The sequence below is a fragment of the Zingiber officinale genome, chromosome 2B (genome assembly GCF_018446385.1).
Source record: "Zingiber officinale cultivar Zhangliang chromosome 2B, Zo_v1.1, whole genome shotgun sequence".
NCBI lineage: Eukaryota > Viridiplantae > Streptophyta > Magnoliopsida > Zingiberales > Zingiberaceae > Zingiber > Zingiber officinale.
The window spans coordinates 150273162-150333199 of NC_055989.1; the positions used below are offsets into that span (position 1 = coordinate 150273162).

The 60038-nt window shown below is 41.8% G+C and overlaps 5 protein-coding genes across 5 annotated transcripts; 4 read left to right on the forward strand and 1 right to left on the reverse strand.

Moving 5' to 3' along the window:
- Positions 1–1382: 1382 nt before the first annotated feature.
- LOC122047826 (cell number regulator 5-like) lies at positions 1383–2556 on the forward strand. The gene is made up of 3 exons (XM_042609328.1): positions 1383–1551; positions 1977–2203; positions 2290–2556. The coding sequence occupies exons 1-3, from the start codon at positions 1383–1385 to the stop codon at positions 2452–2454; spliced, it is 561 nt and encodes a 186-aa protein (XP_042465262.1). The 3' UTR covers positions 2455–2556.
- Positions 2557–2926: 370 nt separating this feature from the next.
- On the forward strand, positions 2927–7377 carry LOC122048861 (GDP-mannose transporter GONST3-like). The gene is made up of 2 exons (XM_042610375.1): positions 2927–3317; positions 6119–7377. The coding sequence occupies exons 1-2, from the start codon at positions 3200–3202 to the stop codon at positions 7375–7377; spliced, it is 1377 nt and encodes a 458-aa protein (XP_042466309.1). The 5' UTR covers positions 2927–3199.
- A 2667-nt stretch (positions 7378–10044) lies between these two features.
- On the reverse strand, positions 10045–11784 carry LOC122048862. Its single transcript, XM_042610377.1, has 5 exons — positions 11684–11784; positions 11082–11505; positions 10565–10962; positions 10382–10445; positions 10045–10245 (listed from the first exon to the last, which is right to left on the reverse strand). Exons 1-5 carry the CDS (start codon positions 11782–11784, stop codon positions 10045–10047), a joined length of 1188 nt encoding a protein of 395 aa, XP_042466311.1.
- Positions 11785–16441: 4657 nt separating this feature from the next.
- Positions 16442–22388, forward strand: LOC122048863 (general transcription factor 3C polypeptide 3-like). Its single transcript, XM_042610378.1, has 10 exons — positions 16442–16505; positions 16604–16818; positions 17876–17994; positions 18212–18332; positions 18439–18510; positions 20576–20702; positions 20806–20920; positions 20992–21182; positions 21268–21380; positions 21843–22388. Exons 1-10 carry the CDS (start codon positions 16442–16444, stop codon positions 22107–22109), a joined length of 1404 nt encoding a protein of 467 aa, XP_042466312.1. The 3' UTR covers positions 22110–22388.
- A 12223-nt stretch (positions 22389–34611) lies between these two features.
- Positions 34612–36227, forward strand: LOC122049667 (probable WRKY transcription factor 61). Its single transcript, XM_042611027.1, has 3 exons — positions 34612–35024; positions 35106–35231; positions 35311–36227. Exons 1-3 carry the CDS (start codon positions 34762–34764, stop codon positions 36170–36172), a joined length of 1251 nt encoding a protein of 416 aa, XP_042466961.1. The 5' UTR covers positions 34612–34761; the 3' UTR covers positions 36173–36227.
- The last annotated feature ends 23811 nt before the right edge of the window (positions 36228–60038 follow it).

Genomic DNA, 60038 nt, shown 5'->3' on the forward strand with positions numbered 1-60038 from the left:
TGTTTATGCCATCATTATGCAAGATCATCTCTAAACCAAACCATACGCTCTACAAATCAAACCAGGCATGACTTGTCTTAGAGGGAGATGAGAGAATGTTTGAAGAAAAGGAAGGAGCTGGCTGATCTCATATTATCAAGCCAGATGTGTTTTTGAGTTGAGACCAAAATCTGATAATACAGTTCTTAAATTCCTTGGCCTAAAAAATTCTTTTCATTTGTCATTCTTCCTAGTATATCTGATTAATTGGGTGCATTTTTCACGTGCAATGCAGTCTTTGACTCTAGCAACATTCGAGTTTTTGCTCGTCTCTCTGGTTAGGGATTGTTTGCAAGCTTTGATTAGCGAGCTTGGATGACAACCAACCAGTGAGTTTTCTTTTCCATATGCATCCAGCGAGTGTCATGTCTTCCAAGAATAGAGATAGAGGAGAGGAATGACTTTCCAGCCTTCCAGCTGATGTGTCCAGGACTACACTTAGGTGGCAAGCAAGATGAATGATCATACAATGGATAAGATGATCTTTTGCATATTTTTCAGTTTCTATATTTTCTTTCCAAGCAAACAGCATAAGCAACATGCACTTTACACTATCTTCTTCTATCTTCCCTAATAGACAATAAGGAAGCAGATTTATATTTTCTTATTTATTTTCTATCTATTCTGGTTTGTCTATCTTCCTATTTAGATCCTTTACGGCTCATTGGGTCACTGAATTGGTTATTGCCTTCCTTCAAGCCGTCTAGTCAGACAAAAGATTTAACAAAGGTTCTTAGTTTTGTCATAAGTTATCTAACATATTACATATTCTTTCTTTTTCACCAACCTTCAGAAATAATTTGGGATAGTTGCACTCTTACTTCTCTGGTTGAAGTTTTACACATCATGCATGAAATTATGGGCATATCGTTTACGTAGTCATATATATATATTTGGATCCTCTTTTGCTTGTTACATTATTTTGGAAATGTAATGGATGCCTATGTTGGAAGTGAATCACTGAGGATAAATTTGCTTTTGTTCTATCTATATTCACTGCCAATTAAATTCGTATTCTCAATTCCCTAATAGGGATCATATCTCTTGTGCATATAAATAATGAAAAGGTGTGGAAACTTAGTCAGTTAGCATTTTAACATCTAAAATATGGTCTTTGTGTTTTTGTAGGACTTTAAATCCTTCTTACTTTGATTTAATCAATGTCCTCATCATATTGCTTGAATGAAAATAACAGTTGGTTGATTATTATACTGAACTATTGATGCTGCTGATCTTTCTAATGCATCTTCTACATTCATAAGATATCTATTTTCTTTTTGTAAGTTTGAAAGTTCATTCGAATCATCTCCTGAAACTATTTATATGATCTATTTTCAGTTAATATGAAAGGACCAGGCAGCTATGTTCCTCCTCCATATATCCCTCTCGATCAGGAGGATACCGACACCGAAAATACTCCTGCAAATGGTGTTCCCTATCGCCAATCTACAATGCAGGATCCAACACAATGGTCATCTGGAATCTGTGCTTGCTTTGACGATATGCAGAGCTGTATGCAACTTTCTGACCTCTGATCCTTGTTTACGAAGAATATAAAATTCAAGGTGCATTTTTTTCATGTAATAGAAAAAGGATAATATTCATGTCACACCACAAAATTTCTCATAAACATGGAGATTCTAGGCTAAGCTCAAATCAGTTTCCATTTCGTTAGCTATGGTGACAATTTTCATATGCAGTTTACATTCATTGAAGATTTGTGTGTTCACTTTGAACATTCCACTCATAGCGAGTAGCATATTCATCTTCAAGGCATAGCATTCCTTTTGCGAACTCTTGTTTTTGCCTGAAATCTAAGCCATATCTTCGTGATCATACATTTCTCGAGTGTTCCTAGAAATGTTCTGGCTAGATTCTTTTCGACTCAGATGAAAAGTTTATGAGGAAGTTCATTGACAAGTTTTCTCTTATTTCAGGTTGTGTTGGCACTGTCTGCCCTTGCTTCCTTTTCGGAAAGAATGCAGAGTTCCTTGGGTCTGGCACACTGGCAGGGTCATGCATGACCCACTTCATCTTGTGGGGCCTTGTCAACAGCCTCTGTTGTCTCTTCACCGGAGGCCTACTCGCCGGAGTCCCCGGATCGATGGTCGCTTGCTACGCTTGTGGATATCGTAAGACACTCCGCGCGAAATACAATCTGCAGGTAGGTGGTTAGAAATTTATATAGCCAGACTCTATTTAGTGGGATGATCAAGATGAAGAAGACTCAATGACTGATGTAATTTATAGGAAGCACCCTGCGGCGACTTGCCCACGCATTTGTTCTGCCATCTGTGTGCCCTTTGCCAAGAGTACCGAGAGATTCGCGAGAGGTCGAATGGCTCCTGCCCTACTCTGGCGCTCTCGCCTGTTGCTGCTCCTCCAACTCAGATTATGGAGAACGATGGGAGGTGATGCCTTAGTCAGAGAGTGAAATACAAGCAAATATCATACTTCACGGTTTTGAATTGGTTTATCAGTGTTCTTTCATTGTTCATGCTTTTCAGTATGATAACATCAATTGTAGCAGTGTGGTTGTTTCGGTGCTTTGATTGCCATTTCGGTTGTTACAGTTTCTTCTCCACTTGATCTCTTCTTTCTCCTGTTTTCTGCTTGAATGCGTCGGCCATTGTTCTTCAGCGCCGACGTCCAACTCCGGCCTTGCTCCGCGTCCTTCAGGTGCGCCTTCTTGATTTAGAAGCTGCCAGAATACTGGTGTGGGTTCTCCGGTCTGTAACATCCATTTCCTCGCTGCCTCCTCCTTTCTAGTCAGCCATGGAATAGTCGCGGTGCAGGATGTCTTCCGCCGAAGGCTCCGAGGATGGACTTGGCTGCGGATGCCGGTGAGGATTCCTCCCCTTTGGCTCGCGGCTTTGCCGCGATGCAGACCCGCTCCACTTCTGCTGTCGCTGTTGCGCTCGACGTGGAGGGGCGAGATCGCCGGCGGCCTTCCTCGCAGCGGTCACCGCTTCTCGACGTGGGTTTTTTGGACACGAGTACACGGGCTGGGTTACGTGGCAATGAAGAGCGAAGGATGCGGGCCAAAGCCTTATTTTCAAATATGCACGTGCTGCACACGTGAATCTTTCTTAGTGAAATTATCAGAAAGACTCCATTGTTATCAAATTTCGCGGCCAATAGATGGGCCATGGTGGGCTGAATGATCGGCCCGACGGGAAAGCGCGGCTCCGATAGATCTACTCGTCGCCGGTCGCCGGTGTTCACTCCATTCTCTACCAAAGACTTCGGCGTCACAAAGCCCTCCTTCTTCCTTCGAGGTCCTCTCTCTTTCTCTCGCCGATGTGATTTTCATAGGGATTTCTTGATTTTACGTTTGGTTTGCCTTCCGTGCATCATTCACCGTTCGGTTCGTCTTTCCTTTTTCGATGTGTGATTTTTTTTTTTTATTCTTGGTGACTGGTCTTCTGGATCTGGATGTGTTGTGTGGTGCCAGTATCTGGAAATTTATGGATGATAAGTGATCCTGACTGAAACCTTAGATAGGTGAACCACCGGTGAGCTAACTTCTAGGTTGATGGGAAGAAGACCTCAGGCCTTCAATGCCTGCAAGGTTATGAAGGAGGGAGGAAAAGGAACGATATCACATTGCAATATCAGTAAGACGATTGACCCTCCAAACCTACAGGGAGGCTTAGATATTTCCTGTATCAATAAAATTTCTCATTAGTTTATCAGTTTAATATTTGTAATGTCTTCCCGTTAAGCACTCCTGCGCTTACATGGATCATTGGTTAAAGTTCGTTGCCAGAGTTTTAGGTTTTGAAGACCTGCGATTTCTCTTTGAGCGGTTCTGTTTCATCATTATGCACGATCAATATTTTATGGATTGTTAATAAGAAAGAGTTGTTAGACGATCAGCAGTCTCGTGATGATTGTGCTGGTGGTGATTGTCATGTAGTTCTTGTGTCATATAAGCACTTGTTTGTCGGTTACATTATTCCTCAACTAAAAATATTGCTACAATTTTTGGTACAATTTTTGTTGGATTTACTACTTTTACTAGCAGAAGGATACAATGACTCTTTTGGAACACGTTCTGGCATCTTTGTGAATTTGTGAATTTTGTGTTTTGTTGCCTTTTTCTGTATGACTTTTTCATGGAACAGCTCAGTTTTTGCATATATCTAAGTTTTGTGACAAATGGATATTCAGTGGTGATCATTTTGCATAATGCATCATCAGAATGGACAATATGGTAGACAACAAGTTAAAACAGAGATGAATTATGAGGTGTTATAGGCAATAGATTATGATTGTTGTTCCATCCAAATACCGTAGATGGTCAAGCCACCAGTCAACGTACAATTTGACGTGCGTGCTCTCCGGAGACGGATGAGGAAGACCTGAAACACACATCAACAAAGGGTTAGACTGGTGCTGGAGAGATCTCGGCAAGGCCGCTCTGACCCTCAAGTTAGGGTTGCTCGAGCTATGAAGAGTAGAGCAGAAAGAATAAGTTAAAATTTGATGGAACTGAAAAAGAGTGTGTGGGAGAGTTATCAAAAGATCTCAAGGCATTTACCTTCTCTAGGGTTTATATTGTTGTCATAAGAGCATCTCCATGCTAATGAGGGGGACTAGATCCGATAGCTGTTGGTTGCCTCTTTCATCCACTAAGTGCCATGTGTTTGAAGGAGGTAATATAAGAGACCAGATCTGATAACCACATACTCGTTTTCTCTATTCTCCCATGTGTTATGGAATATTCGTCATTATTGTCTAGATCTTTTGGGAAAATAGCCTCGTAACTGAGGGTTTAGTGTGGGTTCGATATGAGGACGAATGAGGAATGACGTTAATGTGGAGTGACCTTGAAGATAGATGAAGTCAGCTACTGGATGTCGACGATTGAGATTGAGATAGGGGTGATGTCAGGATCTGAAACTAAGGCATGAAAGATGTTAGCGATTGAGACGAGACATGGATGATGTTGACGATCGAGACCGAGAGAGGGAGGATGCTAGTATTTGAGATTGAGGCATGGATGAGGTCGGGATCTGAGGTCGAGTCATAGATGATGTCGGAGAAGATATCTGAATCCGATGCTGAGGCAACGGAAATGTCGACAGCTAAGGCCGAGACACGGAAGATACCGGGGGAAATGTATGGATCTGAGGCTAAGTCTGGGGAGATGTCGACAACTAAGGCTGAGACATGAAGGATACCGGGGGAGATGTCTGGATCTGAGGCTAAGTTCGGGGAGATGTTGGCAACTAAGGCCGAGACATGGAAGATGCTAGGGGAGATGTCTGAATTTGAGGTTAAGTCCGAGGAGATGTCGACAACTAAGGCCGAGACATGGAGGATGCCGGGGAGATGTTGTCAACTGAGGCCGTGACATGATATTTGACTTGTCTGATCATACCCGAGTTTCTTCTGGGTTGGGTCTAATTTCTTTTGAGTCATGACTTACTTTGACTTTGACGGATTGCTCAACATGACTTTTGACCATACGGACTATGTGGAAATTATAGGATTCCGCCACATCAACTGTGATCTACAAGATTAATGGGATTGAAAAATGTTCAAACGACACGAGTGTCTTATAACTTGACAATAGTGATGTTTCCTTCTTTTAATAGGCATACTGAAAGATTTGGAGCTTTAGCTAGTAGTTTCTTGCTCTAGGGAGACACTTGAATCGATCGGTCCAAAATGAGTTAATTTTTCATTTTATATGTTTTGTTTAACCATGATTAAGTATCTTGTTTTTACCCATTTCAACTGTTCTTACCATGATTTACTGAGATGTTAGATTCACATTATCATTGAAGCTTCAGTTTTTTTCTGTTTCATATTGTTCCTTGAAACATATGTGGAAGGAAAACCTCAAGAACAGGTGACAAATAATTTATTTTTGTTTAGTCAAGGACAAAGAAGGTATGAAAATGATAAGTGAAGATCAGTTGCTGATTAGATTCTCGGTCTTTCATTTGAAGCTATAAAGGATAATTATGTGTCTAGATTGGATGCTGAGTCATTCATTTGTAGCATGTCTATCTTCTTATTGTCATTTTTTTTAAGAGTCATTTTTTTTTCCATTCTTTTGTTTTCTCAGACATGTCTTTCTCAATTTCATGTTATGTGATGATTATGGGTTCTGCTAGCCAGATGTCTGGCGATGATGTGATTCTGGAAAACTCTTCAACATCTTCAAGTGTTTCATTCTGGAAGGACACTCTACTATATTTTGCACATCAAGCATCAGTATACGGCGTAGCTGCTGGCTATTGTATATCTGCATCTCTGTTGTCCATAATCAATAAATGGGCAGTCATGAAATTTCCATATCCAGGTGCTTTGACAGCTTTACAATACTTTACTAGTGCATTTGGTGTTATGCTCTGCGGTTGGTTAAAGCTCATGGAACATGATCGTTTGGACCTCATTACCATATGGAAGTTCTTACCTGCTGCAATCATCTTCTACCTGTCGCTTTTTACCAATAGCGAGCTGCTCCTCCATGCCAATGTGGATACATTTATTGTGTTTCGGTCGGTGGTTCCCATGTTCGTAGCTGTCGGAGAGTCTGCATTTCTCAAGCAGCCTTGGCCTTCTTCCAAGACATGGCTTTCTCTTGCAACCATCTTTGCAGGCAGTGTTGTCTACGTGCTCACCGACTATCAGTTCACAGTGACTGCTTATACTTGGGCCATGGCTTATCTCGTGAGCATGTCCATAGATTTTGTGTACATAAAGCATGTCGTTATGACCATAGGGCTCAACACATGGGGTCTGGTGCTGTACAACAACTTGGAGGCATTGATGCTTTTCCCCTTGGAGTTGCTTATAATGGGGGAGCTAAAAAAGATTACGCATGATATATCAGATGAATACGAGTGGCACTCTTTCAGTGTGATTTTGCCGGTGGCATTGTCGTGTTTGTTTGGCTTGGCGATATCCTTCTTTGGGTTTTCTTGCAGAAGAGCAATCTCAGCGACGGGTTTCACAGTGCTCGGTATCGTGAACAAGCTTCTCACCGTCGTGATAAATTTGGTCATATGGGATAAACATTCAACCTTGATCGGTACAATCGGCCTACTAATCTGCATGTTCGGAGGCGTTCTATACCAACGCTCAACTACCAGGCCCCAGAAACCAGAAGCTGAGACCGAGACTGAAAACAAAGATGAGGAGCAGCAGGAATTGTTGGAGATGAAGGCAACTGAAGAGGCTGGGTTGATGGACACTGCGAAAGTTCCATTGTGTTTCAGTTTTCTCCATAAGCTTTTCCATAAATTGCTGATAAACTTGGTATCACGGTTTGAAGTCATGGATCAAGGTGTGCTATGTAAACGCATGATCTCCTTGAAGTAAAGATGGACAATCCGGACAACATCCAGTCTTCCTGCAAGCTACAAAGTGCAATCTTTGAAAACATGTCAACAACAAGAAGAATAGAATTTGAGGTTCATTGGGTGCGGGGTAATCCCACAAAATCCATGCTGACATCGAACCAAAGAGTGTTAAGGACAGGTAAGGGAGTGTACAAATCTGTATTGGTGAGCATCCCCTTAGATCACTAGTATACAGAACATTGATCGGGCCAATAAAAATCGACAGAGATGAGGGCCAACATCTTATCATGTCTAAAGTGCCCCTCGTCATGAAGCTCGCTCATGATTTGCTGCCTCAGAGAGCAATCTGGAACGCATAACTGTAACCCATGAAACAGATAACCATTATGCAAAATAAAATCATGTTGGTGTCCATAATGTACCTTTTGAAATATCCTTCCGAATGATGGATCAACTACTTACATATCCGGAAAAATTTTAAAGCCTGCAACACTGATACTCATGGTGGTGACTAATGAAGAACGACGACTCAAGGCATCTACCACACGATTCAGACTTCCAGCTTAGTGTTCCAGCGTGAAGGTGAACTTCTGCAAGTAAGCCACCCACTTGGCATGTCGTTTGCTCAGTTTGTGTTAACCATTGATGCATTTCAATGCTTTGCATAGAACTCCAAGTCATAGGTAGAATAATTCTTCTTGGTTCCGGATAGCTTCTCACTGAATAAAGCTACTTGACAAAACACCTCTTATACCAATGCCAAATGTATCACAGTTGACCTCGAACACTTGGTCAAAATCAAGAAGTGTCAAAACTTATGCCTCAGTCATCTTCTGCTTGACAAGTTGAAAACTAGCATCTGCTTCTTCAGACCACTTGAAATCTCGTCCCTTGAGACACTCGGTGTGGGAGCATTCATAGTGCTAAAATTTTTGATCAACTACAGTAGAAAGAAATCAAACCGTGGAAACTTCTAACGTCGTATAAGGTCCTCGGCTAAGGCCATTCCAAGACTGCGTCTATCTTCGTTTGATCTGCGTGCACACCATTAGTAGAAACAATAAAACCAAGGAAGATGCCCCCAGGGCATAATAACCGAGTTGGTTATCACATGACAAGTTTACATAATTGAGCAAGGGTCAAATCTCGACAAAAATCGAGGAATTACCCTCTTATATAATGGCTAGCTTCAATTTCTTGATTTACTCCCTCCTAATGATGTGCGGCAGTGTGGGGGGGAGGGGGCATAGTTCACTTCAATAAAGCCAAGAAAGATTATCGATGTAGTAAAAAAACACTTCTTCTTGTTGACAAATAAGCACTCCATCTTCAATTTTCAAAAACAGCGTGGAGGTGATCGAAGTGTGATACCCATGTTGGACTGTAGACGAGAATGTCATCGAAGTAAACCACTACAAACTTTCCCATAAAAGGTCATATAATATGATGCATAAATCTCATCAAGGTGTTGGACGCATTGGACAATCCAAAAGGCATGACTATCACTTATGTAGCCCATGTTGTCTTGAATGATGTTTTCGATTCATCCCTAGGACTTATTCTGATCTGGTGGTATCCACTTTTAAGTTCAATTTTTGAGAAGACCTTATAATTAGATAGTTAATCCAGCATGTCGTCTAAGCGGGGAATTGGAATTTGTACTTCACCGTGATCTTGTTGATGGCTCGTCTGTCAACGTACATACACTACGAATCATCTTTCTTTCACACTAGTTGGGTTGGAATTGTACATGGGCTCGTGCTCTCACAGATGTGACCCTTTTCCAGCAATGCCACCTGGTGTTGTAATTCCTCAGCTTCCTTAGGACTGAGACGATGCGCTAGTTGATTAGGCAAACTCAATCCCGGAACAAGATCAATCTGATGCTGGATATCTCGCATAGGTGGTGAACCAGAAGGAAGGTTCTCTTGCATCAACTCATCAAAATCCGTTGGCAGTTGTTGCACTTCGGCTGGTAGCTCCATGTTTGTGGCTTGGACATCACTCTGACATGGCAGCAAAGCATAGACAACGTTGTCACGCTCTATCTCATCTAAAAACCTGGACATAGAAAGTAAATTAGTAGTTTTGACTGCCGGAATTGGAATGATTTATTTTCGCCGCAGTGTCAACAATCTCCTGTCCCTTGTAATGTAGAGCGTTAGGCGCCAGTCGGGCGCTCAACTGCCACCTAGCGCGCGCTCTAGTACCTTTAAATAGACATATCAAAATGAACATCAAATTGGCACAATGGCAAGTAATGGAAAATAATAAATACCAAAATGAATATCAAGTAAGTAAATACCAAAATGAACACGAAGTAGCCTAAGCCAAATAACAAATAGCATCAAAGTATTCAAAGTTCAAACTTCAAAGTTATAAAAAAACATGGAAACAAACTAGTAGTCTAGTACATAACACAATAGGAACTAGGATATAAAATCCACATATCACTTTATCTAAACTTCAAAGATAACATCGGTACAAACCATAAATCCTTAGGAAATTGCTCTCCTCCATATTCTTCTATGAAACGCTCTTCGTCTTATTCAAAATCAAACTCATCCACATTTACTTCCTCCTCACTCAAATTGAAAGTCATCCTCATCCAGTTCTCTAAGTCTACTACTTCTTCTAGGCCTAAGCGCTTCATCTGTTCCCACAACATCACTAACAACTTTCCAAGTCATGCCCGTTTCGGTTCAACTTCATCATCAACCCCATCAACAATCCAATCTTGTGTGGAACTTGCATCACTTGCTAGAAGCACCTCAATTTTCCTCTCTTTCTCCTTATTTTTCTTGTTCATCAATTTTGCATTGAATTGAACAAAAACTAGATTATTTAATCGATGTGTATCTAGTTTATTCTTTTTCTTTGTATGTACCTACAAATACAATTAATATTTATGAGAGCATAATGAACTATTTTTCTATTAGTATTAAAAAATAGTTTAAGACTTTAAGCTACTAACCGCTTTAAATGTACTCCAATTTCTCACACCCCGATGAACTCATAGTTACAGAGAGGTTCTTCATAGCAATTTTCTGAAAGGAGTAAATGCACCAAAATTCAACCACCAATTTGCTGTGCAATTATAAAAAAAGTAAGTTAATTACATAAATAATATTAATAACCTCAAACAATAATAATATTATGGATAATTATTTAATTATCCGGATCAAACTTGTCATCATTCAATGAACATGCTTTTACTGCAATGGGTTTCCCAAAGATACTCCTTTTTCTTATCCATGGGTAACTCCTCACTTAAAATGATATTTTGCATATCAATATCCCCAAAAAAGATAACATCCATGCAATCAATGATCCTAATTGTGACAGTTTGATTCAAATGAAGAAGCGAATCCTTATAATGATAAAAAGGATTCAACAAATAAGTTATCAGATGCAGTGGACTATCTAGCTTATCTTTCATCTTTGCATCAATAATATCAATAATAGGTTGATAGTTTTTTGGAACATTACTTAGAGCATTCTTAATATCTTTCCTAGATTGCAAAAGCTCACCATACACAAAACCCATAGATGGTTTCTTATCAACATCAACAATTCGAAGCACCTTCGCCAAAGGTGCAAAAACCTTCAAGCACAATGACACACCAGTCCAAAATCCAATACTAACACTGTTGTGTAAGATGTTTTCTCTTTAACACTCTTAGAAGATTTGCATTCTTCCCAATTAGTGCTAGTAAACATTGCCTTTAATTGATTCTTTTTCTCAAACAAACATTGCAAAGTTAGAAATGCTGAAGCAAATCTAGTCACCCCTGGTTTCACAATATCTCTCTTCTTTGTATATGATCTCATCAATGCCAAGATCTTATGATGAGCATAAATAAATATAGTCAATGCCTTAGCTTGATCAATGACTTTCTTGAATGTTGGTATACTTGCAATGCTTTCAAGCATAAGATTTGTAGAATGAGTAGTCCAAAAGATTGTTGGCCTCTCCTCCTTCAACAACTTTGCAGCTCCCATGTTATTTGAGGCATTATCAATTACTATTTGAACAACATTTTCTGGACCAATTTGTTGAATGCATTGCTGTACATACTCATAAATTAGTTGATTTGTATGGGCTTCATCTGAAGATTCTTTAGAAGAAAGAAAAATGATGCCTAATCTATAATTGACAAACAAGTTCATAATCAACCTCCTTTTTTGTTACTCCAAGCATCTATCATAATTGAGCACCCATTCAATTTCCATTTTCTCCATTTGTCTTCAATAAGCCTTTGATCCTGTCAACCTCTTTATTCAAATATGGCTCACTCATGTCATATCTAGTAGGAGGTTTAAACCTGGGCCCAAATTGACCAACCGCCTCCATCATCACCTTAAAGCTATCTTTATCGATAGCATTAAAAGAAACACCAGCTTCATACACCCATTTTGTAGACATATTTTTTAACCAAACTTGTTCTTTCTTTGAATAGAGCATCATTGATGTTTTGTTCCGGCTTGCTCTTTACTAAGTTCAAAGAAGTCTCGGGGCTAATGACATTTGCAAATTTATCCATAGGACCAAGGGTATGTGATGGTTTCATGGTCTCGAAAGACTCTTGAAATTCATCCACATCAATAGATTGATCATCAATGTCTTTTTGAATTTTCACATCCGATCTTAAAGATTCCTCTTTAATTTTCTTGTTTCTCTTCTTCATCTTTCCCTCATTAATTGCATTCCTACACTTGATCATCTTTTAAAGATTTTGGATATGCACACATTTCCCATTATGTGTCTGTTAATTCCTCCGGACATAACTTTCCCACACAAAGTACATTTGACTTTGTCCAAGTTCTTCGCATCAATTAACAAGCGGCACCGGCACAACAAGCGGGGCGATTTCGTGTGCGTCAGAAGTAGGAAACACGTGTGCGTCATCAAGACTTACATGGAAATGAAGGCAATTGGCGAGATAATAGTAGCAGGGGGCGGTGGGGAGGCAACGAAGCGACCGAGAGGCAGCAACGTGAAAGGAAAGCGACCACTAAGATCGAATCAATGAAAAATCGTGGCGGAAGGAAAGGCGGTGGCGAAATCACGAAAGAAATGGAATCGCGACAGGAAGAGGAATTTTTAGTGTTTTATTAAAATTCAATATAACAGTTTTAATTAAAACCGTTATATTAAAATAAAATAAAAAATTATAATTATAAACAATGTTATATGGATTATATGAGTGATATAATTTTTTTTATAAATTATATATAATTTCTACTTAATATATAAATTATAATTATTTATTTTATAAATTAACTATTAATTAACTAATGTAATTATCATATAAAATTTATATTTATATTTAAAATAAAAAAAGTCACCTAGATCGAATAGGTCGCCTATTTAACGCCTAGGACTGCACATAAACAATACCGCCTACTTTGGCCAACTAGATGGTTTTTGTTTCGGTTAGGGGCCGCTTAGCGCCTAGGTGGCCGCCTAGGCCGAAATCTGCAACATTGGTCCCTTGATGTAAAGAGTATAAGTATTCTTCCGTCCATCGTGGATGACGTTGTGACCTGACTGTCGAGGTCGGCCAACAGTACATGATTTGCGTCCATGGCCACCACATAACACCAATAACTATCATACTATTTGCTACCAATTGAAAAATATACGAAACATTGCCTATCTACTGTTACCTCGTTGTCTTTATTTAGCCAAGACGACTTTAGGGTGACGGTCCATCTTCAGTTGTAATTTTTGGACAACCTTCTTCGATATTATGTTCTTACAACTGTCGTTATCAATGATCATCTTGTAGATTTTATCCGTGAAGGGGCAGGTGGTATAAAACAAGGATATAAATTTCATTCCATGTCGGACGGACTGGCGAAACTTACCGTTCCGCCTGCACACCGAAATCAGCATCGACATTCAGAAGGTTTCGATGTCCACGACCGACCTCAGAGGTGTCGCGCGAGCTCTTCGGCCACGGAGGAGGTGTCGCTTGAGCCCCGCAGCTGCAGCGAACTCATTGCATGAGCCCCTCGGTCGTGGCAGACTTGTCACGCAAGCACCGCGGCAGCAGACTTGTCACGTGAGCCCTGCAGCCGCAGTGGAGTTATCGTGCGAGCCCTACGGCAGTGGCGAGGTGGCAAGGCAGAGGCGGCAAAATCACGAGAATGAGGAAAAGTTAGGTTTAATAAAATATTTTAATTAAAATCATTATATTATATATAAAATATATAATTTCTAATTAATTATTATAGTTATATATTATCTAAATTAATAATTAATTAAATAAACTGTTAATTAATTAATATAATTATAATGTATATTTTTATTAAAAATATAAAAAAATTAAAATAAAAAATAGATAATTTATATAATATATAGTTATATCATTTAAAATAATTTTAAAAATAAACTTTAAATTTTTTAATAAATTAAAAATAGATTAAATTTTATAAAAATATTTAAAATAATTTTAAAATTGTATAAATAATTCTAAAAAAATAATTGTTAATTTTTTAAATAAATATATAATTTCTTTTTAAATAAATTTGATTTTAGAATTCAATATAAGCTATATATATATATATATATATATATATATATACTTTAGAATATTTATGAACTATAATTATATAATTATTATGGATAATAATTTTTTTATCTTATAAGTAAGATTTGGAACCATGAATATTAGCATATTTAGCACTGCATTTTAGATTCTTGGTTCTTGATTGTAATACATATTTGTTGATATGTATAATATTTGTCTAGAAAATACTTTAGATTACTTATTCTTTATTTTAGAAGTTTTAAGGAATGTATATTGTCAAGTTACATAAAATTAATACAACAACAACCCATCCCCCCCTCCCCCCCCTCTCTCTATATATATATCGAAACCCTATCGGTACGACACTATACGATGTTGAAATCGTATCGTTCCGGTCTAGAACCAAAACCTTGGCACGAATCGAGATTTTAAACCTTGGTATAAAAAATATTGGTTCTCAACCATTTATCCCCCGATTCGTCTTTGGGAGTCGGCTGACTCTTGCTCACGACCAAAGTCTCATGGCCATCACTGTATAGCATGTCGTCAGTTTCATACATTGGCTGATATACTATCATGTCTTCCTCGATTAGTAAAGTTTTGCCCTTCGAATTAGCAGGAGCAGATTTCCTGTATTGGTTCACCCTATGTCCTTGTTCGCCACATTGATAACATTTGATAGGGGTCTTAGAGTAAACTTGGTTGCTGTCGTGGCTGTTTTTGTGAAGGGCAAGAATTTTGAGAGTGAATTGTCCGATTATTTTGGTCGCTTCTCCCCATTGGTTTCGATTCTGCTGCTTTTCGGCCGTAAGTGCACATTGGTAGGCCTCTGAAACCGTCAAGAACGAATGAAGGCTGAGGATATCTTGCAAGGCCCGACACAATCCCCTTAAGTACCGTGTCACCTTCTCCTATGTCTCAGACAAGTTGTTTCGGGCAATCAACTAAAAAAAATCGTCTGTATATTCGTCGACCTATCTCACGCCCTGTCTTATTGAGTGGAGTCGCTAGAACAGAGTTTGGGTGTAGCCAAAAGGAAGTGTTCCCTCATCTTCTTCATCTTCTCCTAGTCAATAATTTGGGATTTTTCCTATTTGTCTCATGAGCGCCGCATTTGTTCCCACCACGGTGATGCTCAATTAACTTCACCTTCATCCGATCTAGAACTTGTTTATAGTCGAAGATCCGCTCCACTTCGTTTATCTAATCGACGAAGCCCTCTACTTGCAACATACCAGAATATTGGGTACTTCAACTTGAAAATCGAGGTCTCCATAGGGCTCCTCCTGACCATGACACTCATTGTATGTAGCTTGTTCGTGATAAGGATTCTGGAAGGAAGACTCAAATCCATAATCCGAGAGCCCATGAGCCTCAATAATTTGTGCCTCCTCAGCAAAACGCTGGGTTAAGTTTGCGACTTGCCTATGTGAATTCTCCATCGCCATTATGTCATGAATGCTACAATCACGATGTGAGGTTTCCTTAGCCAAAAACTATATGTTGTTGCAACCGCGAGCATAACCACGATGACTTTTCATTGGATCTAATGATGACCTTTGCTCTGATACCAACTGACGCTGGACATGATAATGATTATCCTGCGGGTTGACAAGAAGGGGGAATTGAGGAGAAGACAAAAAGAGAACTTGAAGAAAACAAGGATAAAATATGTTGTTTGTTAAAAAAAGGAATATTTATTAATAATTGAGGGATGGTCCCTCATACAACTAGATAGGTGTTTATATAAACTCTAGACCCTAAGAGAAAGAAAGGAAAGAAATCACAATATATAGACTTGAATTTTAATCTTGTAGAAACTGAAAAGAGATTTTTCCAGAAAAGGAAATATTTTGATAGAAATTAAAATTAATAAAGCATGATGTTGTTATAGACTAACTATGACCTATAATTATCGGGAATACCAAAAATATCCTAAATACCATAAAAACGAAAATTACTAAAATTAGTAATAAAATCTTCGACGACTCGGATGAGGGCTTAAATGGTGAAATTTGGGCCCGAAAATTGGCGGTTACGGATACCCCGATATTAGAGGTAGATTTTCAAATTCTACACACATGACCACCATAGCCTGATTCCGAATTCCGAGTCAAAAGTTATGATTATTTGAAGTTTAAGGGATCATGTTGGATTGATCCTGCATCAGATTGGCAGTTGAATTCAAATTTATTGTAACAGACCATGACAATACTTGACATGTTTCCGTTGTGATAAATAATGTAGAGATGAATTTCGATGAGTTCTATTTTGCAATCTCCTTACCTCATCTACACTGATGATTTGTTGCAGAGTGTGATTAGTTGGTTTCTTCATGATCTGTATCATGATCATTGGGAGACAGTTTAGTTTTCAATCATGATCACCGGGAGGCAGCTTTAAGAATTCTACTCTACCTGAACAAAGTGCTATAAAAGTCTTCTACATCGTGATCGTATATTCAGATTCTATAATGCACAGATATAGTTTAGTCTAGTTCTCCTACATAAGTAATCTACTTAAACTATTATGGTCTTCTAGGAGGTAATGTGGAAGAGCAAAAAAGAAAATGCCAACAAAGCAGAATACATGGCTATCTCTCTTATGACATGTGAGCTTCTTTAGCTCAAACAATTGCTGACCAAGTTCACCTACATTTGTTGTGAATGTGATTTGTCAGTTTCTTCATGATCTGTCATTATGAGGCAGGTATAAGGATTCTGCAATACCTCAAGAAAGTGCTCATAAAGAGGTTCCTAGCATATGATCATGACCATCTTCTAATTCTAGGATACATAGATGTAGTTTGGCAAGTTCTCCTGTATAGGCAAACCACATTGAAATATTGTGCTCTTCCAGGAGGAAATATAATATCTTATGAGAGCAAAAAACAAACCGTAGTAACCAACTCAAATCCCAACAAGGTAGAATATGCGGCTATGCTGCTCATGACATGTGAGCGTCTCGTGCACAAACAGTTGATGGCTAAGTTGAGTAATGCTCCTACTGAATCAATGAAGTCATATTGCTGATAATCAAACTGCCATGCACATTGCTTCAAATTCAATCTTTCACAAGAAGACAAAGTACAGAGATCGCATATCACATTGTTAGCATATTTACCAAGTCTTCAACAGATTCTAAATTTGAATATGTTTGTGATAAATTTTGCGGTTTTATGATGCTTTTGAACCAATTGAGCGGAAGTATTGATGGCCTATTCATAAATATAAGTACCAAGCTTGATGTGTGTGTGTCGACACTCCAATCTCTCAAATCTTCCAATAATATCAGCAATATCCATCCTCGGCTTGCTTGCTATTTATAGGCATGTTGGACTTTGTCTTGGCTTCATAACATGGATCATTTGAAACCCATACTAGTTTACCAATTCACTAGATCGAAGTGCGCTGAAGCCTATACTACAAAAGACCTACCCTCCACCACTCGGCTTAACCTCGATCACAAGGAGGCATTAGGTATCCTTCACTGCATACTGATCAATAATATGAAATACATTGTAGCAATGGCGATTACGTTCACTCTAGGCGCCCCCCATCTTCAGGTTATGTAAAGGGATGTAAATCACGAGGGCAGCTTATAGCCGACCGCCAAGTTCGCTAGAGGTGGGCGGGGTTTTTTTCCCGAGGGCACGCGTCTATCGGGAATTGATCTCTTGCTCTGTTGTAGCAAGTCTGCCACCCTTTAATCAACTGAGCATCCCGTGGGGGCTCAATAATATGAAATACAGTTAGGGTAGCTTAAGTGCAATGATATTTTATCATGTTTCTTTTTTCTCTCCTGACATTTTTTTCATGAAAATCAGTTTTGGTAATGTTCCAAGGACCTAGTGCTCTTTTGCCTTAATATCTACATGTGTTGTTCTAACAATAGTTTACCTCAACTTGATGCACCTTGCAGCTCCCTGTTCTTGTGTAGTCCTAGTAGTTTGTTATGAACTAATTTAATGTATGTAAGTAGGTGAGACCAAGAAAAAAGCTTCCAAAAAGTGTTCTATTTGAAAGAGTCAAGTTGTTAGATGAACAAGAGGGACATAATGTGTTTGGCGGTTTCAGGCCAGTGGCAAAGGCGTCAGAATTGTAAGTTTATATCTTTGTTCGTATTTACTGATTTCTTCCCTCATGTATTGCCTGAAACGATTTACACAATACACATTATTTTTACATCTAACAATGAACTATAAATATTTTCAGAAAACTATATATTTTCAGTCTTAGTAAAATATTCTATGCCTTTTTTTTTCATTTTGCTTTGCCTTAAGAATATTATGTGAAATTTCTATTGTCTTCAATTTAGGGAAAAAGCACATAGAGCAAAAAAGTCTCTTCAACGAAGAGCAATTTTGAAAGAAGAAAAGAAAGCAGCAGCACTGGCTGCTGGATTGGATTGGCAAAGTGATTCAGAGGATGAAACTCTGGTAAATTGGTTATACATGTCACTCTATTTTCGTCACATGATCTTGTGTCTTCCATTTAAGGAGTTTTGCTACTTTAGTGATCAAATTGAATGACATTGTTTTGTAGCCGAAGGTAAAACAAGAACCACCGCTGCCAGACTTTCTAAATGAGCAAGATCATCTTCAGTTTACTTTACATGTTAGTACTTTTATTCCCAATGTTCTTTGCCTTTTCTTCATGGTATATTTTATATGCACATCATTATACTGGAAAAATATATAAATGTGCAGTCTACAACATAGGATGGCCAAATTCCCTATTTCTATGGGCTATAGATTATTTTCCGCATACAAGTTCTAAGTTTGATGGTGGTGAAATGTTGGCATATTCTAATGTTATCTCATATTTTACATCTCTTAGGCACATAGACTCGCCTTTAAACCTCATTTGGTGAATATTACTGATATTTTTAAGGAAATTATGAGCTACGATAGTTGTAGTATACTGTATGTGTAGAATCTATTTCACCATGCCACAATCTCTTTATTTCATGACATCCACGTTGTGTCCAAAGGTGGAAAAACTTTCTTCAACTTTGGTAACAAATTAAGATATCTTAAGAGTTCGTGTTGCAAAGTTATTAGTTTTTATCACAACCCTATCCTGAGTAGTGAATTTTTACACATCTACTTAATTGACATCAACTACTTGCTAAACATACTTAACCCCAAGTTGATCACAGTATATTCATCAGGCCTTTTAACCTCCGTCCATCACCCAATAGTCTCCACTATGAAATTAAATTTGTGTGATACATCTCTTTTACTTAAGATTGATGTTCCACTTAAGATTTATGCACTCATCTAGGCTCAAATTTCCTAATTTATGATGTGTGGTCTAATAGAGGATGACCGGATTTAAGGATAGAACTGACTAACTACTTGCTACTGATCCAAAATTGTTAAACACACGATCACTAAGAATGGTGAGGACACCTCAGACACACTCCAATTATCAAAATCCAAGTTAATGGCCGTAGACTGATCCAGGCCTTTTTAAATGCATTAATTCACGACCTCCAAATTTATTGGAATATTCCAATAGTTTGCAAGACTGGATGTTTACAATCATTAACTTCAGCAAAAGTAATTTAACCAAGTTATTCTCGCCTTATCTAAATACTGTATTCTTTCTTTGGGGCATGCGATGATTGCTTCAAATTTCTTCGTAGTTTGTTGAAATAAGAAATGGTTTATGTGGTGGCTAATCTGTAGGCCATACCCATCGAATAATACATTTTGTCCAGTATTCTAGCTTGGTTGACACTGGTTCAAAATTAAGCTCTGCTATTATTGGTCAATTGGCAATGTTGTTGATGCCACTCGATTGATTAGATCATTTGAAGCAAGCAGGCAAACTACTTGAAGCAAGCAGGCAAACTAAATAATTCGCTCGTGGCAATGGGTGGTTTGAAATACCAAAAAAGTTTGAGCAATATTCTTGATCTTTCGATAAATTTTTATTATACAGAGACGTATGTATTGCATATTATGGATAAATAGAGATGGGCCAGAAGACAACAATTAGTCAATATGCCTATTTTATATAAAATTTATTCAGTAAATTCCCATAGAAAATCATAGCGTGCAGATTAAGACATGTACACAGATTGCTATCATTTATTGCTAACAGCCCCGCTGGGTTTTACCCACCCATCCACTTTGTTTTATTCATACTTCCAAATTTCATCTTGTTTCCTATATACACTATTTTGTGTCTTCTGTAGACTTGCCTCATTACTGTCATATAGTTGGTGATCCTTTTCCTCTCTTGGGCCATGCCAAATAACATCATGGATTTTGACCTTGATATTTTCATCCTCTGTATTAAATTCATTAAATTTTACATCATCAATTGTTTAGTTTAAAATGATTTTCCTGTATTAGGCAAAGCTGCAATACTAGATTGAAGGACGCATTGTAGGATATTATGTCAGTAAACTGTTCTGGTTTACATAAAAGCGATGGAAAAGAACATGCAAGATCACAATTGTTCTCTTGTTGATTGCTGCTCCTTCACCCGTGTGACTCTTTGTTTCCTACATATACTATGTTTTCATGTACAATTCAACTATAAATATTTGTAAGCTTAACCAATACGACTAATGGAATATTTTTTTATTCGGTTGAGAGTTCTTTTGACTTTTCTAACAGTTATTTTCAACTGCAACTTGATTTGCTTTATTCTTTGTCAACATTTGTAGCTCTGCAAAGCATTGGTTTCTGTGCGACGATATTCAGAAGCATTAGAGCTTATCAATTACACTTTGAAATTAGAGTACAACACAATTTCTGATGAAAAAAGAGAGGAATTTCGATCATTGGGTGCACGTAATAATTACATTTGTATTGCCATATTTAGTTTTGTTCTTTCATGATTTGTAAGTTTAGACTTGCTTAAATCATTCTGTGTTTATTTCTCTCTCGTATCCAGACATAGCATATAGCACAAGAGATCCAAAACATGGGTATGATTATGTAAGGTACATAGTTCAACAGCATCCCCACAGTGTAGCTGCTTGGAATTGCTATAATAAGGTTATTTCAAGGTAACTATTTGGTCTATGCATTAAGATAATGTGTTCTGCTGGTAAACTAAAGTTTTCCCTTGCTTTTCTAGATTTGATTCTCATTTCGCAAGACATACTAAATTTCTTCTCCATATGAGAGTGGAACAAAAGGATTGTGTAATGCCAATGGTTATCCATGGCAATCAATTTACTATGATCAGCCAACACCAGGCAGCTGCTGCAGAATATTTGGAAGCTTATAAAGTTCAGCCAGAAAGTCCTTTGATCAATTTATGTGCCGGTAGGTATCTGTTGGCTGATTTATTTATTTTCCCATATCAACACTCAGATTGTTCTATGCCATCTTATTGTTTATTTTTCTGCAGGCACAGCTTTGATTAACTTAGCACTGGGTTTTAGGCTCCAGAAAAAACATGATTGTATAGCTCAAGGCTTTGCATTCCTTTACAACTATCTGGATATCAGCAACGATAGCCAGGTTTTGTTTAAAAAATTAATGTGTTTTTGCCAAGTAATATTTTTATATAATGATTATGCCAAACAGAAGATGACCATCAAAATCTAGCATTATCAATAAGAAAATGATTGTAATACTGGAAGGCAACTTTCATGCATTCTGTTTTTAGAAGATAAATTTCATTTACACCGACCCAATGCATTTCAATTAACTGTCTTTCATCGATCCAGCTCATCAAACCGATATAAATATTTCATTAACATATGACTTCTGTAAGTCAATACTAAACTTTTAGGTGTTCATATTTCCTACATATTGGTAATTCAACTCATCAAACTAATATAGATATTTCATTAATGTGTGGCCCTTATAAGTCAATACTAAATTATCGTATGTTCTTGAGTTAAGCGACTGCAATGCATTCTTTCTATATATATATGGTTAGGCAAAGCAGGAAACATGACACTTTGGTTAACGTTTCAGGAAGCCTTGTATAACGTAGCTCGAGCATATCACCATGTTGGCCTTGTCACACTGGCTGCTTCATATTACGAAAAGGTGCTTGCAATGCATGTGAAAGATTATCCAATCCCTAAACTTCCATACGAAGATTCAAACCTTGCAGCAAATAAGAAGCCAGGCCATTGCAATCTTCACAGAGAAGCAGCCTATAATTTGCATTTGCTTTACAAGAAGAGCGGGGCTAAGGATCTTGCTCGACAGGTCCTAAAACGTTATTGCACACTTTGACAAATAGATGTATCGAGATGAATAGAGGTATAGTTTATTAGTCGTCTTATGTATTGTTTTGGCTAATATTTATTTCATGCTTGTAAATTGCACCAGTTTCGTTGTCTTTCGGTTATATTCTGCATAATCTATCTTGTAGGTGCCATTCCTCCTCAGTATTATGTACCTATCTGACTATCTGATGTTCTTGCTGTGTATTTCTTCTCGTTATCGTGGTACCTACAACACTGATCATTGTAATATCATATGTGCGGTGTTCGTGCCAAGTAATTCATCTTATAGATTGGTGTCGATGTCGCCACATCATTGCTTATTAGATTTATGTCATACATGGCTCCACCGGGGTCATGCTTGCTCTGCGAATGGACCAGTCGATACTCCAAGCATGAGTCAGGTAGACTACTCCAATACAAAGCCTTTCTTCCTCTTTCATTTTTCTTCTCCTAGCAAAGTAGACAAAAACACTACTTTTCTCAGCTGACAGACTCTAAGGCATTTTAATTCAGAGCTGACTAGTTGCACCAGCTCGATGGTCAATCACCTGCTACATTCAATTTTTGTTCTTGAAGGAAGTAAAACAATGGAAGTTTCTTGTTGCCAGTTGCTGAAAAAATGAGACCTTTGTAAAGAATTCTAAAACCATGCTTTCATATTTGTTCTTTTCCTCCCAACTTCCTTAGTTTTGACCTTGCACCAAGAGACCTGAAAAATATGCACAGAAATGGACAAACTAACACTCAACAACATGCGATTCAAAGTATTTTGTAAGGGAAACCCTTAATGATTAGAATATAAAAACAAGTCAGTGTTTCGTCATTGATTGTAGTAGGCCATTAATGGTTACGGTACTATTGTAAATGGTGGTTATTATTGTAGTAAAATTTCGAAAACATTGTAGGTATTTTATTAAATTTAAATAATTTTGAATAAGTTAGGATATAAAAGTGTTTATGTATAAGTTTTTTGATCGAAATAAATTGATTTTATTTTCACACAGTGTATAGCTATTGTTATAACACTTAAAATAAAATTATTTTTGACATGAACTACCTTTTTATTTTTATTTTTATTTTTTTTTAGAAAAAACACCTGTTTAAGGATTCTAATAATTAGGGTGGTGATTTTGATTTTTGTATCGTCCAAGTAGGGATGTAAATTAGTTAAATTGTGTCGAATTTTGTTAGTGTTGAAGTTTATTTGTTAGGGTAATCGAGTGAATCTAAGTCGAATTTAAAATCAATCATTTAAGTTTAACTTAATTTATTTGATTGGTTATTAAGTTTGATAATATAAGTTTGTTAATTCATTTTAAAAATAATTTTATTTATTTATCATGTTGACAAGAGTTTTATTAATAAACATGATTTAAATATTATATATGAACAGTTCATAATTTCTATTCGTGAATATAAACGAGTGAACAGAGTTTCATTCTTCATTGTTACCCTATTCACCTTATAGTCTTCACCTTATGTGCACTATATATTTATTTTTTTTAAACTTAAGGTTTCAAATTTAGGGGTTCGATTCTAGTATTTAAGGTAAAGAAATTTTTTTAAAAAAATACACAAGGTGCTCACAAGTGGATAGGATGTCATATATATATATATAGACGGTCACGTGGGCGCCTCCCCTCCCCTAGCGCGGACGCTGTCATACACAGCCTGAGGGGTGCAACACATCAACCTTGTATATATATAAGATGAAGCTACGTTGCACATCAAAATATCTGTGTATATATACACACAACCATTCGGTGAGTGACACTGGATGACGTAGGGTGATTTCAGGCACCCGGACCACTCCCGGGCAGCCCAAGTAGTCGAAATCCGCTCGGGGTGCCCGGGAGTGGTCCAGGCACCCAGAATCACTCTGAGTCACCCATGCGTCGCTCACTGAACGAGTATGCAGGGTAACAATTATCACTCTCTCCTCTCTCTCTCTCCCCCCTCTCTCTCTATATATATAATTATATCCTGCACAACTTACCCTGCACAACGGTGGGCGATAACGCATGATCTGATGCAACCAAAACTCTTTTTTTTTGTTTGCTTCTCTTATTTGCATGCAGTACTTTTCTCACTCCTACATGCAGCGTTGGTGCTGATCTTTAAAGACTAACACCATCATTGTGTTGGGATATGTCCGATGCGGTGTGCTAAAAACATATTTCATAAGCATGTATAGCGGAAAACTTAACAATAAATAAATTAATTTATTGCATCACACATACCATATGCATGCAAGATACAATCTCGCAGACAAGATCATAAAACAAAACGAAATCGAATAACAATTATTTTAGGTATAATTTACAGATGACCTATAACGAGAAGGGTATTAACCTTTTGCGACATTATCGAACCTTGCCTTTATTTGTATCCACGTCGAGCTCTTCAAAATAACTCTAAGAAAATAAGTTTTACCTTCAGAAGATACTAGCCATGAGCGAAGGAGAAGGATCAAGAAGAGTATGAAAAAGTAAAAAGCAAAAGGAAGATCTTCTTCCTTTGGGTGGCTCACCGCAATAAGAGCTTCTTCTCTTGTTGTGGTACACGGCAATAGAGAGGGAGAGGGAGAGAGAGAAAGGTATTGGGTTTAGATTTCCAAAACCTAATCAAGCCATTAATGAATTGTCTATTAATTCTCTCTTAACCATATTAATATATAGTCCTCTTTAATGAGTTAGATTAGAAAGCTCAAATCCAACCCATTATACCTTAACCAAAAATTAGTTCATTAACCACTTAGTTTTGTTCGCAGCTAAATTAAGTTGGCTCATGGTTAAACCAAATTGATTTATGACTAAATCAAATAGGATCAAACTCTTTCATAAGAGATGTGACCCATCTGTACTTCTATTTCGATAAATATTTTTATATTTGTCTTATGTATAATCCAACCAAGTATTTATCTCTTGATCTAAGAATCCTATTCTCTAACTTGTTTTATGTCTTTTAAAGACTCGTAGTGTGTGTGACCCAATAGGTTCCTATTTTATCTTGGTCATCGATAATTAACTACTTAATTATAGAACGATCATGAATGATACCTAGTAGTACATCATGATCCTCAATTAACCGAAAAAATATAGTTGATCTCAGAACTAATTCTGAACTCTTCAACAACTACAGTGAGTCGTGTCTTGTTCCTTTCACTCGTCTTATACCCACTTGGTTTAGGACATGATCTATATGTCTTCCCTCACTAGGCTGACTATGTCATACCTAGCCCAAGTAATACTTCCTTATTCTACAGATTCAAATTACTCGTACATGTGTACAAGAGTCTTATACTCTTAACATGTGATATTTTGACCAAAGACTTTGAGTAATAATCCTATGGAGTGACCACAGAGTATATATCTCCTCATACGGAGCGGTGAATCCTCTGTAAGCTATCCAAACATCTTCGAGTACTTCAACTTATACTTAATCATCTTAGATCTACAGCTCTAAGAGATGTTTGCTTAGGATATCAAAGTATAAATCTCCATGACCAAAATGACTTGTATACCTCAAGCCGAACGAAACTTGCACTCGAGCTGCAGTAAGAACTTCACAGATATATCTATATATGTAGAGAACCATATGAAGTCTTATAGCAAGTCACTCCAATGAACTAGTTATCATAACTAGCATCCATGTTTAACTCTCGGCATCCCAATGTCTCCAACTAGTGAGAAATAGTTGCTTGACCGAATCAAGGAGTATAATCTGTTGGACCGCTGGGGCCGGTTAGAAGGGGGGTTGAATAGCCTGCAAAATTAAAAAGACAACCCTTTTCGACTTTTCAACAGAATAACACTTGCATAAAATAATTGAACAAATAAAACAGAAAAGAAAGAGGCACACAGGGATTTACTTGGTTACAACCGGGGAGGTTGTTAATCCAAGGAGAGTATTACACTAACTATCTCCTTCAGGCAAAAAAGCGACGCAACGGTTGTTAATCTTATTACACAGGGGCACCCCGAAGGGGTTCCGGGCACCCTGGGGGGATAAAACTTTATCCCCAACGCAACGGATTGCGCTTGACGGGATCCGGTCAAAAATCAACCTCCGGGCGCCCGAAATGGTTCCGGGCGCCCGGACCACTAAGTTAATCAAGTTGACTTTCTGATCCGGGCCTTCTGCTCTGGTGCTGCTCGCCTTGATCCGAGTCTTCTGCTCCGGCTCTACTTGCTTGGATGATCTCTGCCATCCGAACTAGGGCTCACCCGAACCCAACTTTCGGTCTTCTTGAGCAGGCTTCCGCTCCGGCTTCTTGTCCCTCGAAATCGTCGCGTGCTTCCTTCTCGTCCGCCAGCGTACTCATCCGTAGTCTTCGTCCCTCGGTCGCACCCTGTGCCGACCTTCTCGCTAGCTGTGTCTCTTGCTCCCCGAGCAGTCTTCCGCTCCGGCTTCTCGTCCCTTGGAACCACCGCACGCTTCCTTCTCGTCCGTCGGTGTACTCTTCAACAGTGCCTCGTCCCTCGGACGCACCACGTGCAGTCCTTCTCGCTAGCTGCGTCTTCCGCTCGACTACCTGTGCTCCTAAGCTCCTGCACACTTAGACACAAGGTTAAAAATACACATGACCTAACTTAACTTGTTGATTACACTAAAACAACCTTGGGGTTCCAACAATCTCCTCCTTTTTGATGTGAGCAACCCAAGTTAAGCTAGGGTAAATAGACATAAAAATAAACTAACTAATTTTATAATAAAGTACAAAAAGATAGAAAATTTAAATTTTGGTCTACCTCCCCCTGGACTTATACTTTTCCATCTCCCCCTTTGATCACATAAAAAAATGCGGTTCAAAGAAAAACTCTAAGGGAAAAAAAAATTGTAAATTTGAAAAAAAAAATTGTAATAATTTTCTAAATAAATTTTAAGTAAGAAAATTTTTCTAAGAAAACTCTAAGTAAGAAAATTTTCTAAGTGAAACTTTTAAGAAAGGGAAAAAAATTCTGACTTAAACAACTTTGCAAATATATTTTTGAAAAATTTTCTAAGTAAGTTTTATGTAAAAAAATTCTAAGTAAAAAAATGTTTAAAAGACTTTTTAAAGCATTATTAAATTTCAACTTTAATGTTTTATCAGAAAGTTAATTAAATATTTTATTTCAATATTTTGGCTTCCAGGTCGTGGTGAGGCACTAGGCTTTCTTGGTTATTGGAGCAACAACCACTTCATTAGACAAAGCTTTATAAAGAAAACTCACTGTTTAATTTTCTCACTGAAAGCTCTAAATCCGATTAAAATTTAGATTAAGCAAGACTTAGGAACCCAATATAAGTTCCAGTCAACTGGATTAACTAAAAAATTTTTAGGGACATATCTTTTTGAAATGTTCCTAATTTGTCCCTTATGATATCTAAAATATCAATTTAAATTGTTAAATTTTCTAACATTGGTATTAGATGAGCATGTGTGATTTTTCAAATTATCATTTTCTATTTTTAATTTTTAATTTTCTAATTTAATCTTGTCGAATTCTTCTATAGGACAAGATTTAGCTAATATTATTTTTAAATTCTTATTTTCTTTTTCTAATTTATAGTCGTCTTTAGTTAACAATTTAACAAACTTAAAGAGTTTATCAGGAGGAAGAGATCGTACCTGACTTACCTTGTCGATCTCGTTGTCCATGTCTCCCCCTGAACTGCTGCTTTCTTCCGACGTAGCTCCCCCTTCATCGATGCTCTCGATGCTCATTTCGGAAGAGCTTGAATCACAGTCGTCGTCTTGATGACTCGCCATTAATGCAAGCCCGGAGAAAGCTTCGACTGTCGATTCAGACGACATGTCGTCCCACATCGCTTTTAATGTCTTGCGCTTTTGGACAGGCTTCTTGCTTTTATCCTTGTCCTTGTTCTTTAGCTTGGAGCAGTTGTCCATGACGTGCCCTTCTTCGTCGTAGTGGTAGCAGCGGATGGTCCTTTTCTTTTTACCTTGCGGATGGTTAGTTTTTTTAGACTTACAAAGATTCTTGAATTGTCTTACCATCATTACCATTTCCTCGTCATCGAGAGAAGACTCCGACTCAGGTTCGTCTCTCGATGCTTTGAGGGCGACGTTGTTCTTGGGCTCCTTCGTACCTGCACATCTTTTCATACACTTCAAATGTAAAAAATAATTCTTCTAATGTAATTTTTTCTAAATCTTTTGAAATATAAAATACATCTACTAGCGATGCCCATTTTGAATTTCTAGTAAAGGAATTTAATGTGTACCTTAGCGAATCTCGATTACTTACCGTTTCTCCGAGATTCGAAAATCCGGTGATGATTTCCTTTATTCTTGAGTGCAGATGCGCAACTGTCTCGTCTTCCCCAAGTCGCAGGCTGGTGAGCTAGTTGCGAAGTAAATCTCGTTTTGCGAGCTTGGCTTCGGGCGTTCCGTCGTGCAGCTCGAGAAACTTCTCCCAGAGTTCCTTCGCGGAGTCGTAGTTGCCAATCCAGTTGACTTCTTGTGGTGGAAGAACAGTTAGTAGATAGTACTTAGCTTTGTCGTTTGTCACGTAGTCGGTCTGCTCCTTTTTCGTCCAGTAGTATTTTTCCTTACTTTCTGGTGCTGTAAAACCGAATTCCATAATTAACATTAAATCGAAATTAGTCTTAAAAAATACCTGCATTCACTTTTTTTAGCTAGCGAATTCCCCTTCGAACTTCGGCGAGTAGATACTCGGTCTGGCCATCGTCTTTGCTTCGATCGGCGGTTAGTCCTCTTGAAGCGCCTTGGCTCGGATACCACTTGTTGGACCGCTGGGGCCGGCTAGAAGGGGGGTTGAATAGCCTGCAAAATTAAAAAGACAACCCTTTTCGACTTTTCAACAGAATAACACTTACATAAAATAATTGAACAAATAAAATAGAAAAGAAAGAGGCACACATGGATTTACTTAGTTATAACCGGGGAGGTTGTTAATCCAAGGAGAGTATTACACTAACTATCTCCTTCCGGCAAAAAAACTTCTTACAACAATGAAGTGCACAAAGAAAGAAGCTAAACTCTAAATGAAAGCTTACAAGTGTTGGAAATGAATCGCTTGAGTTGATGAAAAACTTCTGAACTAAGGCTGTATTTATAGCCTTAGTCGGGACGCCCCGAAGGGGTCTCAGGCACCCTGGGGGGATAAAACTTTATCCCCAACGCAACGGATCGCGCTTGATGCGATTCGGTCAAAAATCAACCTCCGGGCGCCCGGACCACTAAGTCAACCAAGTTGACTTTCTGGTCCGGGCCTTCTGCTCCGGTGCTGCTCGCCTCGGTCCGGGTCTTCTGCTCCGGCTCCGCTTGCTTGAGTGATCTCTGCCATCCGGGATAGGGATCACCCGAACCCAACTTTCAATCTTCTCGAGCAGGCTTCCGCTCCGGCTTTTCGTCCCTCGAAATCGTCGCTTGCTTCCTTCTCGTCAGCTAGTGTACTCATCTGTAGTCTTCGCCCCTCGGTCGCACCCCGTGCAGACCTTCTCGCTAGCTGCGTCTCTTGCTCCCCGAGCAGTCTTCCGCTCCGGCTTCTCGTCTCTCGGAACCACCGCACGCTTCCTTCTCATCCGCCGGTGCACTCTTCCGCAGTGCCTCGTCCCTCGGACGCACCGCATACCATCCTTCTCGCTAGCTGCGTCTTTCGCTCGACTACCTGTGCTCCTAAGCTACTGCACAATTAGACACAAGGTTAAAAACACACAGGACCTAACTTAACTTGTTGATCACATCTTGGGGTTCCAATATAATCCGTGTTATTCTTACGGAATTGATGATGTCTATATGTATTAATTCGACAATTAGGAAAATTTCAATATATTCATAATTACACAAGTAGAGATAATCACAAGTTGTGATACAATCACAAATTCTCTCATGCTATGAATAGTATTGCGGATATTCAGTAAATGAATTTAAAACTATTTAAATATATAATATGTGCTCAAATAATGAATCTATATTTATCAAATAAATAGTAAAATCATAAGGTGATTGACATCTCTCAAAATCTAATACATTGGTATTGGTTTTTAAAGACCAACATCAACACTGGTTTGAAACCAGCACCAGCCAACACCACGTTTGTGATGGTCTTTAAAGATCAGCACCAGCCCATAGGGCATAGCGCAGATAGTGGGCGCATAAAATTTCTAGGGTAATGTCGAGAGATCGAATCTCAAGAACTGATGATATGGGGTTTACCCCATCGTGCAATTAACAACTGTGTACCTGCATTTACCTCCCTCTATATCTTTGAGGGCGTCACTAGAAGGGCTATTAATGTAGCGGATCTATATTTTTTAAAGACTAGCACTAACTGGCACTAGTTTCAAACCAACGTTGGTGCTTGTCTTTCAAGACCAATAGCAACGTGGTGCTGGCTTGAAACCAGCACTAGATGGTGCTGGCTTGAAAACCAGTACTAGATGGTACTAGTCTTTAAAGACCAACACCAACATGGTGCTAGCTGGTGCTGGTTTCAAACCATCGTTGGTCGTGGTCTTTAAAGACCAGGCCAACGTGGTGCTGATTTGAAACCAATGTTGGTGCTAGTCTTTAAAAAAGGTAGATCCGCTACCTTAGCGGCCCCCCTAGTGCCGGCCCCACGGATATGGAGGGAGGTTCATGCAGGTACACAGGCCATAGGCGCATGGCGGGGTAAACCCCAGGTCGTCAGTTCCTGAGAATCGACCCCCGACCATTACGCCAGAGATACCATGCGCCCACCGTCTGTGCTACGCCCTGGGGGCTGGTGCTAGTCTTTAAAGACTAACACTAATGTGGTGCTAGTTGATGCTGGTTTCAAACTAACATGGTGTTGATCATTAAAGACTAGCACCAACGTGGTGCTGGCTGATGTTGATTTCAAACCAACATTATTTTTTGTCTTTAAATATTAGCATTAACGCCGCATGAAGGAGAGAGACTTACATGTAGGAGAGAGAAAATATTACATATAGATGAGAGATAAAAATAAAAAAAAGTTTTGACTGCGTCAGATCATCCATGTATGTTGTCCCCCATCGATGTGTAAGGTATGTTGTGCAGGGTATCATATTATATATATAGCAGGGGAGATGGGCGTTGGCTAAGTGACTCTACTGTTGACCTTGAGAAGACTAAAATCATGGCGGCATGGAAGAACCCGCGTGACAAAGAAATGAACTGGGAGAAGAGAGCGTTAGTTATCGGGCAAGGGAGGGGGTCCCCGACATAGGTACTCCGACGATCAAGTTAGATAACGAGTAGAGAAGATAGAGAACCATAATATCATTTAAGATCCATTGTTAATACCAAGTTAGATAACAGATGGAGAAGATGGGGACACTCAAGGATGGTTGCCATCAAGTAGTACTATACTTAATTGTCGATCGTCTATTACTGATTGGATTTGCCTAATGGAATTGGTATAATTTACAATTCCTACAACTGGAACCATTTCGGAGCTGTCGATAGGCTTGAAATTATGGTCCTTTGGGATTTCCGATAGGATGCCCATTTTGACTTTTGTCGATCGGACTTGACTTGTCAGTTAGATGTTGCCCATTTTGATTATTGTCAATCGGCTTTTACTTGTGAACGTCGATCAAACTTATGTGAAGATGTTGATCAGACGTTTGGTTTGAGTGTCTGCTAGGCTCTTTCTACTATATTTTTAAAGGAGATCCTTGAGAGGGGATTGAGGATGATTCTTTATTCGTTTTTCATGACTCGGTTATTCGACGGAGGCTCTTGGCATACTGATAACATTCATTGGTAGCATGATGAGGAGATTGATGGTAGTCACAAAAATGTCAATGACTTTCAAGCGGTGACTGATCCCCTCCTTGCACTGCTTTCTCTTCCAGGACTGGTGGAAGATCCAGGCGAGAATTTTTGGGGCGTTCTGGAGATGATGGTGGTTTTCGATCGACTTGACTGATCATAGTTGAGACATTCACCTCCTTTTTCATGTGGTCTAGGCTTCATATATATTGATGTATTTGACCACTTTCCCCAGTAGGTCGTCAAAGTCCTTTGCAGGCTTTCTGATGAGGGATTAGAAAAACTCTCCTTCTAAAAGCCTTAGGAGAAGACACTTATTAATATTTCGGAAGTGGCAGACAAAACATCTAGCGCCACTTGATTGAATCGCTTGATGTATGCTCATAGGGATTGCTCGGCTCCTTGGCCCTTGCTTGAGCGTGAATAGACTCAGCCTAGTCTTTTGATACCTCCTACTGTTGGCAAAGTGGTGCAGGAAGACTTTGCGAAGATTTTTGAAGCAGCAAATAGACTCGGCAGGAAGTCGATTGAACCATCTTTATGTGGAGCCAGAAAGAGTGGTAAAGAACACTTGACACTTAACGTCATCCATGTATTGATGAAGGATGGCTGCGTTTTCAAATTTAGGTAGATGATCTTTTCGAGTCGATTGCTCTTCCATACTCTCCGATCGATAATGGTTAAAAGTGGCTCAACAGTTTACCCTCTAAAATTTCTTGAGAGAACGACATGCTTATTCGCTCAAGAGAACCACTAGGGACCTGAGCCTTTCTCTTTTGCGAATCTCGAGCGAGTGCATCCCAGAAGATGATCCTTGGAGCCTTTCTGCTCAACCCATATCATCAAATGGTGTGTGGAACAATGCCTTGTGATATGCGACCGGGGATGAGGGCACGGGCGGAAGGATGATCGGCTGCATAGGTGCTTGCACGAATCTAGATGAAGGAAGAGGAACTGGTTGGAACCCAGTCGAGCCTTCCACTCAAGTCCCTCGCTTGGTGTGAGGGCATGTCGTTGATACAGTCGAGTTGTACGATAGAGGACCCCCGACTGCTGCTTGTTGTTGCTGCACTGACTTATGTGCTCGAACAGTTATTAGCAACTCCAAATCTTCTTAAGACAAACTGTGATGAGAATCCAACCTCTTCCATTTTTGCGTTTCAGATTCAAGCAAAGTTTTCACAGACGACGTCAAATTTGATCTTGTCTGAAAGCAAGGGAGATGACACATTGGCTAAGTGGCTCTGTTATTAACCACGAGAAGACTAAAATCTTGGTGGCATAGAAGAACCTGCGTGGCAAAGACAGGAACTGGGAGAAAAGAGAGTTAGTCATCGGTCCAGGGAGGTGGTCCCCGACACAGACACTCCAATACTCAAGTCAGATAGTAGGTGGAGAAGATGGAGAACCATAATAACGAGTGATGAACTATGTAGTGAGACCTCACATACTTGCACCTGTAGATGAATACTCCCTTTTATAATGTTATGATTCATGTATGCACGAATATCAATGCCTTTCCAAAAATGGACAAACCATTATGATGCTCTAACACATTTCTTAAAATAGACTTGCAATTTCTATGTTGGGGAGGATAGAAGTTTTCATTATTTCCGTCATAGAACTGGCACAAGAAATATTCTCTTGATTATTTGACAGGTGATTACGATTCTCTAACAATATTATCTTTTAGAGGGGATCCGACCGGTTCTAAAGCCGACCAGATGTATGTTGGGAGCTCTGTATTGGAGAAGTGGAGAACTAGGAACCGTAAGTCCAATCGATGCTAAGTTTGTCCGGGTTTATGTTGAGGATTCGACTTGCACTCAGCCGCTATGCTTGGATAGAGAGTCTGGTTCAGTCGCGCGATGTGTCTAGTGTGTTCGATCGGACCTTTGGTCCGATCGGCTAGAGCACTTGGCGGGGGACCCTTGGCTCATCTTTACATGACACTGATATAACCCGAGGTTTCGTTAACTCTAAGGGATTCAGGATCCGATCGAACCAACGGTCCAACCGGCCAACCCAATCGGCCTAGACATGTGACCATGCTAGTTTCGAGGGTTGACCCCTTCTTGACTTTGACCGTCATCTCACCTTGACTTTGACTACCGTATCATCTTGATTGTTGATCCCATGTTACCTTTGGGGTGACTTATTATGGACTGTGTATATAGCTACCTCACCTTGATTTTGACTACCATATCATCTTGACCATCAATCCCACGTTACCTTTGGGGCAACCCAAGAGGGAAGACTAAACTCCACGGAAAAAATCTTATTAACTTAACTTTATTATAATCCAACACCTAAATCATAATATCCTAAACTCTAAATACATATAATATACTTTATGACTATTTAAAATTTTTAATTTTAAATACTATAATTCAAAATGGAATTCTGAACTCTAAGGAGAAATTATATATATATATACACACCTAAATGTGATCATGATCCTGACCTTTACCTAGCAACGCTCTAAGAAATCCAAGTCGACGCCAAGAAAATTATTCCCATGCAAGAAGACTGAAGAAAGTTCATGGCACAAGTCTGAAGGAACCTTTTTTCCCTTTCTCGCAGTTTCCTTCCTTCCTTCATCTCATGGGATCATCAGTCAATGTTCTGTTTCCCATTTAGTCGGGAAGTTCTTGTTGACCAAGCAGTTCCTCTCGAAGTCAATCTTGCATAAAGAAAGGGTTGCAGTTGAATCGAAGGAGGAAGGAGGAAGGAGGAAGGAGGAATTTTCAGCGACCATGAATCTTGAATACTCCTGTTCTTTGTTCCACTGCAAACTTTTCCGTTGGAGAATTGTCGTTGAATTTCTTCGATAATATAAATAATGCTTCCATGTCCCTTAATTTCCGGCAAACTTTTCCTGCAACCGTCGACGACCGGCTGAATTCCTGGTATGGATCAAATCCTCACCCAGATCCTCGACGCCTGCCGGCAGGCTCACGACTTCGACCGCACGCTCCGCCTCTCCGACGTCGCCCTCGACCCCGACTTCCTCCTCGCCACCTGCGAAGACCTCGCCGCCGCCTTCCATCAGGCCGCCTCCGCGCTTCGCGCCCGGGTGCTCCCGTTCGAGCCACCCCGAGTGGAGCAGCAGGTGGCGCAACTCTCCCCCCTGCGCCGGGAGTCTCCGTCGGAGAGACGGCTGTCGAAGAAGAGGTTTGTAGATTTCGTTTGGTCAATGCGGTAAACTTTCATGATCTTATTCTTCCCGGAAATTGACTCGATCGTGGTTTCCAGGAAGAAGGGGGCGGTGACGAGGACGGTTCCGGCGGTGAGGATCGGCGATGCCGTCGTTCCTCTGGACGATGGATACACCTGGAGGAAGTACGGCCAGAAGGACATTCACAATTCCAAATTCCCCAGGTGGTGGTTCTTCTCCTCCTTCTTCGATCCCACTGCAAAATTCGGTTCTTGAAAGCTTGAATCGATCGATTAATGGCAGGAGCTACTACCGGTGCACCCACAAGAGCTTCTACGGCTGCGGGGCGAAGAAGCAAGTGCAGAGGCTCGACGACGACCCCTCCACCTTCGAGGTCACCTACCGCGGGGAACACACCTGCCAGACCTCCACCACGCCGCTCTTCATCCCCTCCATCCCAGTCGACGTCGAGAACAGAGGCCCCGTCGACGGCGAGGGCTCTTCGGTCCAGTTGCATCTCCAAGCCATGGCGGGGCCGTCGTCGTCTTCGCAACCGCAAATCCACAGTTGGCTGGGAGGCGAAAACAGAGGCCCCGGCGACGGCGAGGGCCTTTCGGCCCAGTTGCAGCTCCAAGCCATGGCGGGGCCGTCGTCGTCGCAACCGCAATTTCAAAGTTGGCCGGGCGGCGAGAACAGAGGCCCCGGCGATGGCGAGGACCCTTCCGCCCAGTTTCAGCTCCAAGCCATGGCGGGGCCGTCGTCGTCGCGACCGCAATTTCAAAGTTGGCTGGGCGGCGAGAACAGAGACCCCAGCGGCGGCGAGAACCCTTCGGCCCAGTTGCAGCTCCAAGCCATGGCGGGGTCGTCGTCGTCGCAACCGCAATTTCAAAGTTGGCTGGGCGGCGAGAACAGAGGCCCCGGCGGCGGCGAGGACCCTTCGGCCCAGTTGCAACTCCAGGCCATGGCGGGGACGTCGTCTTCGCAACCGCAAGTCCTCAGTTGGCTGGGCGGCGTTGGCAGCGGACAGGCAGCGACGGCGAGGCAGGGCGGCGGCAGAGACGTGGATGTCTCGGTGGCGGAGCTCGCCGACGCGATGTTTAATAATCCGGGGAGCAGCGGAAGCAGCAGCATGGACGCCATCTTCCCGCCGAAGAGAGGAAATTAATCGAATAATCTGCCAAAAAAAATCAAAGGGTTGAATTTGAGTAGAATTGATCTCAAAATTGACAATTAGAATTAATTCTTCTCAAATTTATCTCATTCAAAACTCTTTGATATTCTATGTCTTTTGTAGAAGTTGAAATTGTTTGAAAGACAAATTATGATCGGCCAATGCTTTGATATTCTCATGTCTTTTGTAGAAGTTGAAATTGATTGAAAGACAAATTATTATTATTACTAGTGATCGGCAAACGTGTTACAGTGTGACGTTAGAGAATCTTAACGGCTTCCTTATGCAAAAAAAAAAAAAAAAAAAAAAAAAAAAAATTAATTTAATATTATATTTATCTTAATAAAAAAATTAAAAAATATATATTTTTTAATATTGTCGGCTCTACTTTTGGTTCATGATAAGAACTATTTTTTAAAATACCTCTTATCCATAATAATCTAACATAATTAAAATATATTATTTTTTAACAATGATTATATGCTCTTTTCAGGATAATGATGGCCGCTTTATTTTGACGATGTTTTTTTATAAAACAATCAGAGAAAATTAATGATAAGAAAAATTCATAATAATACCTCGTAGTTGAGTCTCGAACTCTAGATCACTGATTGTTTCGCTTGTGGAATTACTAATAAACCTTGAAATTATTTTTAGTTTGAATAGAAAAAAGGACATTAACGTAAATTCATTTTAGGTTTCACCAAAGTTAATTAGTAAAAGAAGAAGATTTTTAATAAAATAGTAAGATTATTAAAATAAAATAGCTCCTCTTATTTTCTTTTTCATGAAAGGATATTTTTTAAAAATATATATTAAAAATAGTATCCTAATATATATTTTTATTCTAAAAATATTCTTATTTTAACGTTATATATTATCATATTAAAATTCTCATCACAATTCAATTATTTATGAATTACCCTAAAAATCAAAATCAACCTTTCTCAATGTTTCAAACTAAATTATGAAAATACTTGTATAATAACAAAACGTAATACGTAAATTAAAAAGCAGAGGTAAAAGAATTTACTAGGTTTTCAATCAGAGGATTGCTAATCCTAGATAAATGAAGTTTACTCAAGTCTCCTTTGAACGGAGTAGTCTCTTTACAACGTTGACAGCACACAAAAGTAATAGAACAAGAATAGAAGTCGTTTTACAAGTGATGTACTAACTACAAAAATCAGGACTGTATTTATAAGTCAAATCCGGACGTCTGGAAGGATTCTGGGTGTCTGGGTGTGGCTAAAATTTTATTCACGTCACAATAGATCACGGCAGGACGTGTCTGGATAAAATTTTTGGTCCGAGCGCCTGGAAGGGTCCTGGGCGCCTGGACTGCCTTCGCACAAGGGCGCCTTGGCGAGACGCCCCGGCTGAACCAAACCAGTCCGAGCTCCTGGACCACAGTCAACTTCAAGTTGACTTTTTGTCCGGGTCTTTCGCTCCGGCTCCGCTCGCTTGGGTGATTTCGACCATCCAGAATAAGGCTCACCCGAACCTATTTTCCGGTTTTCTTAAGTAATCTTCCACTCCAGTTTCTCATCCCTCGAAAATGTCGCGCGCCTCCTTCTCGTCGCCAGCGTACTCTTCCGCAGCGCCTCGTCCCTCGGACGCACCGAGCCCATCGACTCTCTCCTGTGCTGTCTTTCTCGCTAACTGCGTCTTTCGCTCAACTTCCTGTACTCCTAAGTTTCTGTACACTTTGACACAAGGAATCAAAATAACAACATTACCTAACTTGACTTGGTTGATCACATCAAAACCATCACGAAATACTTACAATCTCCCCCTTTTTTTACGTGGATCAACCCAAGTTAAGTTAGGGTAAAACAAGATATTAAATTAAAGACATTAAATGAAATTGCAAGTTTTGAAACAAAATAGTAGATATGTAATATTTTAAAAAATATACTTCCCTCTCAAACTTAACTTCTAACTCTCCCCATTTGATCACATTAAAAATAGGGATTTACTAGAATAAGTTGAAATTAAAGTCCAGAATTGTATATGATCCTGTCCGAATCGTCGAACCAAAGGACGCTGGGCACGTGTCGCTCTCCTAGTCGATGGCGTAGGCCTCCAAAGTTCCGGCGAACCTGCACAGAAGTCGGGCCGAGAAGGGGTTCCCGGCGGCGACCCTCCGACGCTCAAGTCAGGCGAAGCTCAATAGAGAGAAAGGGGCTCCTAAACTAGTCGTGTGCGTACCTCCGGCGAAGTAAGAGGGCCTTTATATAGGGCAGCGAAGAAGTGGGTGTACACCTACCGAGGTGTACACGTGTCCATGGCCCATACCCCCGTAAGGGCTTGTCGATATCTATATAGTAAATTTTGGCAAGAAAGGGTCAAATTTTGATGAATGGATCAAGGTTGCATCTAAGTGAAAGTAGGCAAAAGACTCCCCCCTTACCTTTTCCCTTTACTCCCTTGAACTCATATCCCATCATTGCATTGCACATCTACTTGGATTTTTGGCCATCCTCCATCATTGAGACCATTAGCAGTATGTTACCTTGTGGCCTTGGCCGAGCGTGCATCCGCTCGTCCCTGAGATCTTTCCCCCGAGCGCCGAACCCCGACTTCCTACAGGCGCCTTTAACCATCAGCCCGACACCGGCCGGACGGCCGTCCGGTCGGCCGTTCGGACCTCCCATCTCCGGACGGGCATCCTTCCACTTTGACTCCCACGTGGCGTTGACCTCACCGAACGGGGTCCCCTGTTCTTACCACCGGATCACTTGCCTCCCCTTCAAGTCTAGTCGAAGGAGGCGAATTGTCCGACTGACTGGACTGCGAATCTAGCCGGGCAGCTCCTCCGTGCTAGTATCCTTCGATCGGCCTACCGCAGAGATGGCCTTGAACAAATCAACAATGGCATTCACCGGATCTCCTCGGGTTTTGCGCCAATCTTCGACATTAAGGTTGAGCATGCTTTCATTAAATGCTCCGAATGGTAGAATGCCACGTGGCGCAATGCGATCAGCCTACGGCGGCGGCGGCATGGTGTTTGGATGCGATCGAAGCGATTCGAAATGGACGGCAAGATGCACGCTTTGATTCCCGTGACCTGGATCCAACGGTGGAGGCCGGCCGACCTCCGCCCTATAAAGCCTTCGTTTCCTTCTCTCCCTCATTTGCTTCCGTGATCTCGACCACTGCCTCCAGTGCTTGGGAGCTCCGGCGATCCTGTTTCTGCTCTCCGACGCTCTCCGGCGCCTTTTTCGCGATCCCTTTCCTCGCAGTAAGATTTTATATCTTTCCTTCCTCCTTTCCGGTGTTTCCTCCGCATTTTTTCCTCAGTTTTGATCCTTGAAACCTCCTCCCGCTTGCTGTCGTTTTTCTCCTGCCTTTTCGCCTTTTGATTCCTTCCGATCGGCCCATGGCTAGCTCTTCAAATCCCGAAGACCAGTCGCTCGGCCCATGGTACACCACCATGCAGTCCCGCTTCGAACAGCGGGACTTTGATATTTTGACAGACAATTTCGAAATCCCAGAGGATTTCGAAATTCGTTTAGCCGGTCCTTCCGCTCGGCCTCATAGGCCGCCGAGCCCGCCGGTCTTCGCTTCCCAGTACATCCTTTCATCATAGATGTTTGCAATTTTTTCGGTGTGCCGCTCGGCAGTCTAGTACCCAATACCTTCCGTCTCCTTTGCGGTGTTGTCATTTTGTTTAAGATTCACAACATTCCCCTCCGACCGGAGGTCTTCTTTTATTTCTATTACCCTAAGCAAGCCGAGCCGGGCACCTTCATGTTCCAAGCTCGACCCGGCTTGGTCTTTTTCAACAAACTCCCTTCTTCCAATAAGCATTGGAAGGATTATTTTTTCTACATCCGTATGCTCGATCAGGCCACCTTCCTGACAAGGTGGCAAGTCAGCTTGCCCCCTACTCCTGAGCTGAAGAAGTTCAAGACCCGACCGGACTACCTCCACGCTGCAAACATACTAGCCGGTCTACGACTCGACATCAATAAGCTCCTTCATGAAGGAGTGATGTATATCTTCGGTCTGAGTCCTATACGGACTCCTCTTCCGGCCAGCTTCGGTAAGAACTTTACTTGGACATTTGCTTTGATCGCTAACTGATTTCCTTTCTTTCTTTTGCAGCGGACATCGTCATGGATTCAGTGATGGCCGGCGTTTTGAAGAGAAAGGCGGCCACTCTGGAAGCCGCGGCGGCCAGAGAAATGGAAGCTTTGGGTATCCATCCGGTCGGATCCCACGAAGGGGAGAGCGGGACTCAGGCTGAGTCGGCCGCTCAGGCCTCTCAACAAAATGTGACCAGCGGAGCCACCCCTCCCCAAGAACGAACTGCACCCGAGGAGGGTTCCGCTCGGGAGGAGGAGCAACCTCTACAAAAGAGGCGCCGAGTGGAGACTCCTCTGCGCTCGGCCACATCAACGGTCCAACCGTCCGAGCGAGCAACCGCCGCCGCTCGAGGCAAGGCGCCAGAGGTCGAAGCCATTTCGTCCAACCGGACTCCTTCTGAATGGGACGAGCCGGAAGCCCCCATTGAGGCTATTCCGGTCAGCACTCGGCCGCCCGCTCTATCCATTCGCAGTTTTCTGCGCCGGCTTCTGATCCCGATCGGACAATCCCTGGTCACGGCTGCACAGTACGGGTCACCCTTCATCTCCCGACTGAAGAATTGCTGCCAGAAGCCGACCGGCCAACCGCGCCCGAGCATACCATCACATTGAAAGGGCCCCTGGCCGAGATGTGGGTCGACGCTCGGGCGCGCATTGCAATGATCCCCCTCCGGAACTTGGCCAATAGCCATATGCAGGAGTCCACGGGGGTAAGTTTTCTTTTATTAAGCTTCACTTGCATTTTTCCGCTCGGCCTTTGACAATTTCGCCTTTTTGCATCAGCGATGGGTGGAAGAGATAGCCGTCTCCAACCGCCTGGCTATGGTGGACGAGGAGCTGAGGCAACTGAAGGCGGCAGGCGGTCCGTCCGGCTCTCAGGGCCTGTCTTACTCCGAGCTACAAAAGGAGCTGAAGAAAGCTCAAGATCTGTTAGCGGCCGAGCAGAAGAAAACGGCCGATCAGGCCCACGCCCTGGCCGAGTCCGAGCGACAAGTCAAGTCGCTCGACACAAAATTAACCCTGGCCACCACTCGAAAAAAATACGGCCATCTCCGATTTGGAGAAAAAGAACGTGGAGGCTCGGGGCCTGGAGCTTAAGGTAAAAGAGCTGATGGAGCAGCTCGACAGAGAGAAGGTGGGCCGCTCGACCGACGCGGCAAAGCTTCAGAGTCTGAATGAGGTCCTCACTGGCTCCCAGGCGGCCTTCAAAGAATATCAAGATGCCGAGCTGAGTCGAGTTGCTGCCTTAAGACAGGGCTACATCCGCTCGCCTGAATTCTCGGAGAAAATCTGCGAGCGGATGTACACAGCCTTCGACTTGGCTATGACCGCGACCACCAACTATCTGAAGTCCAAGGGTCTTCTTCCAGAGTCCACTACCATTCCGGCCGGCGATCAAGTGGCGCTCCTGGAAAGCATTCCCAAGACCCTTTACGATTACATAGAGTAACTTTTGTAATTCGGCCACTCGGCTAGATATGATTCCTTTTGTACTTAGGCTGCCCGGCCTAAAGTTTTAATTTGAATGCAGTGTTTTCCTTTTGCACGCTGTCCTTTTAAGTTAGCATGTGTGTCGTCCACTCGCCTATTATCACTCTTCTGACATTCGAAAGGGAGTGTAGCGAAGTACTTGGAGTTACCTTTCCGCTCGGCTATTTATTTCGAGTGCGTAACCTTTCGCTTAGGTAGCAGAGATCGCTCACTAGAAGCCGACAAGTACCTTTGTGCTCTGAGCTGAGCAGGACGTGGAGTCGGTTTTATCGATATTGAAGGAGAGTTTTCGGAGGAATTGCATCCTTCTTATTGGCCTCACCCACACGACGATCTTCCACTCGTGTGTTTATAGACGTCGGCTCGTCTCTTGATATTTAACGTCGGAGCTCAACGGCCTTCCGCTCGGAGGGTTTATAGACGCCGGCTCGTCTCTCGATATTTAACGTCGGAGCTCGACGGTCTTCCGCTCGGAGGGTTTATAGACGCCGGCTCGCCTCTCGATATTTAACGTCGGAGCTCGACGGTCTTCCGCTCGGAGGTTTATAGACGCCGGCTCGTCTCTCGATATTTAACGTCGGAGCTCGACGGTCTTCCGCTCGGAGGTTTAGACGCCGGCTCGTCTCGATATTTAACGTCGGAGCTCGGCGGTCTTCCGCGGAGGGTTTATAGACGCCTGCCCGCTCTCGATATTTAACCTCGACGGTCTTCCGCTCGGAGGGTTTATAGACGCCGGCTCGTCTCTCGATATTTAACGTCGGAGCTCGACGGTCTTCCGCGCGGAGGGTTTATAGACGCCGGCTCGTCTCTCGATATTTAACGTCAGAGCTCGACGGTCTTCCGCGCGGAGGGTTTATAGACGCCGGCTCATCTCTCGATATTTAACGTCGGAGCTCGACGGCCTTTACGGCTAACTTTGATTATATACGCCCTGCCGAGGGGCGAGGGGTCTTCGTTATCGAGCGTGCGGCTCGTACATTTATATGCCCCGGCCAAACGACACGGGTTCTTCACGCAGTAAGCCGTTCGGCGGAGAATGCTCAATGTGTTTTCATCTTTTTGCTTCCTGCATTACAAGTACATAGCCGACTAGCACATACACAAAAATGAATTACATTCGTGCACCTTTCATCCAGCTCGATAAGGCTGGAGATGATTTGCACTCCACGGTCGATCCAACTGCCGCCCGGCTTCATCCTCCAAATAATACGCGCCTGAGCGGAGCTTTTCAATAACCTTGAAGGGGCCCGCCCACGGTGCCTCCAATTTGCCGACGTCGCCGACCGGCTTGACTTTCTTCCAAACAAGATCACCGACCTGGAATGATATGGGGATTACGCGGCGATTGTAATTTTGCTTCATCCGTTGCCGGTACGCCATCAGTCGGACGGACGCATTGGCTCTTTCCTCTTCGACCAGATCCAGCTCTGTGTTCCTCCGCTCGGCGTTGCCCTCATCATAGCTTTGGATCCTAGCGGATTCGACTTCGACTTCAACAGGAATGACCGTTTCGCCGCCATACACCAAGTGGAAAGGCGTGACGCCCGTCCCTTCCTTTGGAGCCGTTCGGATGGCCCATAAGACGCTCGGCACTTCATCTGGCCAACTTCCTCCCAAATGCGTAGAATACGAAGAATTTCCCGATTGGCCACTTCGGCTTGACCGTTGCTTTGGGGATAAGCCACGGACGTGAAGTGTTGCTCGATACCGTAGCTTTTGCACCAATCCTCTAGCATCTTCCCTGTGAATTGCCGCCCATTGTCTGAGACCAAGAGGCGAGGGATGCCGAACCGACAGATGATGTGTTGCCAGATAAATTTTTTGACCATCTGTTCGATGATCTTGGCTAGCGGCTCGGCCTCCACCCACTTGGAGAAATAATCAATCGGCACTAGCAAAAATTTCCGCTGCCCGGTCACCATCGGGAATGGATCAACAATATCCATTCCCCATTGATCGAACGGACAGGAAACTGTTGATGCCTTCATTTCTTCTGCCGGTCGGTGGTTGAAGTTATGGTACTTTTGGCATGAAAGGCACGTCGACACTGTCCGAGCGGCATCTGCTTGTAAAGTCGGCCAGAAGTATCCAGCTAGCAGGATCTTCTTAGCTAGTGCTCGTCCGCTCGGATGTCATCCGCACGATCCTTGATGTACTTCTTGGAGGATGTAAGCCGAGTCCTTCGAGCTCACGCATTTCAACAACGGGCGTGAGAAAGCCTTTTTATAAAGCTGATCACCGATGAGTGTGAACCAACCGGCTCTCCTCCTTAGCAGCTGGGCTTCATATTCATTGGATGGTGTGGCGCCCGAGCGGAGGAACTCTATGATGGGCGTCCGCCAGCCGCTTGGAAATGTGAGGCCTTCCATCCGGTCGACGTGCGCCACCAACAGTACTTTTTCAATTGGTTGCTGAATGGCGACCGACGTTATAGAGCTCGCGAGCTTGGCTAACTCATCGGCCGCTTGATTTTCTGCTCTGGGTATCTTCTGAACAATAACTTCTCGAAAATCAGCTTTGAGCTTCTCGAAGGCTTCAACGTAGAGCTTGAGCCGATCGCTATTGATTTCGAAGGTACCAGAGAGCTGCTGAGCGGCCAACTGCGAGTCCGAGTGGAGTGTTACCCGACCGGCTCCCACATGTCGTACTACCTGCAAACCAGCTATGAGGGCCTCATACTCTGCCTCATTGTTTGTAGCTTTATAATCCAGCCGGACGGATAAATGCATCTTTTCTTCTTGCGGAGATAGCAATAATACACCAATACCGCTCCCGAGCCGAGTGGACGATCCGTCCACATGGCTTCTGACTCTGGCCTTTGCACTTCGGTGATAAAATCTGCCAAAGATTGTGCATTGATTGCCGAGCGGGGTTGGTATTGAATATCGAATTCACTCAATTCTGTAGTCCATTTGATGAGTCGTCCGGACGCTTCTGGATTCAACAGTACTCTTCCTAGTGGACTGTTCGTCCGGACAATGATGGTGTGAGCCAAGAAATATGGTCGAAGGCGCCGAGCGGCTAGAACAAGAGCAAAGGCCAACTTCTCGAGCCCGGTGTAACGAGATTCAGCATCTTTTAAAATGTGGCTCAGAAAATACACCGGCTGCTCATCGCCGCTTGACCTCACCAGTGCTGAGCCTACAGCTCGATTGAAGACAGATAAATATAAAGTGACTCACCCCGATCGGCTTTGCACTAGCAGAGAATTAAGATATGTCTTCAATTCTTGCCCGGTCGCATTCTTCGTCCCAGTGAAATTTTGTAGCTTTGCGTAAGATCTTGAAAAAGGAAGGCTCGGCGGGTTTGGAGATGAATCTGGATAGCGTTGTTATCCGACGGTCCGTACTTCCCTTGTATTTCTTGGGGCGACATGTCTTGTAGGGCTTTCACCTTGATTTGCTTCGATTCCCCGCTCGGTCACTATGTACCCTACGCCCCCTTTGCTCGAACAGGCACTTCGAGGATTTAGCTTGACTCATATTTGCGCAGCTTCGGAAGGTTTCCTCCATGTCTTTGAAGAGATCTGCCGCTCGGATGAATTTGATGAGAATGTCGTCCACATAAACTTCTAGGTTCCGCCCGATCCGCTCTCTGAATACTTTATTCATTAAACGATGATGTGGCTCCCGCGTTTTTCAATCCGAACGGCATCACATTGTAGCAATAAGTGCCGTGAAGGTGACCTTTTCTTGATCTTCAGGCGAGCGGCACTGGTGATAGCCTGTAGGCCGAGCATCTGATTAATTCGTGGCCGTAGTAGAGTCCACCGGTCTATCCGGGAGGATAAAATCTTTCGCAAGCTTTGTTGAGATCCCGAAATCTATGCACACTCTTCATTTGTTGCCGAGATTGGACATCCGAACTTCGCCAACCGAGAACCGAACCTCCCGATCTCCTGCTGGATGATCGGATCTTTCATTCTATTGATGAAATCTCTTTTTCTTTGCTTTACCGGCCGAGCGTCCGGTCGGACATGTAACTCGTGTTGCGCTATGTTCGGCGAAATTCCGGGCAGCTCATGTGTCGACCAGACGAAGACATCATGATTTCTTCGGAGGCATTGGATCAACTCTTCTTTCTGCTTCTCCTCCAGATCGGACGCAATAAAGGTTGTGGCCTCCGATCGGGATAGGTGAATCTGCACTTCCTCTTTTTCTTCATAAATTAAAGAGGATGGTTTTTCGGTGATGGCGTTTACCTCGATCCGGGGCGCCTTCCGAGCGGAATTGGCTTCTGCTCGGACCATCTCGATGTAGCATCGCCGAGCTGCTAGCTGATCTCCTCGTACTTCTCCCACTTTGTCCTCCACGGGGAACTTAATCTTCTGATGGAAGGTTGAGACGACCGCGCGTCGTCCCAGGATGACGTTGTAGGACGAGGAGAGTCGACCACCACAAAGTTTGTAGTCCTTGTCCTCCTGAGCGGCTCTTCTCCCGTCCGACCAGAAGGACTTCGTTGCCAGTAAACCCGTAGAGCGGAGTTGTCATGGGTAACGGCTCGATCAATTGCGGCTGATCGAACGCCTTCTTGAATAAGATGTTGACTGAGCTCCTTGTAAACGCGGTGAATTGTGTAATTGGCTATTACCGCTTTGATGAGCATAGCATCGTCGTGGGGTACTTCAACTCCTTCCAAGTCCCCTGGCCCGAAACTGATCTCCGTCCTTGGCTGCAGCCAACGGCATGGATTTGGAGCTGCCGGACTCTCGCCTTTCTGGCTCGATTGGAGTCTCCTACGGTCGGCCCGCCAGCAATAACGTTGATCTCGCCTCAAGAAGTATTGCTTCTATTTTCCTCTTCCCGAGCGGACGGTCGAGACCGTTCCCTGGACGCTCGGCGATTCTCCTGCCTTGGAGAACGATGCCGATCGGGAGTTTGTTGCTGTGACCTACCAGCTCGAGTTCGATCGGCTTCATGAGTTCTTTGTCGCCTGTCTACTGAGGGAGACCGTCATCCGACATTCCGGGGCACAGGATGAGTCACAAAGGGAAGACTTCGGCAATCCCTTGTATTGTGCGTGTCCGTCCGGTGGAAGGAGCAGAACATCGGGGTCCATTTCTTCTTTGGCTTGGGCCGAGCGGCGGATACCTCTTGCACGTGGGATCTGGCATGGGGGGATCGAATTGCTTCGGCCCTTGGTCCTCTGGGCGGCTGATGAGTGGCGTGTGGTTTCCGCTCGGCCAGAGGAGGCCGCTCGGCTGGAATTTCTTTTTTCCTGGCCGCTTGCGCTTCTTCCACGTTGATGTACTCGTTAGCCCGGTGTAGCATGTGATCATAATCCCGGGGCGGCTTTCGGATGAGCGATCGGAAGAAATCTCCATCCACTAGGCCTTGTGTGAAGGCATTCATCATAGTTTCCGAGGTGGCCGTTGGAATGTCCATCGCCACTTGGTTGAACCGCTGGATGTAACCTCGAAGCGATTCACGGGCTTCTTGCTTGATGGTGAACAGGCTCACGCTCGTTTTCTGGTAGCGTCGGCTGCTCGCAAAATGGTGGAGGAAGGCCGTTCGGAAATCCTTGAAGCTCGTGATGGATCCGTCCGGCAACCTCCGAAACCACCGTTGAGCCGACCCGGAGAGAGTGGTGAGGAAAACCCGACACTTCACCCCATCTGTGTATTGATGTAGGGTTGCCGTGTTGTCAAACTTACCCAAATGATCATCTGGGTCGGTTGTCCCATTATACTCGCCGATCGTCGGAAGCACGTAATGCTTGGGCAGGGGGTCTCGCAGAATAGCCTCTGAAAATTGGCGATTGATCCGCTCAGGCGATGCGTCCGATCGGGGGGCTTTCCCCTTTCTGGCATCTCGTCTAGGCATTTCATCCGAAGAAGATCCCCTATCTCTGTGAGCTGGTACGACTTCAGGGGTGCGGAACAGGGCTCGATGAAATGCAACGGTGGCTGGTGGCGCTTCCGCTCGACCACCAGACGCTGATGTTGCTTGCTGCTCCGGCCGCTCGGCTATAGCTTTCTGTTTTTGCTCCACGAGCTTGGCGGCCCTTATCTCGATCAGAGCGTCGAGTTCCTCGTTCGAAAGCGTCACCGTGTATTGTCGTCCAACCTCGTCCATTGTTTCCGATCGGATGCAGGAGCGTTCCCACAGACGGCGCCAAGTTGATCCTGTCCGAATCGCCGAACCAAAGGACGCTGGGCACGTGTCGCTCTCCTAGTCGATGGCGTAGGCCTCCAAAGCTCCGGCGAACCTGCACAGAAGTCGGGCCGAGAAGGGGTTCCCGGCGGTGACCCTCCGACGCTCAAGTCAGGCGAAGCTCAATAGAGAGAAAGGGGCTCCTAAACTAGTCGTGTGCGTACCTCCGGCGATGTAAGAGGGCTTTTATATAGGGTAGCGAAGAAGTGGGTGTACACCTACCGAGGTGTACACGTGTCCATGGCCCATACCCGTAAGGGCTTGTCAGTGAGCTTCCGTGACCCATACTGCTACAGTCCAAGCATGTCCTCGATGGGACAGCGAAATCTCCTGTCATAAGATTTGGAGCATGGCTTGCGCGTGAAACATACCTGCTGTCAGAAAAAGACGTCCCTTGACCTTTTCCCCTTTGCTCCAGATCTGTCGTCCGGTCGGCCAGCTCCTTCAACATCCGGCCGGACGTATGCGGTGATTTACTTGGGGAGATTCTCTATCACGTGCTTTGTGGAGACCATTAGCAGTATGTTACCTTGTGGCCTTGGCCGAGCGTGCAGTCCGCTCGTCCCTGCGATCTTTCCCCCTGAGCGCCAGAACCCTGACTTCCTACAGGGCGCCTTTAACCATCAGCCCGACACCGGCCGGACGGCCGTCCGGTCGGGCCCAGCCCTCTACGGACGTTGACTCCACCGAACGGCCGGTCGGCCGTTCGGACCTCCCATCTCCGGACGGGCATCCTTCCACTTTGACTCCCACGTGGCGTTGACCTCACCGAACGGGGTCCCCTGTTCTTACCACCGGATCAGTATACTTAGGAACAAAAATTTTAAAAATTGATACTCAAAATTTAAAAAACAATTTAAAACAAAAATAATTTTAAAAATTAGTTTATTTGTTGAAAATTTCTCAAAATTTTTTATAAAGTGTAACATCAAAAGTAGAATTTTTTTAGAATATAATAGAGTAAATATTTTTACAAAAAAATAATTTTTCAAAAATCGAGAAATTTTAACATTAAAAATTAGTATTTTAATAGAAAATTCAATAACATAAAAGAAATTTATAAAATTTTTCTTGGACAGAGAATGTGATAAATTTTAACAGAAAAATTAATTTTGTAAAAATGACTCTGTGAGATATTTTTAATTTGCAAGATATAATATTTGAATGAAAAAAAATAATACAATGGTTAGGGTTGTAAACAAGCCGAGCCGAGCCGAGCTTCAAATGAACTAAACTTTTGAAATGAGTATTCAAACTTGGCTTAGTTTATTTTTTATGAGCTTGAGCTTGATTTGTTTAAATGTTATCAAGCTCTCAATTCAAGCTTGGTTTGAGCTTGGCTTGAGCTTGGTTCGAGCTTAGTTCATTTAAATGTTATCAAGCTCTCAATTCAAGTTTGTTGATTGTTTGAAACTTTTAGTTATTTGATTAGTTATTGAGCTTGATAATTTAAATTTATTTATTTATTTATTTTATTATTTATTTAGCATATTGAAAAGAGTTTTATTAATAAATATGGTTCGTGAATATTGTTCACGAGTGTTGTTCATGAACATTAACGAGCTGAACACATATGTGTTCAAGCTTATTTATATAGCTTAACGAGTTGTTCAAGCTTGTTTATTTAATTAATCTTATGTATATTGAACGAACATAAACAAGCTCTTACCAAGCCGAACACCAAACTTGTTCACGAACACTTGGTTCATTTACAGTCCTAATAATGGTCAAACAATTTTGAAAATTTTTCTACAAACACGAAATAAAATCCTCTTTTTTCAGAAAAATTAATAGTTATTTAATTTTGAACGAAAATTGTACGAAAAAATTTATTTTTGGTACATTGGGCAATTAAAAGGCAAATATTAAATCAATTTAAAATTAGAAATATGTATAATTTAAACTAAGTATGATTTTAGAACCCAATATAGATTTCTTCCAACTGAGTTAATCAGATATTTTCTTGGGATGTATGTTTTTGTTACTCTTCTAATTTGTCTCTTGTGAAATCTATAATATCAATTTAATCCTTTATAATTCCTAAAATTTGAAGCAGAAAAATTTAAAAATTTTAAATTTTTTATTTGTTCTTTCAAATTGGTGTTTTCAATTTTTAACTTATCTAGATCCTCTATTAAGCATAATTTTACTAAGGTTCTTTTTATCTCTAAATTTTTATTTTTTAATTTATCATTTTTAGTTTTCAATTTGCACATTGATTTTGCCATTGATTTAAGGCCGAAATATAATTGATCAGGTGGTAAGAGGCATACCACATTTACTATATAAGATTTGAATCTTGATTCTCCCCCTGCTTCGCTGCATTCAATTGAAGTTGCTCCCCTTCATCAATGCTGACTTCTGAGGTGTTTTGTTCTTCATTGCTAGCCATCAGTGCTAGACTAGCATTTGATTTTATTTCTAACTCGGATGATGAGCTTTCGTCCCAAGTGGCCTTGAGATTCTTGTGCTTGTTTTACTTGGGTCTCTTGTCTTTTTCCTTTTTGAGTTGTGGGCAGTCCTCCTTTATGTGTCATTCCTTTTGACACTGGTAGTATCGAATCTTTTTTCTATTTCTTGGATTTTTTTTTCTGTTATATATTTTTTTAAATTTGTTAGATCTAAATTTTTTTCTAAATTTCCTTACCATATAAGTTTCTTGGTCTCCTTCCAAATCTGAGTTTGACTCAAGTTCATCCTTTTTAGTAACTTTTAGTGCCAAATTCTGGCTTGATTCTTTTGTTATACCTGCACATCTAGTTTCATATAATTCTAAAGTTAAAAAGAGTTCCTCTAGGGTACTTACCTTGAGGTTCTTCGAGATGTAGTAGGCGTCGATTTTCGAGGTCAATTCTGGAGTCCTGGGAAAAGCGTTGAGTGAATAACATACCGAGTCCCGGTTGGTTACCGTTTCGTCGAGGTTGAACAGTCTGGTGATCAGCTTCTTGATCTTTGCGTGTAGTTCAGCTACATTCTCATCTTTTTCCAAATGGATGTTTGTTAGCTTATTCCGAAGAATGTCCCGTCGTGCTAGTTTTGCTTTTAATGTTCCTTCGTGGAGTTCCAAGAACTTCTCCCAGATGTCTTTTGCCGATGTGTAGCTTCTGATGCGATTTACTTCTTGAGGCGGTAATACACTTAATAAGTGATATTCCACTCTAACTATTGATTATGAAATTGCTTTGCTCCTTCGTCTAGAGGTATTCTTCTTTCTCTACGCCTTGTTGATCTTTTGGAACTGCAAAACTGTACTTAATTATTAAAAAAATCTCAAAGTCAATTTTTAGGAATACCTCCATTCAACATTTTCAGTGTGTGAACTCCCCCTCGAACTTTGGTGGGATGAGCCTTGTGTTGGACCCCATGGTAGTTTTGATGTGATCAACCAAGTGGGTTAGGTCCTGCTGTGTTTGATCCCTGTGTCTGAGTGTGCAGGAGCTTAGGAACACAGGAAGTCGAGCGGAAGACGCAGCTGGCGAGAAGGACGGCACGGGAAGAGAGCCGACGGGCTCGGTGCGTCCGAAGGACGAGAGAGCTGCAGAAGAGTACTCCGGTGAGTGTGAAGAGCGTGCGCGGCACTCGAGGGACGTTAAGCCGGGACGGAAGGCTGCTCGAGGAGAAGGCCAGGAATTGGGTTCGGGTGAGCCCTATTCCGGTTGGCCGCAATCACCCAAAAGAACGGAGCGTCGAAAGCTGAAGAAACCAAGTTGGAAATTAGGCTACCAGCTTGGAGGCGCCCTCAACAGGTCAGTTTTGACCGTTTGCGTGCGGATAAAGTTTTATCTGCTGACCGAGCTGGAGGCGCCTTGAACCTTGTTGGAGGCGCCTTGGACCCTCGGGATAGACTTTCCAGGAGCTATAAAAAGGCCCCTCGAGCTAGGAATTTAATAACAACTCAAGCAATCAATCTGTAAGCAATTCCTAGCAGTAGTTCTGAGCAATTAGAGTGTAAAAGGCTTCTCTGCCTTCAGAGAAGGAGAATTTTCTTAGTGCGCATTTCACTGCCCTGGATTAACAACCCTCTTGGTTGTAACCAGGTTAAACTTCTGTTTCTGCTTTTATTATTCTGTCTTTATTATTTTACTACTGCATTTATTCTGAGTTGAAATCTGAGGAGGGTAGTTTCATTTTTGTTTACAGCAATTCACCCCCCTCTTGTCGGTCTCCGCTGCACCAACAAGTGGTATCAGAGCCTGACCGCTCAGAAGGACTAACCGCCGACTGACGCACAATGATCAAAACGATGGCCGGAGACAGTGACTACCCACCTGCATTCGAGGGGGAGTTTGCTTCATGGAAGCAAAATATGGAGGTATACCTTAACTCTGATTTTTCTATTTATTTAATAATGAAATCTGGTTATGAAGCACCAAAGAAAGCAAACGGAGAAGAACTCGAGAAATACCTCTGGAACGAGAAGCAACGTGACGAGTTTATGGCAAATGCACGGGCTGAATTTCATCTCCTAACCACAATACCAAATGAAGATCTCGACAAAGTCGGAGAGTACAATAACACAAAAGAACTTTGGGAAAAGTTCTTAAAACTCCACGAAGAACAAATTGATGTTGAATCCGACTCCTCGATGGACATTGATCCGACGTCAGAAGAGTCCGAAACTGAGGTAAGTGCCGAGACAGAACCAGTAACTGAACTCCAACTTGAAGACCTAGAATGCTCATCACAAATGACCATCGATGAAGGGGGAGAAACATCTGAAGACGAAAACAACTCAACAGGGGGAGAATCAACCGCCGATAAGGTAAGTCAGGTATGGTCTCCACCTCTTGGCAAACTAATTGTTTCAATTGAAATATTGCCGAAAGGTTTTCGTAAATTACAAATTATTTCGTTGAAAGAATATTTTGAATTAAAAACTGAAAAACTATTAAAGAATATTGAGTTAAAAGACACAATTTGTCAATTAAGAGATTTTGACAAACTAACAATAGAAAATGTACAATTTTCTACATGCTCAATATTTTTTGCTACAATTATAAAAAACTGTGAATTGAGAAATTATGAGAAGTTAAAATGGAAATTTAAAAATCATAATATTTGATCTAAGTTGAAATATTAGACTTAGCGCTTTCAGAGAAGAAAATTAAACAGTAAATTTCTTTTATGAAGGCTTTGTCAAGGAAGTGGTTGTTGCTCCAATAACCAAGAAGGCCTAGTACCTCGTCACGACCTGGAAGCTGAAATATTGAAATAAATTGTTTAATTAACTTTTTGAAAAAACATTAAAAATAAGAATTAAATAATGCTTTGAAAGTTTATCAAATATTTGTTAAAATAAACAAAAATTCCTTAGATTTTTTTTTAAAAATTCTAACTTAATTTTTTGGGTTAGAAATTTTCTTCTGGAAAATTCTAAAAGTTCATTCACTTGACTTAGAAATTTTTTTTGGGAACATTTGAACATTTACTTAGGATTTTTTTTACTTAGGATTTTTTTTACTTAGAAATTTTTTTTGGAAAATTTATTTTAACTTAGCAATTTTTTCAAAAATTCATTTTTAACTTAGAAAATTTTCAAAAACTTCAATCTTACTTGAAAATTCTTAAGACCTCATTTTTGCTGTGATCAAAGGGGGAGAGAAAAGTACAAGTTTAGGGAGAGTTAGAGAAAAGAGAAAATTTCTTTTATTATAAAAAGTGTTGCAATTTTACAAATTACAAAAATTATGTTTAACTTGTTAGTTTAGTATTTTTTCTTTAAAATTACTTTTTATGTCTATTTTAACCCTAACTTGAACTTGGGTAGATGCACATCAAAAAGGGGGAGATTGTTGGACCCTGTGGTAGTTTTGATGTGATCAACCAAGTGGGTTAGGTCATGCTGTGCTTGATCCCTGTGTCTGAGTGTGCAGGAGCTTAGGAACACAAGAAGTCGAACGGAAGACGCAGCTAGCGAGAAGGACGGCACGGGAAGGGAGCCGACGGGCTCGGTGCGTCCGAAGGACGAGAGAGCTGCGGAAGAGTACTCCGGTGGGCGTGAAGAGTGTGCGCGGTGCTCGAGGGACGTTAAGCCGGGACGGAAGGCTGCTTGAGGAGAAGGCCGGGAATTGGGTTCGGGTGAGCCCTATTCCGGTTGGCCGCAATCACCCAAAAGAACGGAACGTCGGAAGCTGAAGAAACCAAGCTGGAAATTAGGCTACCAGCTTGGAGGCGCCCTAGAAGGCGCCCTTGAAGGCGCCCTCAACAGGTCAATTTTGACCGTTTGCGTGCGGATAAAGTTTTATCCGCTGACCGAGCTGGAGGCGCCTTGAACCTTGTTGGAGGCGCCTTGGACCCTCGGGATAAACTTTCCAGGACCTATAAAAAGGCCCCTGGAGCTAGGAATTCAACAACAACTCAAGCAATCAATCTGTAAGCAATTCCTAGCAGTAGTTCTGAGCAATTAGAGTGTAAAAGGCTTCTCCGCCTTCAGAGAAGGAGAATTTTCTTAGTACGCTTTTCACTGCCCTGGATTAACAACCCTCTTGGTTGTAACCAGGTTAAACTTCTGTTTCTGCTTTTATTATTCTGTCTTTATTATTTTACTACTGCATTTATTCTGAGTTGAAATCTGAGGAGGGTAGTTTCATTTTTGTTTACAGCAATTCACCCCCCTCTTCGGTCTCCGCTGCACCAACACCTTGGTTTGGCCATTGATTTTACTTCGGTCGGTGGCTAGTCCTTCTAAAATGTCCTTACTCTGATACCAATTGTTGATCCCTTGGCGGCCGACAAGAGGGGGATGAATTGTCCTGAAAATTAAAATCAACCTTTCTCGACGTTTCAAAGTAAATTAAGAAAACACTTATATAATAACAAAACGTAAATGTATAAATTAAAAAGCAGAGGCAAGAGAATTTACTAGATTTGCAATTAGATGATTGTTAATCCTAGAGAAATGAAGTTCACTCAAGTCTCCTTTGGGTGGAGTAGCCTCTTTACAACGTTGACAGCTCACAAAAGTAGTAGAACAAGAATAGAATTAGTTTTACAAGTGATGTTTTGATTACAGAAATCAGGACTGCATTTATAGGACTGATCCAGGCGCTTGGAAAGGTTCCGGATGCCTGGGTGTGAATAAAATTTTATCCATGTCGTAATGGATTGTGACGGGACAGGTCTAGATAAAATTTCTGGCCTGGGCGCCTGGAAGGGTTCTGGGCGCCCGAACCGCCTTCGCATAGGGGCGCCTTGGTGAGGCGCCCCGGCTGAACCAAACCGGTCTGGGTGCTCAGACCACAGTCAACTTCAAGTTGACTTTTCTTCCGGGTCTTCCGCTCCGGCTCTACTCACTTGGGTGATTTCGGCCATCCAGAATAGGGCTCATCGAAATCCATTTTCCGTCCTTCTCGAACAGTCTTCCGCTCTTGCTTCTCGTCTCTCGGAAATGTCGTGCGCCTCCTTCTCGTCCACCAGCGCACTCTTCCGCAACGTCTCATCTCTCGGACGCACCGAGCCCATCGACCCTCTCCTATGCTGTCATTCTCGCTAGCCGCGTCTTTCACTCGACTTCCTGTGCTCCTAAGTTCCTGTACAGTTAGACACAAGATATCAAAATAACAATAGGACCTAACTTGACTTAGTTGATCACATCAAACCATCACAGAGTACTTACACCCTTTAGGTAACTAAATATTTTGCATAGTATAGATAGGCATCGAACGTCAATAGTATTTGTGTCAACTTTGATAGACTTCCCAACTACCGCAACAAGAGTTAGAAGAATAATCTCATCATAGAAAAATAGATTCAACCCTAAAAAATAGATCCAAACCAAAGTCTTATCTATTGTTACTATGGGAGATATAAATTTTGGAAATTAGCATTGCACGATTAAGTAATGATTAAAAATCACCTATGGATCTTCTTCAATAACTTTAGTTCGATCCACTTGTTCCCCAAACTTCACCATAAAAAAAATCATTGCCAACGTCCATAATCTCAAAACCTACTAATCTTGTCCAGAAGTTGAGTTAGAGAGGCTGCGGGGTGAGATGAATGGAATGTTGACCGAATCACTATGGCCCGGAGGGGATATGCTGAGATGACTTCTATGTTGACTAAGTCGTCAGAAATTCTCACTGCAACCAGCGACCGAGTTGCCCCGGTCTCTGGTACTCTGATGCTCGAGATAGATCCAATGATATATAAGAAATAGAACCAGTAGTAGAGTAATGAAATGCGTATAGAATAAGAATGGAGAACGTACCCTGGCTCAGAGAGGTGCCATCAGATGCATCGGTAAGTTGGTCGGGACGCTGCTTGAGTTATCATGACCCAAAATAGTAGATGAACGGAAGTCGGATGTGGAGTTGGGTCTGGCAACGCGGAGCCGAATGCGACCTGGATTCGAAAGATAACACACAGACTGAGATATGACTACGACATGCAAGCCAAGATATGACATCGACACACGAGCCGAGAGATAATAGCGGCATGTAGGTCGGGAGATAATAACGACATACAGGCCGAGATATAACACGAAAGCTAGACATAAGGCAGACAGTTTGGAATACCACTAAGGTTCATAGGTTGAAACACAATGACGATGACATATAGATCGGGATTCAACCGTAGCTTGATGACCGAAACATAATAGTGATGCAAAAGCTAGAAAACGACACATTGATCAGATTGGTGTGAAGACCAGAACACAACGAGAGCAAAATATGATCAGATCGGAGTCAACAGGGCCTGCGACGATAATTGGTACGGGGCAGCGACCACCGTCGGGATGGCACATGGCAGAGACGACTACTACGGCAGCACTGTGCCAGCAATGGTTGGTTGCAGATGGAATGGCTAACACAGTAGCTCATTGTCGCGTCGGCAGTAGCTAGAGAGGGAGATTGCGACGTGTGGAGAGGAAGAAAGAGGGAGGGCTTGACGGCTGGGAGGTGGCTGCCGACTGTGGAGCGAGGAAGCCGACGAAGGGGAGTCATTGGCACGCGTGAGGGAAAAGGGAGCTACTGCTCGCGTGATAGTAGACGACGACGAGGTGCGTCTTGGTGGACGCCTACGACGACAACCATCGAATGAGAGAGGAAGAGAGGATAAGGGCGGTCCGGTCGGTGTCGTCGGTCGTCAATGGACGACGATGGCAGTGAATTGGCTCACTAGAGTGGCGTCGGCGATCAAAGGCCGCTCATCGGGGGTTGTGGAGCGGTCGCTCTTGTGGGCGCTGTGGTCGGCAGAGGGTGAGAGGGAGAAAATTAGGCAACAACTGGCTGTGGCGCGAAGATGAGGGTCGTGGAATACTACTGCAACCCCCTCAGCACTGGAGCGACTTGTGGGTGACCAGCGACTAGCCGGCGATCGCAGCGACGCTGGGAGCGGTGAAGTCTCGTGAGAGAGAAGAGGAAGAGCGGCCTCAGAGTCATCGACATGGAGAAGAGAGGAGTCGGCCACTGTGAGGGGAGGCGACTGCAAGGGAAGACGCCGGAGGCGGCATGGGCAGCCACAAGCCCTTCTTCCTTGTGGCAGCCGAGCAAAAAACGGAGGAACCCCTCTTTCAACAGTGCCTCCTCCTTCTTAAAACCCTACCCAGTAAAAAGATAAAAAAAGTCCCTCATTCTCCTCTTAATTTGTCTTCAGCCATTCACCTATATCCGTATCACATACTTAGGGGGCGTTTGGTTCTTTCCTAGGAATAGAAATCGGAATGTGAATCATTATATTGTGGAATGGGAATGGGTATGAACATGGATATCACTCTTAAAAGCAATGTTTGGTTAGTTGTATATCTTCTATCGGAATAAATCAAAGTTTCATTTTTTACCCTTAAAGGAAAATAAGAGAAAAAATTAGATGTGAGAGAAAGATGAATGTAAGAGAAAAATATGATGAAAGAGAATGATGAGAGAGAAAGTATTATGAGAGAGAAAGTATTATGAGAGAGAAAGTGTGATAAGAAAGAATGAAGAGAGAGAAAGTGTGATGAGAGAAAATGAAAAAAGAGAGTGTAATTGGAGAGAGCATGATGAGAGAAAAAATGATGTGAGAGAAAGTATGATAGGAGAGGATGAAGAGAGAGAAAATATAGTGAGAAAAAATGAGCAGAGAGAGTGTGATGAGAGAGATTGAGGAGAGAGAAAGTATGATGAGAGAAAAAAGAACAGTGAATATGATGGGAGAGATTGAGGAGAGAGAAAGTATGATGAGAGAGAAAGTGTGTTGAGGAAAAAAAGAGTAAGTGTTATAAGAGAGAAAGTGTGATGAGAGAGAAAGTGTGTTGAGGAAAAAAAGGAGGAAGTGTGATAAGAGAAATTGAGGAGAGAGAAAGTATGATGATGAGAGAAAGTGTGATGAGAAAAAGGAGAAAAGAGAGTGTGATGGGAGAGATTGAGGAGAGAGAAAGTGTGATGAGAGAGAAAGTGTGATGAGGAACAAAAGAAGGAAGACAGTGCGATGGAATAAATTGAGGAGAGAGAAAGTGTAATGAGAAAAAAAGAGGAAAGAGAGTGTGATAGTAGAGATTAAGGAGAGAGAAAGTGTGTGATAAAATGATGAGAGAGAAACTATGATGAGAGAGAAAATATAATGAGAGAGAATAAGGAGAGATAAGTGATATGAAAGAAAAAATAAATAAATATATTTTGATATTTGATATTAATGGAGAAAATTTTAGTTTTAAGTCAAGGGTATTTTTGGAATAAGGGAATATTTTGATTGATGAAAATAGGGTAATGACTCATTGAAGGGGAGGTACATGAGAATGAGTCATTACCCAATTTCAAGGATTCATTCCCTTATTTGTATTTCTATTCTTATAATCCAAACATTAACAATGGGAATCAATGATTCTCATTCTCATTTCCCACTCCTATTATCCTAAACCAAACGCCCCCTAAATTTTCAAACCTTTTGTAACCTATCTTTCAATACACGAAAATCAATATTCCTCCCCAACATTTTAACTACTAGGGCATCCTGCCAGGTGCGCATAAATCCTCAAACCCAGATTTTCCGATGTGCACCATTGGTTTAAGAGGATAATATTATCATATTCATATTCTCGCCAACTAGAAGCCTTCTGCACAACCATAGATGAGCCAGTGCCATCACCTCTCTATCAAATGATTTTTCATTAGCGAGAAAACAAAGGATAGAGACATAGTTTGCAAAATCGCGATCCGGATCGTAGGATCGTACGATCCTACGATCCTAAGACCCAAAATCGATCCAAGATCGTGCAGAATCGAGTTTTGCAGCAGGATCGCAGCAGGATCGGTAGGATCGGTAGGATCGGAACAGGATCGGTAGGATCGTAACAGGATCGGAGCAGAATCGGAGCAGGATCGGTGGAAGCTTTAAGAGGTCATAACTTTTGACTCGGATTGAACCACGGGGCCTATAATATATCAAATCAAAGCTCGTTCAAAGATCTTTAATAAATTTCAAAGTTTATCCTTAACCACCCTATTTCAAACCCAAAAAATATTATTTAAATCATTTTCGGATGCCTAGATGATTTTATTTTTTATTATTATATTTTTTCATCTTGTTAGGGTTTTAAATTATTTAAACATATATTTAATTATTTTTGAGTTAGTTTTTTATCAATAATATTCTGTCATTTTCCCCCCAAAATGATGAATTTTTGGATGTCTATTGTCTAGTATTGTGTGACATCAACCAATCTTTAGAAGATTATTTTCGACGTTCATATTTGAATCAAAGGATCCAATAACTTTTGTTATGTACGTTAGGTGCTTTATTGGCCTTTAAATTGGATCATCTTATAAACCAAGGAAATATTTTTGACGTTGAATGTGTTATTATTATTGTGTTAATAGAAATTTTATATTATTTCATTTTATGATATGAAAATATAAATATTATTACTATGTGAGAATAGTAGTTAAATTACTAGTTAATTTAAATTTGTACATGTAGTAATGTAATCTAAGGTGTTGAGTGTAAATGATTGCATATATATGCAAAATTAGTTATCTATTTATATGTAAATGAGTTTTTAAAGTATTTTTTCTAATTATTAATCATGTATGATAAGATTTTAAGGGTTTTTGGTAGGATCGTACGATTCTACGATCCGATCCTGACCGATCCGATCATGACCCTAAATCGATTCTACGTAGGATCGCGATTCTACAAACTATGGATAGA

Coding starts and splice junctions, on each gene's coding strand:
- LOC122047826 (XM_042609328.1), top strand. CDS start 1,383: ATGAAAGGACCAGGCAGCTATGTTCCTCCTCCATATATCCCTCTCGAT. Junction 1,552..1,976: donor CTTTGACGATATGCAGAGCT/GTATGCAACTTT, acceptor CTCTTATTTCAG/GTTGTGTTGGCACTGTCTGC. Junction 2,204..2,289: donor GCGCGAAATACAATCTGCAG/GTAGGTGGTTAG, acceptor TGTAATTTATAG/GAAGCACCCTGCGGCGACTT.
- LOC122048863 (XM_042610378.1), top strand. CDS start 16,442: ATGTGGAAGAGCAAAAAAGAAAATGCCAACAAAGCAGAATACATGGCT. Junction 17,995..18,211: donor GTGGCAAAGGCGTCAGAATT/GTAAGTTTATAT, acceptor TCTTCAATTTAG/GGAAAAAGCACATAGAGCAA. Junction 18,511..20,575: donor ATCTTCAGTTTACTTTACAT/GTTAGTACTTTT, acceptor CAACATTTGTAG/CTCTGCAAAGCATTGGTTTC.
- LOC122049667 (XM_042611027.1), top strand. CDS start 34,762: ATGGATCAAATCCTCACCCAGATCCTCGACGCCTGCCGGCAGGCTCAC. Junction 35,025..35,105: donor AGACGGCTGTCGAAGAAGAG/GTTTGTAGATTT, acceptor CGTGGTTTCCAG/GAAGAAGGGGGCGGTGACGA. Junction 35,232..35,310: donor CACAATTCCAAATTCCCCAG/GTGGTGGTTCTT, acceptor GATTAATGGCAG/GAGCTACTACCGGTGCACCC.
- LOC122048861 (XM_042610375.1), top strand. CDS start 3,200: ATGATCGGCCCGACGGGAAAGCGCGGCTCCGATAGATCTACTCGTCGC. Junction 3,318..6,118: donor GCCCTCCTTCTTCCTTCGAG/GTCCTCTCTCTT, acceptor TTGTTTTCTCAG/ACATGTCTTTCTCAATTTCA.
- LOC122048862 (XM_042610377.1), bottom strand. CDS start 11,784: ATGTCTACAAAATGGGTGTATGAAGCTGGTGTTTCTTTTAATGCTATC. Junction 11,506..11,683: donor GTTGGTCAATTTGGGCCCAG/GTTTAAACCTCC, acceptor TGTCAATTATAG/ATTAGGCATCATTTTTCTTT. Junction 10,446..10,564: donor ACCCATTGCAGTAAAAGCAT/GTTCATTGAATG, acceptor ATAATTGCACAG/CAAATTGGTGGTTGAATTTT.